The 71741-nt window shown below is 43.9% G+C and overlaps 3 protein-coding genes and 1 long non-coding RNA gene across 6 annotated transcripts; all 4 read right to left on the bottom strand.

Moving 5' to 3' along the window:
- Positions 1-6034: 6034 nt before the first annotated feature.
- Positions 6035-9015, bottom strand: LOC133928617 (GDSL esterase/lipase At5g45910-like). The gene is made up of 5 exons (XM_062375027.1): positions 8609-9015; positions 8302-8508; positions 8033-8181; positions 7501-7774; positions 6035-6521 (listed from the first exon to the last, which is right to left on the bottom strand). Exons 1-5 carry the CDS (start codon positions 8844-8846, stop codon positions 6304-6306), a joined length of 1086 nt encoding a protein of 361 aa, XP_062231011.1. The 5' UTR covers positions 8847-9015; the 3' UTR covers positions 6035-6303.
- A 13097-nt stretch (positions 9016-22112) lies between these two features.
- Positions 22113-23353, bottom strand: LOC133929713 (uncharacterized). The gene is made up of 2 exons (XR_009911636.1): positions 23201-23353; positions 22113-22685 (listed from the first exon to the last, which is right to left on the bottom strand). It is a non-coding gene; the product is annotated as an uncharacterized LOC133929713 (long non-coding RNA).
- Positions 23354-46612: 23259 nt separating this feature from the next.
- LOC133928616 (signaling peptide TAXIMIN 1-like) lies at positions 46613-47078 on the bottom strand. Its single transcript, XM_062375026.1, has 2 exons — positions 46942-47078; positions 46613-46861 (listed from the first exon to the last, which is right to left on the bottom strand). The coding sequence occupies exons 1-2, from the start codon at positions 47052-47054 to the stop codon at positions 46738-46740; spliced, it is 237 nt and encodes a 78-aa protein (XP_062231010.1). The 5' UTR covers positions 47055-47078; the 3' UTR covers positions 46613-46737.
- Positions 47079-47090: 12 nt separating this feature from the next.
- LOC133928614 (nudix hydrolase 15, mitochondrial-like) lies at positions 47091-51140 on the bottom strand. 3 transcript variants are annotated; one of them, XR_009911458.1, is made up of 5 exons: positions 50729-51140; positions 50490-50632; positions 48146-48265; positions 47659-48016; positions 47091-47234 (listed from the first exon to the last, which is right to left on the bottom strand). XR_009911458.1 is itself a non-coding variant. In XM_062375025.1 (4 exons), the coding sequence occupies exons 1-4, from the start codon at positions 51021-51023 to the stop codon at positions 47789-47791; spliced, it is 786 nt and encodes a 261-aa protein (XP_062231009.1). In that variant the 5' UTR covers positions 51024-51140; the 3' UTR covers positions 47388-47788. The 3 variants fall into 3 exon arrangements, 1 of the variants encoding a protein (XP_062231009.1); XR_009911457.1 differs by lacking the exon at positions 47091-47234 and adding an exon at positions 47388-47569; XM_062375025.1 differs by lacking the exon at positions 47091-47234 and having other exon boundaries at positions 47388-48016.
- Between the last annotated feature and the right edge of the window lie 20601 nt (positions 51141-71741).

The following is a 71741-nucleotide window of genomic DNA, read 5'->3' as shown; positions in this document are numbered from 1 at the left end:
GCCCCGAGCACTCTCTCCCGGAACTTCCTTCAGTGGGCCCTCGGGGTACTCGGGGGCCCGGGGGGGCTACTGCTCGCAGCCCTGGGCACACCCCTCCCGGTACTTGGTTCTCCTGGTCGTCGGGGGACTCGGGTGCTCGGGGGTCACCGTTTACCTCCCCGAGCATTTTCTTCCCATCACTTAGTCTTCACAGATCATCGGGGAACTTGGGTACTCGGGGGCCACTAATTGTTGCCCCGAGCGCCCTCTCCCGGGACTTAGTCTTTTTTACCTCGCGGAGGTGACCCCGCGGGATGGCGCCACGTGGTGGATTGCTGGCCTGGCCTCGGGATTTGGGGACCCCTGGCGCCACGTGGTAAAAGTGCAATATATAGCACATGCGATATAAGTCCAGTTTTAAGTTGATCATGCAGATTATTTGAAACATAGGTTCAATATGATCAAGGAGATAGGACTTGCCTTCTCCGAAGTTCTCTTCGAGTTCTTGGTTGTAGTCAGGATCCTCCTCGCTCCTGACACTTCCCGCAGAACACTCGCAGAACTATGGTTGCTCTGCAATTGCAACTACAATCAATAATGGATATACTAGAGAAAAATAAATTAACACCAAATGGAAAGCCAAATAAGCCCTAATAGATATCACAATATGACAGATGAGTAGATCTTGATTTTAGATGAATTTCATCGAAAGAATCGTCGAATGGAGCCATAGTTATCGCTCCTGGAAGATTTAGTCAGAAGTCAAATCATGAAATTACGAAAGGGTAGCTTGGGCCCGCATGAACAGTGACTCGATGGGACCCACATGAACAGTACTAGTTGAAGAATAGGCTTATATTGGGCCGGGTCTGGGCCTAGATGGGCTGGGCTAGGCTTGGGCTACATAGTACTGGGCTACACAGTACTGGCCCACTCAGGTTGGGCTGTGAAGAGAATCGAGGACGTCCTAAGAGGGGGGTGAATTAGGATACTTAAAAACTATTAGCTCCAAAACTTTCACAAGATAAGTCTAAATAAATTTCTATCTAAATAGGCTCTAGGTTTATCTACTGTGTCTACTTCTACCGCTCATAAGGATTGCAAGGTAAATTGCAAGTATGTAAATACGGAAACGTAAATGAGGTAGAGAGACAAACTCGGCACAAGGGATTTTTATCCCATGGTAACGGTGGCACAAAAGCCACCCCTAGTCCACATTGGAACTCCACAAAGGAAATGCTCCCGGTCGCCAAGTCTTTTCCGCTCACAGCTCTTGAGATACCAAGTCACCAAGATAAGGTCTCAAGCACGATGAGCCACCAAGCCACCAAGGCAAGGTCTCATCACTAACCTCTCTTTCGGTCACTTATACGCTGTCTTCACTTCAGAGCTTTAGTCACAAAAACAAGGGCCTCCACATCCCCGCACAATCCTCTTGTCACCTCTCCACACCAAGTCGGAGGGTCAACAAGTTACCGATGAGTCACAAAGACTCCAAGGCACTAGCGTACCTCTTGGTACACTTTTGGATCACTCCTTGATCCACACTCTAGGTTGCAGCCTAGCAACTCTTCTCTCTAGGCCTATAAGCACTAATCACTCACTAATGGTGTGCTTAATTGCCTTGAATGAACACTTTATGCTCTTGGATGCCTTCGATGTCTTCTTAGTTGTACAAGGGTTTCTCTGAACTCTAGCGATCTCAAATGAATGAGTGGAGGTGTATTTGTAACCTCAACCTTATGTACTAGCTGTTATCCTAACGGCTCAACTTTATTGTGAACACCGGATGGTTCGGTGACAACAGTAGTACAAGCACCGGACCATTCGGTGCGTACATCTATGAAAACTAGCTATTGGAACTCCAGTCACATTTGTTTTGAACACCAGATTGTTCGGTGTAACCATCAATCCATCACCAGACTAGCCGGAGAGTTTTCCTGAACCAGACCGCGCCAAACTTCTTCTCTGCACAAAATACTCCAATGTGCATTGTCTTCATCACCGGACCTTCCGGTGTGTATAACTTCTTCTTTCATGGGTTTTCCACACACTCTGTTAAATGCTCCGAGGAAGCCTCCAGTGTGCATCACTTCATCACCAGACTATCCAGTAAGTTGGTCTTCGATCTTCTGTGCTTGGATTCTTTTCTGCAAGAAATAGTCCGGTGTACATCCTCTTCTGATCGCTGGACCTTCTGGTGAGTGCAATCCACTTTGACCCCTTCTAACAAAATTGGCCCGGCGTGTATATCCTTATCACCGGATCATCTGGTGAGGCTACTTGCCTCTGAACATAATACTCCGGTGAATACAATTTCCTTAATATCGAACCATCCGGTGAGAACAAATCTCCTGGGACTTCTCCAATTCAACCAAACTTTATCCCGACTGCAGTGGTTTCTTCATGTATTGCATCCATGAGACCTACTAACATATATTTTTCACAAACATATTAGTACCATTGACTATATTGTCATTAATCACCAAAATCACAATCAAGGCATAATAGGCCCATTTTCGCTACAGGCTGGCCAGCTTTAATGGGCTGAGAAGCTGGATCGGCCCACTGGGGTGCGACCTGCGGGTGGTTAGGCTGGCCGGCTCAGCTGGGCCGTGTAGGAGCGAAGATGGCCTGGCCATGCACGCGCGTGCACGCACGTGCGCTGGCCCGAGCGGAGCGGCGAAGGGGGGGGGAATCGACGACGAGCGATTATGGTGGAGCAATGACAAAGGGCTCACCGGAATCACTCACCCGTTGGGGTTTCACTACGACGGATGGTCGCTGGGCTTCTACACACGTTGACGAGTATGTCTGGGCTTTATTGGCAGCGGGCTGGGGCTAGAGGGGTGCTAGACGGCAGCCAGAGGTGGTCTACGCAACGGCATAGAAATTGGGCTACCTTTCCCCTAGCCTGTGAGTGATTTCCTTGCAAGAAAAAGGAGCCTAAGGCTCCCTAAACTAGACATCACGACGGCCGAACCGCAAGCAGAGGCACAAGTACACCAATGGCAAGCTAAAACACGGAGACAGCACACGGCTACGCGCGAGAAGGAAGCACAGGGGCGACGACAAGCTAGCTAGGGATTTCACAAGGGGGCGGGAAGCTCACCGAGCTCGAAAATGGTGAGAAGCTGGACGGTGACCGGAAATGCGACGGAGCGGTGGTGGCGACGGAGGCTCGACTACCGATGTCCTCCTCGAGCTCCTAGGCAGCACGTGGCCAGCTAATCAACAACGGCGAGCTACGATAGCGTGCAATGGCGGCGGCGGTGAATGGAAAAAAGGGGAATGAGAGGGGGGCCGGGGCTATGCTATTTATAGAGGGGGAAGGAAGCAGTGAGGCGCTGTGGTTGCTCGCATCACGCGTTCGTCGGTGAGCTAAGCGGCGGTGAGGTGGCGAGGTGGCACCCACCTTTATTTCTGTTGCATGGCCAGACTGCGCCGGCCACGCGCGTGCACGGGCGCGGAAGTCCCACGGCATGGCAGGATATGGGCATGCAAGCATGGGCAGAGAGAGAGTGAGAGATGCAGGAGAGAGCAACAGAAGGGGAGGTCGGTCGGGCGCGCAAGATTTTCCCCAGAGAGGGGAAATCGGCGACCGGCGACAAGCGCGTTACGCTGGAGGGAGGAGAAGGGGGAGAGACACAGGCGAGCGGGCAGGCCGACGCGCAGCAACTGGGCCGAGCGGCGCGGTCGGGAGCGTGTGGGCGAATGCGCGAAGTGTGGGCCGGCGCAAGAGCTGGGCCGAGCGCGCACGGGAGGGAGAGAGGAGAGGTTGGGCCATTGTTTGGGCCAAAACAAAGAGGAGAGGGGAAATCGGCCCGGGGAAGAAAGAAAAAGGAAAAAGAATTTAGTTTTTGGAATTAAATTCAAATGACAGATTTGAATTTGAATTTAACTTTGGATTTGGATTAATTCAAATAAATATATTTGCATTATGATTTGAACTTGAATCTTGTGCTCCCTAAGATGATTTGAATCAAGGAATTTGAATTTGAATTGGATTTGAGTCGAATAGAATCTAAGAGTAGATTCGAATTTGAGAGACATTCAAATTCAAATCTCCACACAAAGAATCATAAAGATCTCAAACCAAAGCATATGAACTAGTTTAAAGTAGGGATTAATTTAGAAATTGTCTTAGTGCTATTTAGAATAATTAGCCCAAATAATATATTTGAATATATACATACGAGTATATATACTTCAAATATATACTTCTTGGTTTTATATTGGTTTAAATAATTAGAAAAAAAATAATTTGGAGTGAAAATTGTAATAAATTTACATGCAAAAACTCAGGATGTTACAATGAGTATGTTTAATTGTAAAGACAAGAAAGTGTTGATTTGATCAGAAAAGATTGATGCAACCAAAGGAAGGAAGTAGTGCTAGATAGAAAGCTCATTGATCATGGAACTAAAAAGGCTATCCATTTTTTAGGGACAAAGAAGAATATGGTTTGGGTCCCTAAAGATAGTAAATATGATAAGACTAAGGATAGTGTTCAAGCATCAACCGCTAGAGCTACACAGAATGTAAAGCTAAAGGTGACATTCAAACAACTTCTAACTAAGTATGAGAGGGAGAAAACATAAAAGGCCAATGCAATTTGTTCACCGACCAAAGAAGCATAGGAGATGCTTGGTTGATCATGGTCCCAAAGAAGGTAAAAGATCATTAGTATATTGTTCATGGCTATTTAGTTGTGCAAATGTTTTTTGGCAAGCAAGCTTTACCAAAAAAAATAAGGAGGTATGTGTTGACGACCAAAATTGGGAATAGCTTGGGCATGGCTATGTGTTTGGGTGCTTGATTAGTCGAATTGTTGAATATCATGATTAACTAATTCGGTTTGGTGATCAAATAGATGATTAGCTGAGTGAAAGTATGTTAGTCTATTTCTAGCTTAGCTTTGGTTAGGATTAATAATGTGTGGATAGCTGAAATTGACATAGTGTAGAGAATTTCGAAGCTGGAAAATTCAACGGGTCAAATCATCCAGTTTTGGATCGAAACTTCTGGGTAAATATTTTTGTCCAATCGAGAGCCCATGGACATTCTAGCCGATCGGAACTTCCGATCCAACTTGGATCCGAGATTTTGGGAAGAGATAGAAGCGGATTTGAATAGGAATTTTGGTAGATTTTGACTCTAAACGGAGTAAGACCATCCCTCCCTATAAATATAGAGGGCCATGACTGATTAAATCCATCTAGCAATTGATCAAACACAAACATGCATCTATTTTACCCTAGTTCCTCTCCCGTAGTCCCTTCCCCTTCTTCTTCCTCCTATTGCTAGGGTTTCCAATACCTGAAGCCATCTTGCGCAAGGCCACGATGAGCTCCAATTCGGCCTTGTGTTGGTGGGATTATCCCTTTGCTAGTTTGCTCGAAAACTAGCCACGTGCTTCAACGAAAACGAAGTGATATGGAAATACCGGAATTTCCGATCAAGCGATCGGAGCATCCGATCCACATCGGAACTTCAGGTTTTCCTGATCGGAACTTTCGATCTAGGATTGCACACGAAATACTCAGTGTTTAGCGTGACATTTTTTCCACCAACAACAGCCCTACTACCAGGAAAGACAACCTTCAAGAGCAGATTTTCTGTGGAGAAAGACCTTTAATGATAGACATTCCTCCGCAATTAAAGCGTTAACTTGGAATCCACGCTTAACAAACTCTTTACCGACAGAAACCACTTTTCACTTCAGATAGTCGATGGTGTTGACAAGATATATAATCTATGAAATATCTACAAAATTTGTGCGAAAAATCTTTGCTCCACTCCTTATATATATGAGTTTTCATAGATTTGCTTCAAAAGAATGAAAAGAGCAGTTAACAACCGATACATCCTCACATTACTAAGTTGGCGATGTTAACAGGGATAATGTGCCCCGCAAAAAAAAAACAAGGATAATGTGAGCTTTGTTTTCCAAATCACATCAAGTAGATTTCGCACGAAATAAACCTTAACTTGGCGTAAGTCGTAGGATTATTGGTTTTGGTGCTATTTCTTTTCTTTTGTAGACGCATCTCTATAAGGAAAAAGAGCGTTAAAATTTGTTATTCATCTTTCCCCACTGTTCACTCTAATGTGAATTGCAAATAATCCATATACTTTATTCATTCTCCCCAGCACACCCAAGCAACCTAACCCCCCATGAATAATCGACGACCAAATAAAAAACCAAACCACACACACAGCTACGAATGTAGGACGCATGCACATGGCGATTTGCCCAACAAACAACACACATATCAACTACTCAGGTATGGATTGAATGCTATCAGTTCCATCAACTTGTCATCAGTGCAGAATGGGAGGGTTGCAGTAGGGCCCGTTGAGCCACCCGTTGGCGATCGAACGGTAGGCCGCCTCCGTGAGGTGGATCCCGTCCCAGATGAGGTAGTTGCCCGGGTCGGCGCAGGCGCTGGCCCCGGACATGCCGCACCTCGCCTTGTTGTTGTAGTTGTACGAGCCTTGCCCGCCGGCGCCGCAGCAGACCTTCAGGCCGTACTTCAGCCCTGCAACATGTATACAGCAAGAGCCCATTAATTCCATACACTAGCCAATTTGGGTGTTTACACATGACAAATCTGCCTCGTGATTCGCGCTCACGCCTCCCTGTCACGTGATCGAGCTAAGCAGTAATGGCCTTTGAGTAACATGCATGATTGAGGTGAAATTAGGGCACCTTGTTAATTGTTATGAACATGTGCCTTGTATTTTTTTTTCTATGATTTTTTAGCCATTGGAGTATGTATGTATGTATGTATGTCAATTACACATGGTTGCATGCAAAGAAGAGCTGACACATGAGCTTTGGCGCTAGCTAGTATTATATGGTGATTTTTTTTAGAATATGCCACCACCATGGTAGACTTTGACGCTATTATACATGCATCATCACATCCTTATTTCTCATCATAATTCATAATTGGTTGTATAATCATCAGATAATATGCCAACCGAATTAGCTGGCATGGATTCCCGAATTATGTGGACAAAGGTCATGGTCCCCAGAGCATAATTAACAACACCACTATGAGTCATTGGAGGGCTAAGAATCCACAGAGCATATTTAAATATGCTAGTGTAATTATACATGCATGCACGTAGCTTTCTTTACATCCGTGGACATGAAAGCTTTGGACATGTCCCTGACGCAGACGACACTGCCGCGTGGGCCCCGTGCCCTCGCTGCCCATGCTAGCTACACATTCCGTGATCACAGAGACTTCAACTCTTTCACGACAATAGGATTCTAGGACACAAAGCAAAAGGTCTCCAACAATATGACACCATGGCATCAACAAGGTCCTACCTCTCCAAAAACTAAGTTTTTAGATAATGGAATAGTCATATGTAGCATTATTAATTAAGAAATGCACAAAACCAAATTGTTACGAAATAACAACACATAGCTGCCAAAAAAAAAGCTAAAGGGATCCACCGAAGCACAAAATTAAAAAGAAAGAAAACGAGGAAGAAATGTTGGCTCACCGAAGTTCTGAGGGGCCCGGATCATCTGGGTGACCTGGGAGTAGAAATCGGCGTACATGATCCTGGTGTGTGGGTACGTCCTCTGCAGGTTGGAGAGGCTCCGCTTCAACAGGGAGTTGTGGTAGGAGGACAGGCCGTTGTAGCTCTTGAGGCAGCCGTCGCCGTCGTAGTCGGCGCCGTTGGAGGTCCCGTAGAGGGTCAGGTAGATCGGGAAGCACCCGATCGGCAGCACCCCCGGCACGACGATGTCCACCGCTCCCGTATTGATTATCGTCTGCAAGTACACATGCACATGAGAATACATACCGCCTGCAAGTATGTTTAGGTTGGCCAGTGTTTCCCTCCAAAACAGAAAGATTGTGCAGTGTTCAGCTGCTCTACAGTTCATGTTCACATGATGACTAAACGTACATATACTATTTTTTAAAAGATGATAAAGAAATGAATGAATATTGTAGCTGTGTTGGGTAGGCTAGTGGCTGAAGCAGAGCCACCAACCTGAGAAAATTCTGAGGTCAGAGTGATCAAGTACCTGTAGGCCGCGGATGAGCTTGCTGACTACCTTCGGCACGTAGCCTCTCACCTCCGCCATGGTCCGGCCGGAGAACAGAGCGGCGTTGTAGTCGTTGCCGCCGAACTCGCCGACCACAAACAGTGACTTGGATAGGTAGTTCTTGCAATCTACGAACACACACATGTACACCCCACAAATGCGATTAATTACACGGCATTTTACACAATTTATTGGATCGTACTCGGATTGGTTAGGTGAACCGTCTGATTAATATACGGGGACGGTACCGCTGCCGCAGACGGAGGGCAGGAGCTGCCGGAACCACTGGATTTGGGTGTCGAGGGGCCCGTTGTTCCAAATCTTGTCGCTGAGGCCGATGGACTTGAAGAAATCGAAGTTCATGGTGGTGGCGCCGATGATCGCCATGTTGACACCCTTCTTGAAGTCGCCGCCGGCCTTGGACGCCGGCAGCAGCGGCAACCCGAAGTGCTCGGCTGCATGCACGTACCAACGCGTTGAGCTTCAAACTCGCTCGGTCACAGTCTCACACGCTAGCGGCTAGCGAGCTTTAAATTTTGATGACGATGTACGTACCGAGGAAGTCTATGATGATGCGGCCGTCAGAGCATCGGCCGGTGGGGCGACCGAAGAAGGTCTCTCCGTAGGGAGACTGCCCTGTGGTGAGCCAGGACGGGCAGCCGCCGACGCAGAGGTTGCCGGTGTCGGAGATGGAGTCGCCGAAGCTGTAGATGGCGTTGTACCGCTGCGCCCGCCCCTGCCGGAGCGCGCACAGCAGCACCAGCCCGAACAGCGCCGCCTTGCCGATCGCCATCCTCTCCTCAGTCAGTCACCTACTTACCCAGCTAGGCAGTTACGTGTGCTGCGACGACGACGACGACGACGTGCTAGGTAAGTGTGCGCGAGTGTATAGTTAAAGCAGCAACGCGGGCGACCCGTGTCTGGGCGGTGCGGCCATGTGGGTGGCCGGTAGCCCCGTAATGGGGATTTAGGGGCTGTTTGGTTTTACCTCTAACAGGTCGAGTTAAAATTTGGTCTGACGTCAAATTAGAGTAGTGCTAAATTTTGATGGTTAAATTAAGTAGCGTTTGGTTTAAGGCTAAATTAAAATTTGGCTGGCTAAAAATTTTAGAGACGATTTGATCGTTCGAGATTTGCATAGAAACATTATAAAAAGTTTTAGCTAGCCAAATTTTTTTGAGATACATCAAATTTTGGTTTCAAACCAAATAGATATTAAAATTTCAAGACACAACCAAAATTTAGCTTAGCTCCTAACCAAACAGCCCGTTATAGACTCGGTGGCACAGTGGTGAGCATATTCTTGCCTTCACTGATGCCCATTGGCCTCATGTTACTTACGTACACAACTTTAGTATCATATTATTATTACGAATAAAATTGTTCCGAAAATTTTTATCTCTTTTTGCTGATGTCTGACAGATGTGATTAACATGTCTTCAGATATTTTAAATGTTCAGGTCACTCAGCAGCAAAGGTTTCTGGACAGAGGTCATCAGATTAATCATTGGTGTTACTTGCTTAACAGGATTTTCAGTGAAGGCAAAGAAGTCACACTGTGCTACAGGTCCTCAATTCGCTTTAACTTTCAGAAGTCATTCGCTTCACCGGTGCATGGTTTTAAACATTGTTTTGGATCGCAAGAGGTTGAGAACATAATGGTAATCTAGATCGAATCTTCACAGGAGAAGTGAATGATTTGGAAAATACGATTCTGCATATCACTACGTACATATAATCTATCTCGACCGTTAATCTATCGCATATGATATTTATCCATCTGTTAATTTTTTCATATATCATATAAATTTTTTACTTATTTTTTTAACATAAATTGAATAAAATAAACGGTTCTCATCAGCCATATCGGCTACCTTATGGAATTTTCGTGTTCCTACTGACATGCACATGCCAAAGTCAGGCTGTCAGAATCGATCACATGTACGGCCAGGTGGGTCCGTCCAGGTCATTCATTATCTAGAGGATTGATGGAGAAAGAACAAAAACTTGGAAAGGGAAAGCTACGTGAAGGTGCCGTGGGAGACCTCTATACGTTTTTTTCGAGTAGTTCTTTTTTTTATTAAAAATTGAGTAGTTGGTGAGCCATATGCGCTGTGCTAGCTCCATGTGTTTGTTTCATGATTTTATCGGAAATTGATAAAAAATTCACGAGAAGCAGTTGAATTCCTACATATAACATGAAGAATTCCGTGCACTACAAGGTCTCCAACTTTTCCTAAGGATTATTTATGGGTGGCCGACGGTTTAGTGCATTCCTTTATAATTTTGTCAAATGGCTAAGAGTATTTTTTTTCCGAAAAGATGGCAAGAGAGTTGTAAAATATATTAAAGAATAGGACAAAATGAGATATAAAGAGTTAACACTTACACGGACATTAATATAAAGGGAGCGAAGACATAAAGACTCCCAAGAAACAAGAAAGCCTAAACCTCCGGAGAGAAGGAACAACGATACAAGCCTAATACCGAGTGAAAGAAACTCGGACTAAAACAATTGCCACACCCGATTTCTTTGGTCGATGTTCTCTATTTTTCGAGCAATTGAGGCCTCCTTCAGACTTTGATTCTGGAAAACACGACGATTTCTCTCCTTCCAAATATTCCACCAAAAATATATAACTCCTCTGTTGAAATTCATGTGGTTCTCCTTGTTGATTTTGCTTCTTGCTTTCCGCCACTATGATCGGATATTGGAGAACTCATTTAGGCTCGGCACATTATCCCATCTGCACCATTGTGTAACTTGTTGCCATACTTGACGTGTAAAAGTACAATCCTTCAAAAGATTCGTAAAATTTTCATATAACGTGGCGCATAGTTTGCAATAACAATCATATTGATCAGCTATCCATCCCCTTTTCTCCAAATTTTCCCCAGTAAGGATCTTTCCCTGTACTGCCAACCAAGCAAATGTTTTACACTTTGGCTCGGTCTTGGCCATCCAAATAGACTTTGTTTGTAGTCTGTTAACTGCCCCCATGAATTGAATTTTATAAGCGCTTTTTGTGGTGTACACCCCGTCCGATATCCAGTTCCAGCTGATGTGATCCTCCAATGCTTGATCACGCTCCACCCGCTGCAACGCACTCCATAAGTCGATGAATTGTCTGAGTTCCTCATGAGTTGTTAGGTTGCACAAACTCTGAATCTAATTATCATCTTGCGATTCTTTCCTCATTGACCTATACTTTCTCTTTGCAAGTTTAAACAAATCCGACGCAATTACTTTTGGTGCCAATCCATCCACCCAACTGTCATGTTAAAACTTAGCCTTCTCGCCATTTCCAATAGTGACCATCATGGACACCATGAATAGGTCCCTATCAATTTTGTCACACTGCAGCTAAAGTTGTGCCCATGGTCGATGCACGTTTGTCCATTGGTACCACAACCATCTAACTCTCAAAGCCCTTGCAATTTTTTCCAACTCCAAAATACCTAGACCTCCTAGCTCTTTTGGCCTCGCTGTGGTGCTCCAATTTCCCAGAGAAAGTGCATTGGTGGCTGTCGGAGGATTAACTCCTATCGCAGGGATCCCGAGAGACCCCTTTTTAGATATTCGGTCGGGGGGATGATCCTGAATAATTTCGTCGGAGAAATGAATGAGAGTAAATGCAAATGGCCGGTGGTGGGGGTGTCGACCTAGTGCAAGGAGAAGTAAATGCACCGGGATTTAGACAGGTTCAAGCCACACGGGGGCGTAATACCCTACTCCTGTATGGATGCTATAACTGTCCTGAGGATGTCCCTCAAGGATGTTGCTGGTTACAAGAATGTTGGCCTAACTAAGAGCTTGAGGCTCCTTGTTCATCGGCTGGAACTGTGCTCAGCCTTGCTCACAGTGTATCTCTTCGTTGGTTTGGTTCGTTGTGTGGTTGGTATTCTTACGCCGTTGTTGATCTTCTCCGAGAGAGTTCTTCTCCGAGAGTGTCTCTTTTCAGTGCCTCTTGCTTCTGAGTTGCCGGCTATTTTAAGTACCCGCCGGCCGAGACATGCCCTGAACGGGAAGGAGGGGGCATAAGTTCCAAGACGCCATGACTGAAAAAGGCGTCATCATTTCTTCTGGGTGAAGTGACCGGGGGTGGAAAAAGCGTCGCACGCCCGGTCACCTGTCACCATAAACGCCCTGGCAACGGGCGCAGTGGAGAGGGCCCATCGGGCAGCCGCAGAGCAACCCGGCGTGCCCGCCCTGTCTTATTCCTCTACCACAGCAGTGCGGCAGACGGAACACCTTGACCCTCGCAATGTTGTCCCAAGACAATCCGGATGACACGGGACGGGACCCGTGCAATTAATAACCCCACGCCTCTCTGCCAAAACATGGCAGGAACTGACACTGCAGCGGGAGCAGTTGGAGGTGTTAGGCCACGCACGCTCATTAAATGCGGCCTCGGACCTCTGACTGATTGACACCTCATCGGCGAGCCCCTCGGGGGCCTTTCTGGGTCGTCGGGGCACCGAGTGCTCGGGGGTACTGTTCACATCCCCGAGCACTCTCTCCCAAGCACGCCTATCCTTGTCCTCGGGGTACCGGGTGCCCGGGGGTACCGTTCGTCTCCCCGAGCACTCTCTCCCGAGCACTCTTGCACGAACCTTCGGGGAACCGAGTGCTCGGGGGCTGCCACGTGTAGCCCCGAGCACTCTTGTACGGATCTTCGGGGAACCGAGCGCTCGGGAGCTGCTGCCCGCAGCCCTGAGCACTCTCTCCCGGAACTTGGCTCTTTTGTTCGTCGGGGGACTAGGGTGCTCGGGGGTGAGCGAACACCTCCCCGAGCACTTTCTTCCCGGTACTTAGACTCCGTGGATCATCGGGGAACTGGGGTACTCGGGGACCACTGACTGTGGCCCCGAGCACCTTCTCCCGGGACTTGATCTTTTCTCATCCTATTGGAGAGACCTCGCGGGATGGCGCCATGTGGCGGATGGCTGGCCTAGTCTCGGGATTTAGGGACCCCTGGTTCCTGATACACCGACAGTAGCCCCCCGAGCCCATCGGTAGGCGATGGCCCAGAGACTGCGGATGGGCCCTTTGTCGCAAACGAGGCTGAGGCCGGCCAACTCTTTCGGCAGACACCTCATCCCCGGGGAGGGACTTTTCCTTCAAGTACCCTCGGATGTCGTCCATCCGCGAGGCATCTTGAGAACATTCAGCAAGTGCAGCACACTCGCCGAACGGCGGCACCCTGACGGGGCTTCCCATTGAGGGCGCCACCGGGGTCCCCTGAATTGAGTTCGAGGTTTCCCCTTCACCCTGTTCGGCAGGCAGGACGGAAGGCCGTGCGAGTCTTTCTTCAAAGACTCCGGCAGGGACGCGAGCACAGGAGGAGGCCAGGCGGGAGAGCTTGTCGGCCAGAGCGTTGTCGCGGCGAGGGATGTACCGCAGCTCAAGGCCATCGAAGCGCTTTCTCCAGCTTCCTGATTGCTACCACGTACGCCGCCATTTGAGGATCCGTGCACTGGTACTCTTTGGATACCTGGTTGATCACCAGCTGGGAGTCTCCCTTGACCAGGAGGCGACGAATCCCGAGACCCACCGCGGCCCGGAGGCCAGCGATGAGACCTTCATATTCCGCCATGTTGTTGGATGCGCGGAACTGCAGCTGCACGACGTACCGGAGTTCTTCACCCGTTGGGGAGGTGAGAACCATTCCGGCCCCCGCGCCTTTCAGCGAGAGGGAACCGTCGAAATGCATGATCCAGTACCCGGGCGCATGGTGCCCAGGGTATGCAGAAATCTCTTCTGGGACGTCCTCGGGGACGGGTGTCCACTCTGCCACGAAGTCAGAGAGTGCCTGGCTTTTGATCGCCTGGCGACTGACAAAGTGCAGGTCGAATTCCGCCAGCTCCACCGCCCACTTGACAACACGCCCGGTGCCTTCTCGGTTCTAGAGGATAGGTCCCAGTGGATACGTGGTAACCACCGAGACCTTGTGCACTTGGAAGTAGTGGCGCAGCTTCCGGGAAGCGATGAGCACGGCGTAGAGCAGCTTCTGAGCCTGGGGGTACCTTGTTTTGGCCTCCCGGAGGACTTCACTGACGAAGTACACCGGTCGCTGTACCTGGCGGGCCCGGATCGCGGCCTCACCCGAGGGGCTGTCGCAGCCCCCAGGCTCGGCAGCGTGGTCGGGGCTGACCGGGTGCTCGGGCTCTACTCCCTGGCCGGGAGGAACCGAGTGCTTGGGCTCGACCCCCTGCTCAGGGGGAGCCAAGTGCTCAGGCTCGACCCCCCGCTCGAAGGGAGCCGCGAGGACGGGGGAGTGCCCGGGGGCGGCCGGGAGCTGGGACCCAGCACGTGGCCCCGTACACTCATCGCGCTCCACCACCAGCACCATGCTTACGACCTGAGGAGTGGCCGATACATAGAGTAGTAGTGGCTCGCCTTCGGATGGAGCCACCAGCACGGGTGGTGAGGTGAGGTACTTCTTCAGATCGCGGAAGGCCTGCTCAGCCTCCGGCGTCCAGTCGAAATGATCGGTTTTCTTCAGAAGCTTGAAGAGGGGGAGCCCCCGCTCCCCAAGTTTGGAGATGAAGCGCCCGAGGGCCGCCATGCAGCCGGTGAGACGCTGGACCTCCTTGAGTCGAGCCGGGGGTCGCATCTACTCGATGGCCCGGATCTTCTCTGGATTGGCCTCAATTCCTCGGCTGGAAACCAAGAAACCGAGGAGCTTGCCCGCGGGTACCCTGAAGACACACTTCTCGGGGTTGAGCTTTAGGCGGGTAGTGCGGAGACTGTTGAAAGTCTCGGCAAGGTCTTCGAGCAGGGTGGCGCGGTCTCGGGATTTGACCACGAGATCATCGATGTAGGCCTCAACGTTGCGGCCAACCTGCGAATCAAGGGTGATGCGAATAGCGCGTTGGAAGGAAGACCCAGCGTTGCGCAAACCAAAAGGCATTGACATATAACAATAAGTCCCTACCGGGGTGGTAAAAGCAGTTTTTTCTTCATCCTCTATGGCCATGCGAATCTGGTGATACCCAGAGTTTGCATCTAAAAAATACAAAATATCACATCCCGCGGTTGCATCTACAATTTGATCTATGCGGGGCAAGGGAAAAGGATCTTTGGGGCAAGCCTTGTTTAGGTCGGTGTAGTCCACACACATGCGGAGCTTGCCGTTGGCCTTCGGGATGACAACTGGATTCACCAGCCATTCGGGGTGGAGGACTTCTCGGATAAATCCGGCATCGAGGAGCTTGCCGACTTGCTCTCGGATGAACTCCTGGCGTTCGGGCGCCTGCCGCCGGAGTTTCTGCTTCACCGGGCGTGCGTCTGGGCGCACAGCCAAGTGGTGCTCAATCACCTCCCTAGGGAGCCTGGGCATGTCGGACGGTTGCCATGCAAACACGTCAGCGTTAGCCCGGAGGAAGGTGACGATCGCGCTTTCCTATTTGCCGTCCAGGTCACCACCGATGCGGATGACCTGGGAGGCGTCTTCGCCCACCACAACCTCCTTCGTAGGAACGGAGGTGTCGGCAGCAAGTCGGAGTTTGGATGAAGAGGGTCCTGGGTCCCCCTGGCAGCCCTCGACCTTAGCCTGAGCTGAGGCCAAGGCCAGGTACGACTGCTCGGTGCAAGAAACGGCGTCGCCGGAGTCGGCTCTCACGGAGATGGGGCCTGCTGGGCCTGGCATCTTGACCGTGAGATACGCATAGTGCGCAGCCATCATGAATTTGGCGAGCGCCGGATGCCCGAGGATGGCGTTGTAGGGGAGGGGGAGCTCCACGACGTCGAAGAGGACGTTTTCCGTGCAAAAGTTGTCCCGACTCCCGAAGGTCACGGGTAGCTCGACCTGCCCGAGGGGCAGGGAGTGCCCGGGTGTCACTCCGCAGAATGGAAGCGATGGCTTTAGGCGCCTGGAGGGCACATGCAGCTTCTCGAATGCCTCCTTGGAGAGGAGGTTAAGGCCTGCGCCCCCATCGATCAGCACCCTGCCGACCTTTACATTGCAGATGGTGGGGGACACTACCAAAGGTAGTCGCCCCACGCCTGCAGTACTGGAGGGGTGGTCGGCTATACTAAACGTGATCGGAGCGTCCGACCACCTCAGGGGCCTAGCGGCCTCTTCGCTCGGGGTTGCCGAGCAAACTTCGCGCCGCATGGTCTTGAGGCTGCGCCGCGAGGAAGGCGTGTAAACACCTCCGTCGATGAAGGCGATGGTATGCTCGGGTTCCTAGAAGCCGAGCTCATCATTGCCGGGGGCGACACCGGGATCTCCCCCCTGTGGGACTCGTCGCGCTCCCTCTGGCGCTGCTCGATGAGGCCTTTGACCGTACGACACTCCGTGAGATCGTGCCATCTGGTCTGGTGGATGGGGCACCATTTGCCTGGCTCGGGCCCCACGTGAGCGGGGGCCCTCGCTGGAGCAGGAGCCCGGGCGGGTGCCGGGGCTCTTGCGGGAGCTGGTGCCCTTGTAGGTGCCGGGGCCCTTGGGGGAGCTCGAGCTGGGGCCCGCGCGGGCGCAAGCCGCCTGTCGGCAACCGCCCGGCGTTCTTGCCGGCTGGGTTCTTGGGCTGGCCGATGGGCGGGGCCCTGGTCCGGCTCGACAAGGGCAGCTTCGCGCCTCCTTCTCTTTTTCTTTTCCCGCCTATCGGAGCGGGAAGAACTTGGCTGGTCGGCAGCGGGGCGCTCGGAGAGCGGAGCATGCCAAGCCAGGGCCTCCGCCGCCTTGGCGCACTTGTCGGCCAGCGCGAAGAGTTCCATAGTGGTCTCGATTTCATGCGTACCTAGCTTCTCAAGCATCAGCTCGTCGCGGACGCCCTGCCGGAAGGCGACGATAACGGCGTGGGGGGCTATCCGCGGAATAGTGTTACGGACCTGGCTGAAACGCTGAATGAAGCGCCGCAGCGTCTCCCCCTCCTGCTGCTTGACGGCATGGAGGTCGCACTCCAAGTTGGGGCGCGTGAATGTGCCCTGAAAATTAGCCACGAACTGGTGGCAAAGGTCATCCCAGGAGCTAATAGATCCTGGGGGTAAGTTCATGAGCCAAGAACGGGCAGAGCCCCTCAAGGCAACATGGAAATAATTCGCCATCACCTTTTCACTGCCACCGGCTGCCTGGACGGCCGTAGTGTATATTTGGAGGAACTCAACGGGGTCAATGTACCCGTCGTACTTCTCCGGTAGCTCGGGGCGGAACTTGGAGGGCCATTTGACCCGGTGGAGCTCACTAGTGAAGGCACGGCAGCCGGTGCCGTACCCTGTGGTGTGGGTGGCGTTCCTTGGTGGTGAACACCGGTGAGCCGGGGAATCCTGGCGATCGTGGGCCGGCAAAGAGGAAGCCTGGTCCTCAGCCTCGGCCTCCTGCCGGGTCTCCCGCTGGCGCTCGAGAGTGACACGCGCATCTTCGTGGCCCCTCCGCTCGTTGAGATGCAAGCAGAGGTCCTGAGCTTCGGACGCGGGCAGGGGGGCGGCGCTTCGCATGGAGGCCCCCCAGCCTATGCGAACGTTACGCTGGGTGGTGGCGCGAGAACTCTCGGCCAGCACCTGGCGGCGGGCAGTGCCGACCAGGGCAGCGACTTCTTGGAGCCAACGTCCCTCCGGGGTTTCCGGCGTCGCCTGGACGGGCGGATGCCTGAGGAGAGCGTGCGCCGCAAGCAGCGGGCTCCCGGGGCTGGCCTCGCCGAAGGCGAGCCTACGCCGGAGAGGCGCCCGGCGCTGTCCAGATGCGGACCTGGCGGCCGGAGTCTCGACCGCCTGCTGGGGGTCGGATGGTGCACCGGCGGCGGCGGCGGCCCGGCTGGGCCCTGCGCCTTGGTCCCCTTGGGTGGGGAACGCCGCGCGTGCAGATCGCGGTTGGGCCTCCTGTGCGAGGGGCTGCATTTCCCCGCTGGAACTGGAGCCGGAGCGCTGGAGGCGGTGACCACCGGCCATTTTTTCTGTGGAAGAAAACAAACAAACAGATTCAGGGATGTTCCCCTCTACCTAGCGCGCCAGCTGTCGGAGGATTAACTCCTGTCGCAGGGATCCCGAGAGACCCCTTTTTAGAGATTCGGCTGGGGGATGATCCTGAATAAGTTCATCGGAGAAATGAATGAGAGTAAATGCAAATGGCCGGTGGTGGGGGTGTCGACCTAGTGCAAGGAGAAGTAAATGCACCGGGATTTAGATAGGTTCGGGCCGCACGGGGGCATAATACCCTACTCCTGTATGGATGCTATAACTGTCCTGAGGAAGTCCCTTAAGGATGTTGCTGGTTACAAGAATGTTGTCCTAACTAAGAGCTTGAGGCTCCTTGTTCTTCGGCTGGAACTGTGCTCAGCCTTGCTCACAGTGTCTCTCTTCGTTGGTTTGGTTCATTGTGTGGTTAGTGTTCTTACGCCGTTGCTGATCTTCTCCGAGAGAGTTCTTCTCCGAGAGCGTCTCCTTTCAGTGCCTCTTGCTTCTGAGTTGCCGGCTATTTTAAGTACCCGCCGGCCGAGACATGCCCCGAACGGGAAGGAGGGGGCACATGTTCCAAGACGCCATGACTGGAAAAGGCGTCATCATTTCTTCTGGGTGAAGTGACTGGGGGTGGCAAAAGCGTCGCACACCCGGTCACGTGTCACCATAAATGCCCTGGCAACGGGCGCCGTGGAGAGGGCCCATCGGGCAGCCGCAGAGCAACCCGGTGTGCCCGCCCTGTCTTGTTCCTCTACCATAGCAGTGCGGCAGACGGAACACCTTGACGCTCGCAATGTTATCCTAAGACAATCCGGATGACACGGGACGGGACCCGTGCAATTAATAACCCCACGCCTCTTTGACAATCCGGATGACACGGGACGGGACCCGTGCAATTAATAACCCCACACCTCCAACTGGGGCGGGAGCAGTTGGAGGTGTCAGGCCACGTACGCTCATTAAATGCGGCCTCGGACCTCTGACTGATTGACACCTCATCGGCGGGCCCCTTGGGGGCCTTTCTGGGTCGTCGGGGCACCGAGTGCTCGGGGGTACTGTTCACATCCCCGAGCACTCTCTCCCGAGCACGCCTATCCTTGTCCTCGGGGTACCGGGTGCCCGGGGGTACCGTTCGCCTCCCCGAGCACTCTCTCCCGAGCACTCTTGCACGAACCTTCGAGGAACCGAGTGCTCGGGGCTGCCACGTGCAGCCCCGAGCACTCTCTCCCGAGCACTCTTGTACGGATCTTCGGGGAACCGAGCGCTCGGGAGCTGCTGCACGCAGCTCCAAGCACTCTCTCCCGGAACTTGGCTCTTTTGTTCGTTGGGGGACTAGGGTGCTCTGGGGTGAGCGGACACCTCCCCGAGCACTTTCTTCCCGGTACTTAGACTCCGTGGATCATCGGGGAACTGGGGTGCTCGGGGACCATTGACTGTGGCCCCGAGCACCTTCTCCCGGGACTTGATCTTTTCTCATCCTACAGGAGAGACCTCGCGGGATGGCGCCATGTGGCGGATGGCTAGCCTGGCCTCGGGATTTAGGGATCCCTGGTTCCTGATACACCGATAGTGACCATTTCTTGAGCTTCCCCTTTCCAAAGGAAGGTTCTCCTAATGCGATCAATCCTCTTGGCAAGCCATTTCTGCAGCGGGAACATCGTAAGATGATAGGTCGATTGTGTCGAAAGAACAATATTGACTAAACTATCTCTTCCTGCTAATGAGAACAGTTTGCCTTTCTAGCCTGGAAGTCTACCACCAAGCTTATCAATCAATGGTTGAATGTCAACTTTCCTCGATTTCCTTATGTGCGGAGGAAGTCCAAGGTACTTACACGGGAAGGATTTGATCTGCCCCGGGAAAACCAAGCAGAGGTCGTCAATGTTGATGTCCTGGCATCTAATTCAAAAAAGTTCCATCTTTGATAAGTTCGTAATCAGGTCGGAACATCTCACAAAAGCTATTAGAACCTCATTTAAGGTCTTCAACTCTTGCTTATCCGGATTGACGAAAATGGCCACGTTATCGGCATAAAAGGAACACCTTAGCTTGGCATTTGCAGGTAGCACTAGCTTCAAAAAGCCTTTCTCCTCCGCCAACCGCACCAGTCTTTGCAACGGATCAATGGCTATGATAAACAACATAGGCGATAGCGGATCCCCCTATCTTAGGCCTTACGCATGGAAAAATTCCTAACCCGGCACCCTGTTGAGCATAATGCGAGAGGAAGAGGAAGCCAATAGTTGGCATATCCAGTCACGCCATTTTTATCCAAACCCAAGCCTGACCAACACCTCCATTAGATATTGCCAATTTACTGAATCAAAAGCCTTCGATATGTCAAGCTTCACAAAAAGAGACGGTCTCTTTTTCTTGTGCAATTCCTTTACAACGCTTTGTACGTAAACAAAGTTGTCATGAATGCATCATTTTTTTGATAGAAGCGCTTTGGCTTCTTGAAACAATGTCATTGAGTCTTGGTGCAAGTCTATTTACCAACAACTTAGATATGATCTTGGAGAAACTATTTATGAGGCTTATCGGTCTAAAATCAGACACATGTGTTGCATCTGTCTTTTTTGGGAGCAAACAGACGTTGCCATTATTAAGGATGTGCAAGTTTGAGCACCTAAAATCAAAGAAAGCTTGCACAGGTGACACCAAGTAAAATTTAATTAGACATCAGCACCTTGTGTAAAAAAGGGCAATGTAACCAACAAGACCCGGTGATTTCTCATCAATTTAATTGTCACAAGAACTTCATCCTCCTCAAATGGTTCCTCCAGCTCTTCCAGATCCAACACCTGGTATTCTAGGGCATCTCAATTTAAAGCTAGCTCGCATTGCTTTGCCATGTTGATAGATCTTTGAAAAATTAGTAAAGTTCATGCGTCTTTGCCTCCACTGAGACCACTACACCTTGCTGTTGCAAGCTTTGGATAAAGTTTTTTCTTCTTCTCGCATTAGCTTTCAACTGGAAAATTTTTGAATTCACATCAGATTTCCTTATCCATGTTAGTCTAGCATGCTGCATAAGCCTTGATTTCTCAATGGCCACAAGACCCATCACCTTTCCTTTAAGAAACTTTCTGAACTCAACTTCGTTAGGAGAAAGGGCTCTCTTCTCTTCTGCTTGGTCCAACCTGAAAATGACATCCTATGCTATTGCAAGGCGCAGTCTTGTGTCCCCTATTTTTCTCCTCTTCCATGCCCCTAAATCTTTCTGCAATCGCATAAGCAAAACATGTAGCCTCAGCAAAGGTTCCCCTATGTGGACCAATCGATTCCATCTTGTTTGCACCGTCTCCATGAAGCCCGACATCCTGACCCAGTATGATTCAAAGTGCAAAGCATTGTAATTGCTCCTTAAAAGGTTACCAGACAAGAATGGGGGGCAATGATCAGACCCGTTTGACGACAAGGATTGCAGACGCGCATTTGAGAACAAGACTCCCCAATACGAAGTGTAGATGAAACTATCTATGCGAGTCAAAGTTGGATTTTGCTGCTTGTTTGACCACGTGAATCTCCTTCCTGTTAACTTAAAGTCATGCAAATTTAAATCATCAATCAGATCCTTGAAGTGCCTCATCATCTGCCTATTCAGACTTCGATTATTTTTGTCTTCTTCTTTGTAAATTAAGTTGAAATCCCCATACAGAAGCCACTGCAGTTTCATATGTTGTTTGAGGTCCTGAATTTCTTGCATAAACACAACCTTCTCGGCATCTTCCTATGGTCCATAGACCACCATTAAGGATCAGGTCATATTGTCATTAAACATCGTGATGTCTACTGAGATGATATGTTGCGTAATTCTGGTATTGGACAGAGAGAAATAAGAATCTGAGCAAGCAAGGAGTATCCCTCCCGAGGACCCCTGAGCTGGTAGCACTATGAAGTGTTGCGCAAAACAGGTCCCTAGTGTATCAATCATCAACTGTTATGACCACGATAAAATCTTTGTCTCCTGGAGGCAAACTATTGTTGCCCCAGTTGTTTCCATGACCAACTTGACATTTGCATGTTTTGCTGGCCCATTCAAAACCCTCACGTTCAGCAGATTATGTTACAATTTTCTTGTGACATTGCTGCACCAAAAGTCGACTAGGTTACTGCAACATAAAAAAAAAGTAGCAGACCACTTGAGAGAGCAGGTGCTTGAAGCTCATGGCTATATCTTGATGACCAAATCGCTAAAAACAAACTACTTACTACAAGACATAAACACTTGTTGATCACAAGAGAGTACAAATGCTTCCTGCTCGAGAATACAACTTGGTGGTCAGCATGCTGATTATGCTGCCACTTTCAGAGTTGCACTTGAAAATAAAGACAGGCGTCCAACTTGCATGGTGACACAGTGACCTACACCCAAGGTGTAAAGTTGAACCCAACCTGGGTGTTGCTTTGCTTTACCATGCAGACATAATTAGAGATACAACCCACATAACAACTCACGGCACTATTGACGGTGCCCCGTTTGTTAATAACTCGACACAGAAACAAACAAGCAGAACTAGCAGACAGGGCTAAACATAGAGACGACATATTGTTAAAACATAGAGACGATATGTTGACGAACAGCTGGGCTCTTCTTCAGACTTATTGTGCATCCTATGTGTCCACAGGCACCACCCTCTTGACCTTATTCCTCAGCTGCTACCTCTCGTTGTCCACCAGGTCTGCGATGGCCAACATCATCTGCTGCTCCAGCGGTTTATCAAACATCTACAAATAATTGTTCAACAGCTCTGTTGTGTCAGCATTAGATGAAGAAGAAACTAGTTTCTTTGCTAAAACTTCAGTTGTAAGCTGCAGAGAGGATTTGCCCTGTGTGTATCTCAATTTGAGGCGATCACTACTTCTAGATGGTGTGTTTTCAATTCATTTGCTCTCTTTTTCCTTGCCAAAGGTGGCTTTGGGGACTGCAGAGGGTCTGCAATAAGAGGTTCATCCAGAGTTCTAGTAACCTGCTGCAGAAAAGGAACTACAAGCAGTACTTGGGTGGTGTCATCCACCGAAGCAACCTCAGTTGGTTCAAGACTGAGAGTATTTCTAGTGTAAATTGGACATTTTCCAAAGGCGAAAACAAATCACCAATAAAACATTATCTACTAAGATTTCCCAACAAGACTTTTGGTATACAGATAAATATATAACAAACGAACTAAATATGCCATATAAAATTGAAACTCTCAGGAAAAGTTAGAGATTCTGTAGTGCTGATCCAAAGAGGCACTTACTAGCCTCTCAATGAGCTTGAGGCTTCAGAAATGGGAGAAGAAAGGAGGGAGAGCAAAAAGAAAGAGAAAGGGGTAAACGAGTCCTCTCTATCTGGCTATGATGTGTCCGCCACTGCATATAGATTATCACCTTCCATATGGGTTGGTGAATGTGTCGACTCTGTGAGAAACCAAGTTGAAATGTGTCTTGGTTTTCTTGTGATGAGTGATTGACATTGTCATTTATTTGATTTGATGATCTTCCGTTTTGCATGAGCCTTGATGTGATTTGAATTAATTTGGGATTTCATTTGAGCGTATTGCTTATGGACTAATTGGAATTGGAGTTGGAGATATGTGTTTGCTTGTCTCATGGTGTGCAGGTGATAGATGCAACTTGGCGGTCGACGATGGGATGATCGGGGCCAAGCAGAGTGCTTGGTGCCAGACGATCAAGGAGGCCGAGTGTAGTCAAGGGTGATCCTAGCTGAACATGTAGAGGTCAAGCAAAGCATTGAAAGCGGATGGAGACGGCGTGTTGACAAAGTCAAGCGAAGGGGATGCCGGTGTAAGTAACAAGACGACCCGAGAGATCGGGAGCGGGAGAGACTTGCCGGCGGTCAAGATCGCATGACGGAGTACACGCGTCGACATCGAAGCGCTTGCTTAAGGTGTAAGCAAGGCGGTGAGTCACGCTTTGAGAAGCGTGCAGGTGGTTTCACGGTTTGGCCTCAAAACAGTGGGAGGACTGGAGGAGTATGTGGCACCATCGCGAAGCTTACGTCGAGGCGAAGCTAAGTCGTGAAGGCGCCACGGCCGTCCGATGAATGGAGAAGAAAATAGATCAAAATGCTCTCGGTAGTAGGTAGGAGTGCACTACAAGAGAAGGGTATTTTGGGGAAAAACTAGAAAACTTAAGGGTCAAGTTTCCTAGGCCTATAAATAGAGGGGTATGGCTAGAGAGAGCTTTGAACCAGCCACTTGAGCCCCCTTGTGCCACTCATTTGAGAGCCTTAGAACTAAGGTTTTAGAGGAGAGAAGGATGAGTGCTTAGCCTATGTAATAGGTGAGAGTTTTGAGAGATAAATCTTTGTATTCTGCCTAAAATAGGGTTGACCTCTTTGAGGAATTTAGTTTATGTTTTTGCATATGCTTGAATTCCCCTCCTTCTAGTTTTTCTCTATTGGTTCCCTTGCAAGTTTGCAAGTTTTTCGATTTTCAGTTTTGATTTTCGTTTTGGTTTTTTGGCTGAAATTTCAGCACCTTATGAGATCATTCTTCTCGTTGCTAGAGGTATAAAAACTCACATACGAGTGTATGCTCATGGGTCTTGAGTACCCTGCCTCTAGATCATCAACTTGAGAGGTTTCTTGCCCGGTGATCTTTTTCTTTGAGCTGCAATATTTCACCTTTGCAGGGTTGTTTTTCTTGATGCTAGTGGCTTAAACACTCACATACTCATGTATTTGAGCGAGTCTTGAGTCCCCTTACCACTAGACTATCATCTTGAAGGATAACCTTGTCTGGTATCCATCTTCTCTAGTTTCTTTGATAATTGTGAGTTTTTGTACACAAAGACACATGGAATGGTCTTGAATAGAACCTATGGTTCATATTCCATCCGTAGAGTCATGTTGCCATGGAACTAATCTTATTGCTTTGTCTCTCTAATTTCTTTGCTTCCGCTTGAGCGTTTTGAGGTGCGTTGGGTGAGAAATAGGAAAAGGCCATCTATTTCGAAAGAAATTTGTTAAGGCACCTATTCACCCCCCCTCTAGTTGCCATTCTCGGTCCTACAATTGGTATCAGAGCCGGTTTGATCACTTGTTGACCTTAACCGGCTTTGTGATCTGTAAGCGACATGGAGAGAAGTGGGAAGATTCTCCTGTTTGATGGCCGTGATTTTTCGTACTGGAAGGTGCGCATGGAGGCTTATCTTCTAAGTCAAGGAAGTGCAATATGGGAAATAGTTGATTCCAACTATGAGATCCCTGCTGCTCGCACGATTCAGGTTCAGATCGAACAGTATGAGACCAACAATAAGACCAAAAATATTTTGTTCACAAGTCTGAGTCAGAATGAGTTTGATAGGGTTCAGCACCTCCGTATAGCCCACGAGATCTGGTCTACTCTGAGTATCTTTCATGAAGGCACTAATCAGATTAAGGTCAGACGCCAAAGCACATATAACCAAGAATACCAAATGTTTGTGCAAAGCCCCGAAGAATCTTTGGATGTGATGTTTGCTCGCTTTGATGGGATTGTTAGCAATCTTCAATCAACTGGTGTTTTGCCCTACTCTGACCATGAGAGAGCGATCAAGCTTCTCTATGCTCTTGACCATAGCATATGAGAAGTGAAGATCTCGAGCATTAAAGAGTCTCCAAGTTACGACACATTGACTTGTGATGAGCTCTTCAGAAAGCTCAAGTCCACCGAGATAGCCAAGGCGACTCGAATCGATCTCAGAAACCCCTTGTCTCAGAACATGGTGTTTGTTTCTGGATCTGGTGGTGGCAATCAGTCTGCAACTGGCTTTTCTTGTGCTAACACTTCATCGAGTGAATTTGCTTTGTCTTCCTTGATTTCTATTACAGAGGAACAGGTGGACGCGCTGGATGATGAGGACCTTGCGCTGATTGTGAAGAAGTTCACCCGTTTCTACAACAACTGCAAAGACCGGAGGAGGGGTGGTTCTCGTGCCTGCTTTGAGTGTGGTGACACTACCCACTTCAAAACGGACTACCCCAAGCTCAAGAAGAGGGAGGACGGCGACCACAACTACAACAAGCACAAGAAGAAGAACAAGAAGCCCTTCTTCAAGAAGAACCACGACAAGATGGCCAAGAAGGTAGCCAAGGCAGCTTCTAGGGCGTTTGTGGCGGCTCTCAGCGACATCGACACTTCTTCTAGCGAGGAGGATAGCTCAGAGGAGGATGAACCGCAAGCAAAGAACAAGAAGAAGGCTAAGGACTTCACTGGCCTCTGCTTCATGGCGGACGACCACAATGACGACAGCGACCCCGAGCTAGATCCCTCTGAGATATTGCCTTCCTACGATCAGCTTTCCATCCAAGTAGATACCTTGAATGATGCTCTCGTTAGTCAGGATAGGTTACTTAAGAAAGTTGTACGTGAGTTGAAGGATCTTAGGCCTAAGTATGAGTCTGCCTCTGCTAAACTTGCATTACTTAGGTCTAGGCCCGATGTTGAGGAGTGTGAGAGTTGCTTGATTGTCATGGCTGAACTTGCTGAGCTTCGTAATGTGCATGCTCAAGTCGCCAGTCGGCTTGAGAGTGCCGAGAAGAAGCTCCTTGAGGAGGAGTCTAGGTCTACACTCTTAGGTGCTTGTATAAATTGCCCTTTGCTTGCAAAAGATGTTGATTTGAAAGACAAGCGCCTGAAGGAGCTAGAGTCTAGATTGGAGAGTGCTGGGAGTTCTAAGGATGTGCGGCCGAATTGTTCCACCTACACCATCTTTCAGGACAAACTCAGCTGAGTTAGAGGGCAAGTTCAAAAGCTTCTGACTGAGAATGAGTATCTCCTTTCTCTGGTGGAGAAGTGTTCAAAGGGCAAAGGGAAAATAAATATGATCTTAGCCAAGACCAAGATGTGTGTTGACAATGCGGGTTTAGCTTTTGGGTTGGGTTTTAAGAGAGTGGCTTAAAATGGAGAGAGTAAGACTGTGTTCACCACACCTACTACCCTAGATGCTGAGAAGTCCAAAATCAATACCACACCTCAACCCATCAAGAAACCAATTCCACAACCCACAAAGAAGAAGCCCGCACCACAACCCAAGAGAGCTCCGCAACCTAAGATGAGAGAGCCTGTAAGAGAGCCCCAAGTGACCGACAATCGAGTTTCCGAGAGACGCTACCACTGCACCTACTACCAAAGAGATGGTCACTTGGTTGGGTTTTGTTTTCTCCGTAGGAGAGATGAGCGACGTGAGTGGGAATGGAGCACCCGGGACATGTACCGCCCCTCTGTTGGTGTACATAAGTCTTTTCCTCACTTCCACTCACGAGTCCCAAGCGCTTTTCAGTCTTTTCCTAAAGGTGATGCCCGGCGTGGATTTTACCATGACTCATATGGTTTTGGTCCACGTGTAAGAGGCTTTGAGTCCTAGCGCTTTGACGGATCATGTTTTTCTCATCGTGGTACTCGCCCCCAGTGTGTTGGTATTGAGTTACCTACTGTTTCTGCTTCAAGGCGGATGACCCAGTACTGGATTCCTAGGAGGTTTTTGACTAATCATAGTACTGAGCCATCCACCTTCTATTCTTCTCATATGTAGGTGGCAGGTGGAGGCCTGGAGAACAAGTGGCTCATAAACTCTGGTTGTTCGCACCACATGACCGGAGATTCATCATGGTTCTCCAACCTCACCGCCGTGAAGCGACATGAGTACATCACATTCGGGGATGATCGGAAAGGAAGAGTGAAAGCCAAAGGTATGATAAAGGTGAATGAGAGTTTCACTCTCAAAGATGTGGCTTTGGTGGAGCATCTGGGATACAATCTTCTCTCTGTATCTCAGTTGCTAGATGAGGACTTGGAAGTGCGTTTCAAACGCAATACTTCTCGAGTTCTTGATTCTTCTGGCGCTTTAATTTGCAAGATTTCTCGAGTTGGGAGAGTTTTTGGAACTGATTTTTCTGAGTCTTCGAGTTCTTCTCGGTGTTCAGTTGCTCAACCTTCTTCTGAGCTTTGGATGTGGCATAGGAGACTAGGGCATATGAGTTTTGATTTGCTTACTCGTTTGAGTGCCCTAGGCTTGATCCAAGGATTGCCCAAGCTCAAGTTTGAGAAAAACTTTGTGTGTGCTCCTTGTTGGCATGGCAAGATGGTTGCCGCTCCTCACCCACCAGTAAATCTGGTGATGACTGAACGACCATGAGAACTTCTCCATATGAACACTGTTGGTCCTTCTCGGGTTCGTTCGCCGGGTGGGAAGTGGTATGTTCTTGTTATTGTTGATGATTTCTCTCACTACTCTTGGGTTTTCTTTCTTGTGAGCAAGGATGAAGTGTTTTCATACTTTCGGAGCTTAGCTTTGAGATTGTTCACAGAACTTTCTGGTGCATTGAAAGCAATTCGTAGTAATAATGGCACCGAGTTCAAGAACTATCTCTTTGATGCTTTCTACTTTGAACATGGCATTGAACATCAATTTTCTACACCACGCGGTCCTCAGCAGAATGGCGTGGTTGAGAGAAAGAACAGGACTTTGGTGGAGATGGTTAGGACGATGTTCGATAAGCATAGGACTACTAGGAAGTTTTGGGCTGAGGCCATTAGCATAGCGTGCTACATCTCTAATCGGATTTTCTTGCGCTCGATCTTAAATTTGACCTCTTATGAGTTGTGCTTTGGGAGGAAGCCGAAGGTTTCACATTTGAGAGTTTTCGGTTGTCGTTGCTTCATCCTAAAGCGTGGCAATCTTGACAAGTTCGAGTCGCGTTCTTCCGATGGTATTTTCTTGGGGTATTCTTTACATGGTCATTCTTACAGGGTTTATAATCTTGACACTAACACCATCATGGAATCATGTGATGTGACTTTTGATGAATCAACCCCCTGTGCTAGTTCTGCCTTTGAGTATGCAGGTGATCAGGAGATGAGCGAGAGCATCTTTGTAGATGGTGATCTTCCAGCTTTTGGTGATGATGAGGATGATCCACTACTTCCCTCAACCGCACCTGCTCTAGGGCTTGCTCCTGCTTCTTTTACTCCAGCAGAGGGTCCTGCAGCCTCTACTTCCACTTCGGCTGCTCTCGAGCCTGCACCCGCACAGGTTGAAGGGGAGTTCACCTCTAGGCGTGAGGCCCCTCAACACATTCAACGGAGACACCCTCCACACATGATGATCGGAGATCTTGAGAAGAGGGTAACGAGGTCCAAGTCCGCTTCTCATGCTCATTTTACTGATTCTGCATTCGTTGCTTCTTTTGAGCCCCATGATGTTGGACATGCTGATTCGAGTTGGGTCAATGCCATGCATGAAGAGTTTGAAAATTTTGAAAGAAACCAAGTCTGGGTCCTTGTAGAGCCACCCCCTAATGTTCACACCATAGGCACCAAATGGGTTTTCAAAAATAAACAGTGGGAGGATGGGTCTGTAGTGAGAAATAAGGCTAGACTAATGGCTCAGGGTTTCACTCAGGTAGAGGGGATAGACTTTGGAGAAACCTTTGCACCAGTAGCTAGACTAAAAGCCATTAGAATCCTTCTTGCATTTGCGGCATCCCGAGGTTTTAAGTTATATCAAATGGATGTTAAGAGTGCTTTTCTAAATGGCTTCATAGAGGAAGAGGTCTATGTCAAGTAACCCCCAGGCTTTGAGCACCTCAAATACCCACATAGAGTATACAAGCTTCAGAAAGCTTTGTATGGGCTTAAGCAGGCACCTAGGGCTTGGTATGATAGGCTTAGGTCTTTCTTGTTAGGGCATGGGTATGTGATGGGATCAGCTGATAAAACTTTGCTCACTCTTAGGCATGGCAATAATTTCTTACTTGTCCAGATTTACGTGGATGATATTATTTTTTATGGCTCTTCTCATGCACTTGTGGCCAAGTTTGCAAAAACTATGAGTAGAGAATTCGAGATGTCGATGATGGGCGAGCTCAACTTCTTCCTTGGGCTGCAAATCAAGCAATGCGAGCAAGGTACATTTGTCCATCAGACGAAATATACCAAGGATTTGCTGAAAAAGTTCGACATGAGCGATGCAAAGCCATTGGCGTCACCGATGGCTACCTCGACAGTGCTTGATCCGGATGAAGATGGCGAGGAGGTGGACTAGCGGGAGTACAGGAGTATGATCGGCTCCCTTCTGTGCCTGACGACGACAAGACCCGACATCCACTTCGCCGTCTGCTTGTGTGCTCGCTTCTAGGCTTCACTGAGGACGTCTCACTGCCAAGCAGTGAAGCGCATTCTAAGGTATCTCAAGCACACTCGAGTTTGGGCTTTGGTTTTCTGCTTCCTCTTCGCTTTCTCTTCGAGGTTTTCGAATGCGGATTTTGCTGGTTGTAGAATTGACAGGAAAAGTACCTCTGGTACTTGTCATTTCTTGGGTACTTCTCTTGTGTATTGGTCTTCTAGCAAGCAGTCTAGCGTTGCATAGTCTACTGCTGAAGCTGAATATGTAGCTGCTGCTAGCTGTTGCTCACAGATTTTGTGGATGGTTGCTACCTTGAGGGATTTTGGATTAGATTTCAAGAATGTGCCACTTTTGTGTGATAACACCAGTGCTATAAGCTTAGCCAATAACCCAGTTCAACACTCCAGAACCAAACACATAGATGTGAGATTCCACTTTCTGAGAGACCATAATGAGAAGGGAGACATTGAGTTGAGCTATATAGATACCCAACACCAGCTAGCCTATATCTTTACCAAGCCTCTAGATGCAACAAGGTTTGCCTTTCTAAGGGGAGAGCTTGGTGTGTGTGTGTCATCCCTATGGCATTGTGTGAGGGGAAGTTGCCTTTGTACATACTCTATCTTACTTTTTGTTGCATTTGGATTGCATAGTATTTTGTAATATAATCATGTTAGCAAGCTTCACTTATATGTTCTTTGCACTTTCTTGTACTAGTTGTGAATTTATGCTAAGTGTAGTGGATGTATAACAATTTGTGCAAGCTTAGTCTCTTACTGAAACATGGCATAAAATCTGTTGAGCAAGCTTGTCTTTTCTAAAGAATAAACTTGAAATACGAACATGATCTCTTGTCACCCTTGAGTATTTGCTTTAGCTTAATCAGTGCTTAAATTAGGGCTAGTTTTGTGAAAAGCTTGTGCTAGGCCGCTTTGTTCAGTTCAGCGGATTGGAGGTCTTTGACTTTTGTCTATGTAAATGTTTAGCCCATGATTAACCCTTGGGAGAGCATGTGCTCTTTTGTGTCGCAAAGGCACAACTTGTTTTGGCTTTATGAAAAATTGCACATCTTAAAATTCTATGTTGAGTTAATAAAAATGAATGATCAAGTTTTGAGCTAAAATTGAATCCAATACGGTGGCTTAAGACTTCATGTGGTTTGCCAAAGAAGTGAACCCATGGTTGCTTAAAACTCACTTGAGGATAGTTAAATGATCAATGAGAAAGTTAACTTGTGCTTTTTAATGTGCTAAGAATGTTCTTTTTCATGATGTCAAACTAAGGCTTGAATTGATATGTGGGTGTTTGCATAGCCCGTCGGGTTGAACTTGGTTGCTTAGTTTGAACTTGACATAACATTAGTTTCTCTAATCTTTGTACTGATCATGAAACTGTGGATGCTTTTGTGTTGACATCTTTTGAATAATTGAACAACATGATCAAAACTTGCTTCACTTTCGGTGCTTGTGACATGAACTCACTTCGAGACTTTGTGCGCATTTGAGTTATATTGTTTACTTATCATGGTGCTTTAACATCTCTAGTTCTTGTAAGTGCTTTGTGATCTATATATGAAGTTTTGTAGACTTGCATTTTATTTGCACATCTTTTGCATAGTCTGTTATCCTTGATATTTGCATTGCCAACGGAGGAGAAAATATGCTCAAAAATATTATGCTCAAATATTCAACAAAGGGATGTGTTTTGGTTTTTTGAGTTTTTCTTGCTCTTTTGAGGTTTTTGGCTCGTCTTTTCCTCTCTTAGGGCTAGAGAGAGCTTTGAACCAACCACTTGAGTCCCCTTGTGCCACTCATTTGAGAGCTTTAGAGCTAAGGTTTTAGAAGAGAGAAGGATGAGTGTTTAGCCTATGTAATAGGTGAGAGTTTTGAGAGATAAATCTTTGTAATCCGCCTAAAATAGGGCTGACCTCTTTGAGTAATTTAGTTTATGTTTTTGCATATGCTTGAATTCCCCTCCTTCTAGTTTCCCTCTATTGGTTCCCTTGCAAGTTTGTAAGTTTTTCGATTTTCGGTTTTGATTTTCGTTTTGGTTTTTGGGCTGAAATTTCAGTACCTTATGAGATCATTCTTCTCATTGCTAGAGGTATAAAAACTCACATACAAGTGTATGCTCATGGGTCTTAAGTACCCTTGCCTATAGATCATCAACTTGGAGAGGTTTCTTGCTCGGTGATCTTTTTCTTTGAGCTGCAATATTTCACCTTTGCAGGATTATTTTTCTTGATGCTAGTAGTTTAAACACTCACATACTCATGTATTTGAGCGGGTCTTAAGTCCTCTTACCACTATACTATCATCTTGAAGGATAACCTTGTCCGGTATCCATCTTCTCTAGTTTCTTTGATAATTGCTAATTTTTATGTACAAAGACATATGAAATGGTTTTGAATAGAACCTATGGTTCATATTCCATCCGTGGAGTCATGTTGTCATAGAACTAATCTTATTGCTTGGTCTCTCTGATTCCTTTGCTTCCGCTTGAGTATTTTGAGGTGCGTTGGGTGAGAAATAGGAAAAGGTCATCTATTTCGAAAGAAATTTATTAAAGCGCCTATTCACCCCCTCTAGTCATCATTCTCGGTCCTACACTCTATTAGACTGTTACTAGCTAGCAAGTTGCAATTCAAGTCACTGTCTATATACACGGAGACGTGAAAAGGATATGGAAAATGTCCTATCGTGGCAATCCATTTTGGATAAGGCCGAATTCGTTTTGATGTGGATGTCATGGTGCCAACAAATTTTCAGCAGGGATGGGAAAATGCAGCTTCAAGGGAACTTTGGTTGCAAAAGTAAAGAAATGCATTTTTATTCTCCGGAGCTTTTCTTTTTGGAATTTCATAATTTCCAAAGTTGATGGAGGGAAAGTACACAAAGCTAGTAGGCAATTGTTAATGTTGGAACTAAAAGCGGCGCTAGATTACACTCACAACTGGAGAGTGGGGACTGGAGAATAGACCAATTGCAAAGTGCTGGAACTATATTATATCATATTTCTATAACTATTTTAAGCTTCAAAACTGATAACTAAAAAGTGCTGCAATCCAGAAACCAAACATTAGCAAAAGTATGGCACTATATAAACAATCCATCTATTTCTGCAGGAACAATGCCCACCAATAAAAAAACCCGACCTAAAGGGAGAGATATATCGAAGTCATTTCATTAAGGTTGACAAAAGATCCTGAAAGACGGTTACAATCCGTACGTTATCGTTGAGCAACCGTATCACGATCACAGGAGACACACAATGAAGGTTTTTTTGTGAGAAGCGGAGTTCAAACCTTAGATGGTTGCCTCCTACCTAGAGATCTTACTATCGTACTGTTTGCATGTTCTTCAATGCCTAGGAATCAGTACTGAAGAACCTTCCTTGCAATCTCAATCATCCATGTCGCCACAAGCAAAAGCATCTCTTTCCTTTTCTTTTATTTTTATTTTGCAATGAACATGCAAAAGCAAAATTGATATGTGCCATGTCACACATGTCACACTTGATCAACATATGCATGCATCCAATTATTTGATCGGAAGGGGGCATAATCTGCGTACATGTCACATATGTGGGCGTGGATATAAAGAACAAAATAGAGCGATAGGCGATCCGGTGACCTCAAACTCTTTGCCTCTTCCAGTGAACCGTCAGTTGCGAGTTCACATCATCTTTTGTCATCTTTCTTGAACTAGCTTGGGTGCACCAGTGTTAGGCATACTGGTGTGGTTCACAGGCCTTATATGTAGCTTTGCATGCATGTCCTTGCATGCCTAGACCAAAAATTTGCTCCACCACAATATATGTGCACAATAATAGGGGAATAAAGACCAGTGAGATGTATCTATGATCAACCTAAAGAGCCATACTGTGCAAGAGCGATGTGATGCCCATAAAGCAGGAATTTCAATTTCATTTTATAATTTCTTTCATTCACACGTGAAAAGACCAAAATTCATGAAATTTGACTGAAATTTCAGTCATTTTTTGTTCTCTGCTCTGTGGATCCACATGTCAATAAAAAAAACTTCGGAATTAGATATTTCGTTCTGCTCCGAAATTTTAATCCTTTGCATGAAGTTTTATGTTATGAGCTCTATGAATCGGAGGGCTCAGGTCGAGGTAGGGAGGATGCAGATCATGCGTTGGATTAACGGTGGGATCTACAGAGTTTATATATCATCTTTTCAGACAAACTCTGAAATTTTCTTAGCACACATACCCTGAATTAAGTAACGTTATATTCAATAGAAACTGAAACATATTGGTAGAAACCTTGGAGGTTAGAGGGTAGGCATGGTGGTGTAGTGTGTGCCCCTCCTTTTGCAAACCTTGTCACTCAAACCAGGACCAAGATTAGTTAGGCAGACCAAAAGTGGATGGAAACCAATTAAAACGGTATATACGGTGATAACAACATGCAAACTACTGATACTTTACTAGATATATAGTGGTTGAGCAAGGCACTGTACAAGTTTGGCTTGGATATATCCCTTGTCTGGGCGAGCTTAGCTTCAGAAGTAATCTTACTCCTTTTGGAGTCTCCAGCTCTTGGAGGTTTTGTGCTCGTGGGTCTTCAATTTGGTCCCCTCACATTGCTTGAGAGTGAGACTAGAGCTAGCATGGGAGAACATGTTCTTTTCTTTGTTCTCTTACCTGGTTTTGTGCTCGTGGATCTTCAATTTGGTCCCCTCACATTGCATGAGAGTAAGACTAGAGCTAGCATGGGAGAACATGTTCTTTTCTTTGTTCTCTTACCTGGTTTTGTGCTCGTGGATCTTCAATTTGGTCCCCTCAGATTGCATGAGAGTAAGACTAGAGCTAGCATGGGAGAACATGTTCTTTTCTTTGTTCTCTTACCTCTCTGTCTCTCATTGGAGATTCTAATCTTCTGCGCGCAAGCCACTGTGCTAGCTTGAGCTTTGGTCATCTCTTGAAGCATTTCTAGGGTTAGGATGAGTAGCTAGGGCCGGCCTAGGGGTGGTAATTCTCAAGCCTCAACCCAAGGTCATTTAATTAAATTTTCTACCTCGATAAATAGGGGAAAAGTTAAGGTATTGCTATTTTTGTCTTGCTGTCTTGCAAATTCCAAGGTCCTCTGTTCCGATCTTTCTGTGGAAAATCTCTAAACAAGCAATATATAGATGTGTGTGAGTGAGTGAGTGAGACTGTGTGTGAGATAGAGTTGGGTCAGGCTAGTTTAGAACGCTAACATAGCCTAATCAGTGGTAAGGTCATGTATTATACAGGTACCAAGTAGGGCCGCTCATATGATCCTTTTGACTTTTGAGACACAACAACTTTAATTTGTTCTTACATCGATGCATCCATGAGTAACGGATCAGTTGCTGCCTCTTTATTGCGCAAGAATATATTCAGTTGTTTTTCATGAACTTCATCTGGTTGAGCCGTGGGAGATAGTGCTGTTGTGAACAGCTCCTCTTTCAGACGCCAGAAGGAATCAGCACGGAGCTTCAAAACGAAAGGACAGTCCCAAAAAAATAGAAATAAAAGGTGCAATCAAATATATACTACTACGTAAATAAAAAGTTTGGTGGTTTGAAATAAGCAAAAAGAGAACTCAAGTCCCTATAGAAAGAAGTAAAACGCCATGTCAAGTTGAAGTAGTTGTATCCCATTTGATACACAATGGGTTATCAATCCTTTAATATCTGACGATTCAATCTTATTTATGGAAGATGATATGAAAAAGGCAAAGAATATGAAGCTTTGTTTTGTGCATTTGATAAGCTTTCAAGTCTAAAAATTAACTTCTATAAAAATGAGTATACAAAGATCAGAAATAAATTTTTAAGATTGTATCACTTAATATAACAATAAGAATTAATAGAACTTGTTTAAAAAAACTACTAGTTGTCGACATAGACATTCTGACGGGCCCATTAATTTATATTGTTTTTTCTTGCTTCTCTCACTAGAGCAGTTAGATCAACAGCTTAATTATGCAACAAATTCAGCAACATTTGACATGGCGCATGTCACAGATTGAAAATCCAGAGACAACCAGAAAACGAGAACACTGCCAAGAACATGCGTTTGTCAGCAAGGCGAGAAGGGAGAATCAACCCCCAAGTGAGAATCGTCATCGTCATGCGTGGCTCCACGCATCCAATCAATACCACCATGGCCATTAGCAACCCAGCAATCAAATCCAAGGTTTGAGGTTTCTATTGCAGGTTCGTGCACTTACAGGAAGCAAACTTGGACGCTGATACCTCCAGAAGCAGAGCATGTATTCGATAGGGATGGCAAGCCCCGTCCCCCTAACCCACAGCTCACATGGGATGGGTCTTCTCTTTCCTAGCTATACTAGTTTAAACTACTATAGTTTGCATACTGATATCGTATTGCCTTTAATGTTTGTCATAGTCTAGTATACAACTTCATCGGCAGCACTATTATGTGCGTGTAAAACAGCTATATCTACATCATAGTGGCGGAGTTAGAAAACGAGGAGTGAATGTGCATAAACATAATAATATAACTGATCATAAGTAATTAGACTAATACTATATAAATTTATATATAATATTAAACTACTTACATGTGACATCTAGGGTTTTTGGGTGCCCGGGTATACCCAGAACACCTCTAGCTCCACCAATGCTACACTACCAAAAACTACTGAAGAAAAGGTTATGATTTATAGGATATGAAATTCAAATTTACTAAATCGTGTTTCACCACGCCTCTTTGCTAAAGACTAAATCGGGTGTCAGTAATTTTTGCTGAGTAAATCTCATTTTTCTGGTTTAATAATCCCGGGTGGCTCATAATAACTATTCCTGTATATTCTATTCAGTAAGTTTTACCTCGTGTATTTCTTAAAACATGGCAATAGTTAGTACTATATGTGAAACATTCAATACTTAAGTAAGTAATAAACATCTTCTATACTTCGGAAAAAAAAACCGTAGCAATAATTTTATAAAAGCTAATCCAACAATTTGCAAAAGGCATGTTCGACATGCATATATGATTTATGCAGACATTATTGTTTATTTGTTGATATATATTATAATTGTTGAATTTTAAAATACATCAAAATATATATAATATGGATGTCATTATGCTATTAAAAAAAGGAAGTGGTATCTATCAACATTTTAGTGGAAAGAATTTGGATTCTACAACTTCCTAAACCTAAAGCGAAGCTAATGCTTGTTTCAAGTGATTCGAAAGTAAGTTAGTGGCAAACGAGCATGGTGCTCGATGGCAAAGCCACAAGGAGGGGTTGAGCCCATCGAGGTTTGATCTCCTCCTCGGAAGAAAATTTTATAAGACCAGATCGTTCGAAAGACTCCCTTAGTACGACACATATCCTTCTCCTTCTCCTTTAGGGGTGCATACTGGATGAGGTTCTTGATATTACTATATTAGGTAGGAGGTGCGATACAGTATGTCTAGACCTATTCCAAAAACAAATTTTGGTTTACGGTCCACATAATATTTGGTTTACAACCTCCTCTTAATATTTCAAACATGTTTGGAACATGGCTAGATGGAATAGGTTTGAAAATAAAAAACAAATTTTGGTTGAGATAGATGCCTTATTCTGGGCACTTTAGCTCAGCCGAAATGATGTGATTTTTAATAAAGCAATTCACTCTTATATGTAGGCTATCTTCAGGGGTGCGTACTGGAAAGAGGTTCTAGACATCACTATAAAAGGAGGGGTGCGACTCAGTATGTGTACCACATGCTGACTCTTGAAGATCAACACAATGGAAATATTAGCAAGATATAGGTGGAGGTTTAGTATAGACACTACGTAAGAAACCAGCAAATAAGACACTACATTAGTGACGGCTACCCAACACGCGTCAATAATATCCTATTAGTGACGGGTCCAATAAGGACACGTCACTAATGTGCCTTATAGACCCATCACTAATAAGTGGTCATTAGTGACGGGTCGTAACATGATCTGTCATTGATGATAATAGTGACGGGTCAAGTTGTGACCCGTCACTAATGGCTAAGTCATCAGTGACAAGTCGTCCTAGGCTGGTTATTAAAGACGGGTCAAGTTTTAACCCGTCACTAATGATAAGGTCATCAGTGACGGGTCGTCTTAGGCCAATCATTAGTGACAGGTCAAGTTCTGACCCATCACTAATGTCTAGATCATCAGTGACAGGTCGTCCTAGGCCAGTCATCAGTGACGGGTCATCACAACTTGACCCGTCACTAATGATCCACTTATCAGTAACGGGTTATCCTATACCAATTATTAGTGACAGATCAACTTGTAATCCGTCACTAATAACCAACTCCAATCACTATTGATGGTATTTTTTATTTTTCTCTTATTTTATCACCTCAGCAGCACTAGAATAGGAACCGTTGTATATTTCTTCTCAAGTTTGATGTAAGGTGTAGTGGCTATGGACACAAACATGCGTTTCGAAAACGGTGCATAAACTTCAGGGGGGCGAAAACTCAATCTTCTAGGCCAAATTTGGCCTCAAAAAATTCATTGAAACCAACATGGTCAAACAACAACGGATGTAACTTTTTCTATAGATATTCGTAGAATAAAAAAAACATCGAAATCAGAGTCCGCATGCAAAAGTTATAACCGTTTTACCGAATACACTTCGGGTCACCTATCAAATTATAACCCTCGATGAAATTTGGCAAAAATAGTCATTAGTGATAGGCCCTAGTTATGATTCATCACTAATGACCTTCGGTAAAGAAGGTTAAAAGGATAAAATATCTGATTTCTATTACAACTACGTGATAGCAGAGGTGGTAAGGTGGCTACACGTGCGAGTAGAAGGTCGTAGGTTCGATTCCCAAGGAATGTAAACTTGAAAACAGTGTGAAAAATAGCATGACTTGTGAGGCATATGAGATGGGGCTACATTGGGATGGCTCGGGTGAAAAAAAATTTTGATTTTTTTTCGTGTTAAAAAATTTGAAAAATGTTCATCGATCATTAGTGACGGTCAAGATTACAACCTGTCACTAATGTTCAGTCAATAGTGACAGGTCATGGTTATAACCCATCTCTAATGACTGAATATTAATGACGGGTCACGGTTACGACCCGTCTCTAATGACTGAATATTAGTGACGGGTCATCATCCATCACTAATAATCTATTATTAGTAATACGATAAGAGTGACGGGTACGGGACCCATCACTAATGACGGTTATCACCTGTCACTAATGATTTTTTTCATGTACCAAGATTAGAATCATGATGAACTTTGGTGGTCGTTTTTGTCTTTCTTACAACATATGTGTTTTGTGGCTATATAGTAGACAGAGTCTATATCATATCATTTCTCTTGTAATAAGTGTATGAGTAAACTATATGGTAGACAGAGCTACGTCATAGCAAGAATATTGTAATAATGATCGGTCAGATACATCATCAAATATAGTGACTAAGACGCTTTTAAGTTATTCCATTATTAAAAAAATACAACCGGTACTTTGTTATCATAAGACCATCTCCAACCATATTCTCTTCATTTCGTTCCCTTCCCGATTCCCTTCCCTATTCTCATTCCTTTTATTTCCTCTTATCTCCAACAGCTTCCATTCGAGGGGAATCGCGAAGAGAAAGGAGAGAGAATCCCGTTCTAGAGGGAATAATCCTGGGAATCCCTTCGTGAAGGGAACCGTGAAAGGAAACCGTTAGAGCGCTGAAAAGAACGAAAATTCTGTCGTGAAGGGATTCTGGACCCTGAAAGAAAATCGTTAGAGATGATCTAAAGTGGTAAGGTCCTTCAGGGAACTGAAAGCCGCCTTCTGATCTGCAACTGAAAGCCACAGCGGAAACTGGAAAGCACCAACTGGCGAGCAACAATGGGGGAACAAAAACAGAGGCATGTACAGATGGTTATGTAGCTCAAGATCTTGGTTATGCAAAGACAAAGTCGTTAGAGAAAGGAAAAATGTAAAAAAAACCCCTCAAAAGTCACTGAATTTTGATTTTCACCCTAAAAATTATTTTGTTGTAAAAAAACCCCCTAAAGATTCGACTTTGTTGAAAAACACTCTTAAAAATTCAATTTTTTTTAAAAAAAATCACAAAAATTCTAAAAAAACTAGAGACAATTCTAAGACCTTTTGTATATTTTTTTTTACAAAAATAATATCCTTTGCATCATATTTCATGGAGAGAAAGTTTGAAAAAAAGAAAAACATGCAACTCATTTATTAATTTGAGTTAAACGCATAGTTAATTATTTACTGATAAAAATCATGAAACAAAGTTTTTTAGTCTTCTTACATGATCCTCTATCTTCTAAAAATACATGAAATCTTGAAATTGTTATTGTAACGTGCATGATTGACTAAATGTGTTGCAGATAAATTAATTCATAACTAATCCATAACACCCCAAAATTAGTGAAACCACTTTTATTAGTTTACTTAAACAATGATTTGTTTAGGACAAATAATGGTAGACATGACAAAGTTAAAATAACATGAGTTAATAAATGAGCTACATATTTTTCTTTTTTTTTAACTTCCTCTCCATAAAAAAAAACAATTCACAGAAGGTCTTCTAATTGTCTCTAGTTTTTTTTAAAAAAAAATTATGATTTTTTTATTTTTTTAAATTTTTTAGGGGTTTTACAACAAATTTTTTGCAACAAAACAACTTCTGAGGGAAAGTCAAAATTCAAGTGACTTTTAGGAGGATTTTGTATTTTTTCCTTAGAGAAAAGCAGAGCTGAGTTTGTGGATTCGTTGGAGCTTGGAGCGACAAGGGACAATGGCCTGCTTAACGAAGTTTCACTAAGACGGGCATGATGCCCTGGAGAATCAGCTTGCGTGAGGACCATGATTGGAACATTGGCATGAAATTGATACGATCATTCGCACGGTGAATTTGCACCTGATGGTGGACTAATATTTGAGTGGAAACAAGTGTCTGAACCGTCTGATTGGATAATAAATTGAGTGTGGCACCCAGACCCAGGACATGAGCCATTCTTACAAGCAAACCGTCCAACCATGATCATCGGATCCTCCGTACCACATATATTCCATCCATTTCTTTTTATAGGACGCGCACACACGTTAAAATTCAAACTTTATGATCTTTTTTACAAACAGTTTAACTTAGCAGTTTGTAAATTTTATGATATAAAATTGTTACCTCTCCTCCACAGCCAATTGTTAGCTCTCCTTCAAATTTTATGGGGTACGTGAGAATGATCAATCTATTATTAAATTAGGTATGCTTTAGTGTTTGGAAGATGAACTAGAGACGAGATTTAATATAAAAAATCCTTCAATACGGAGGTAAAAAATTATAGGAGACAAATCTATTATTGATGGTACGAGATTACTAGTATGAAAGACAAATTTATTATTATAATTTTTCCATTTTAGATGGTAGAGGTACCCAAATAGTTGATGGAACATAAACGGTTTAACTTAGCAGTTTGTAAATTTTGTGATATAAAATTGTTACCTCTCCTCCACTCCCAGTCATGGTTCGCGGTAACCGAAAATGCGCGATAACCGCGATTACCGGTCAAAAATTCAAAAAAAATCGGAGAAAATTCATTCGGCAAATTTTAAATTTTTGCGAAAAAATCATATTTTTCCCCTCTCGGTAACCGAGCGGTTTGGGTCGGTTACCGAGCGGTTTGGGTCGGTTACCGAGCGATTTTCTTGCATTTTTGATTCGATCGATTACCGAGCGGTTTGGGTCGGTAACCGCTCGGTTTTCTCGATTTATCTAGCGGTTTTATCGAATTTCAGCGCAGTTCAACAAAAAACCTAAAAAAAGGTTTAATCTTGTAAAATCAATAACTAATTCATCCGAGCTTCAAATCAAGTGAAACAAATTTTGTTGGCTTCCTTGTAACATGATCTACATGATAAAATTATTTATACTCATAAAAAAGTTCAAAAGTTTCTGTGAGAAATTTTATTTGTTAAACCAAGGTAAATGTATAGTTTACTCTTTGCTAATCCAAAAATCATGAAACTAATTTTTTTAGTCTTCTTACATGATCCTATATCTTTTAAAAATATATGAACTCATGAATTAGTTATTGTAACATGCATGATTGTGTAAATGTGTTGCGACTAGATTAATTCATAACTGATCCATCACACCTTAAAAATTAGTGAAACCACTTTCATTAGCTTATTTATATTATGATTTACGTAGAAAAAATAATAGTAGACATGAAAAAATTAATTACAGTGATGTTTCTTAACATATTCACTTTATGCTTGTGAACTTTGTAAAAATCATAGAGAATTTAATAAAACTCTAAATAAAGTGAAATCAATTTTAAAGATTCTCTTAAAATACGTTTTATACAAGAAAAATATGTGTTTGCATGTTACACTTTTCCTTAACGTGAGTTAATAATTGAGCCGCGCGCTTCAATTTTTTTCATTTTTTTCAAACTTTCTCCCTATAGAATATGATGCAAATGACATTATTTTTGAAAAAAAAATTCACAGAAGTTCTTAGAATTATGTTTAGTTGTTTTAAGATTTTTTCGAATTTTTTTAAAATTTTTTATTTTTTCAAATTTTTTGAATTCAAATTTCGGTTACCGAGCGGTTTTTGAAATCGGATCGGACCGGGAAGGTCGGTAACCGCAATTTTTGAGTGGTTACCGACGATTTTTTAACCCTGCTCCCAGTCCCTCACCCCATCCGTGCTGGTCTGAGGTACATGAGAATGCTCAATCTATTATTAAATTAGGTATGCTTTAGTATTAGAAAGATGGAATAGAGAGGGGGTTTAAAGTAGAAAAACTTTTTAATACGGAGGTAAAAAATTACAAAAGACAAATTTATTATTGATAGTACGAGATTATTAATACGGAAGACAAATCCTCATATTAAAATTATAGCTCTTAACGAGATCTATAATTTTGGTATTATAAGTTTTTCCATTTTAGATGGTAGAGCTACCCAAATAGTTGATGGAAGCTTCTAGCAGCGTTTTGGACACCCGTAGCTCCTCCTAATCATCTCCGACTTGACTCTTTTCATCGTGTTTCGTTTACAGGAGTTTGATAGAATTTTTATTCTGCATAAAAATAAATAAAAACTAATTAAAATATGATGAATGGTAAAATATACAATGCTCAAATATAAAATAAGTATCAAGTTTTATGCAATAATAAGTTATTGATAATATAAAATACATAATGATGATGCTATTTTGGCATCATCGCTGCCCTTGTCAAATCGAGGAGAGTGCCAATAGTTTGCTGCTAGACGGCGGCTCAACCACCTCACTGCTCTGGACAATCGTCGCTCACCCTTCCAGCCCAACAACGAGATCCTACACTTCTCAAGGAATCTGCTTGCCACTAGATCATTGCCCGCTCTCCCATGCCGCACCCATTTGCTTCTGAGGCGTTCACCCACCATCTCCCTTCATCGTAAGGGTGCAAATTTGAAAATCTAATATATCTATCGGACTGTCTTTAATTCAAGTAATAGTATTATTTTTATTAAATAAGTATTATTAATAGAACGAAAACGAGTCGGTCGGTATCCTTATATATTTACCAATTTCCATCTCTACTTTGCTGACAGTGGGCTCGCTCGCTGCCAGGCTCTAGCAGCTGAGAGGTGGAAGGATTGGATTGACTTGAGAACCAGAACGAAACCCAGAGAATACTAGGACTAGTGTGGATCGTGGAGAACCATCTCTTCTTTTTGTTTCTTATCACACTTGCGGCCCACTTAATTAGTAGGATCGGATTTCATACATCGTAGCGAGAACTCCCTACACACTGCCATAATGCTTCTTACTCTTAGACTTCGTTCGGATCGGCTGTGGAGCTGGGCTTCTCCTCCGAAGTCGTGAAATCTCTGTCAAACGCATGTACTTCAACTCCTATAAAATTGTACTAGCCCATCGAAACTATAAAAAAACGAGCCTCAACGGTTCCAGGAGAATGAGGAGGAAATTTTGGAGCTGATATTTGCGCCAAGCGTCAAACTTTTTGGCTTAATCTTCTCCAAAAGTCAGCTTCTTCGTAACTTGGGCTCTGGTGCCAGAAAACTAGAATTTGAGCTCGGCCAAACGGGGTCCCTGCCCTACTATGGCCATCGAACCGGCAGCCAAAGGACTATAGGTCATTAAGTCTTATCTATTCTTTTGCAAAATTGGTTTTCAAGGTGTTGACTCTCCGTCTCCCAACACACATTGATCGTCTAATATCCTACTCGCAAAGTGGCTTCATAAAAGGTAGGTGTATCCAAGATAATTTCTTGTATGTGCATAATCTGACACGCGCCTACAATCGGAGCCGCACCCCAGCACGTCTTTTCAAGATGAACATATCAAAGGTTTTCGACACGGTGTCTTAGGAATATTTGTTTGAGCTACTGCAGCATAGGGGTTTTAGTGCACAATGGAGGAACTGGCCAGCTGTTCTTTTCTCGTCCTCCACTTCCTCCATCCTACTTAATGGCGTCCCCAAACCAAATATTCCTCATACGTGAGGACTCAGGCAGGGGACCCCTTATCCCCCTACTTGTCATTCTCACCATAGACACCTTGCAACATCTTTTTGAGCTGGCAACACAGGCACGAGCCCTCACCCCTCTCCAGGGGTGTCATGCTAGACTTCAACTATCTCTATATGCTGATGACGTAGTTATCTTCACAAACCCAATTAAACAATACATTAACCAGATGATGGAAATTATAAGCTACTTTGGAGGAGCTACCGGCCTGCATATCAATCTCATTAAGAGCGCAGTGTCCACCATCCATTGCCAAGGTCTTGACATGGAGACAGCACTTGAAAACTTCCCTGCTATCCGGGCTCCCTTTCTGATTACCTACCTGGGACCGCCTCTCTCCCTTGTCCGACTTCGCCTTGCCCAAGTATAGCCGATCAAAGACCGGGTGAAGGCGCGCTTGGCGGGCTAGCAGGGGAGGTTTCTATCGCCTACCGGAGGCGCGAGCTTGTAGGCACTGTCCTGAGTTCATTACCCACCTATCTTCTAACGGTTCTTTAGTCGCCGAAGCAATTCATTAAGGAATTGAATAAGGCACGGCAACGTTTCCTCTGGGCGGGTGATCAACAGCTCACAAGGGGCAAGTGTAAAGCGAATTGGTATCATGTATGTCATCTCGCTAGTGGCCTAGGGATCACAAACCTGGAATTCTTTGGCCGTGCGCTGCGCCTCCGATGGCTTTGGTTCGAGTGGCTGCACCATGAGCGCCTCTGGAATGGTATGCAATTACCGATCAGTTCGACTGACATTGCTCTCTTTAATGCTGCCACTTTGATACAGTTGGGCGATGGCAAGAAGGCATCATTCTGGCTGTCCAATTGGTTGGAGGTTATAGCACCAGCGTCTTCGTTTCCTTCCCTTTATCATCACAGCAAGCACAAAATCTGCGCAGTGTCTGATGACCTCACTGATGATAGATGGATTTGGGATCTAGACCATGACCTTACCCTAGCTCTCCTACCCGATTATGTTCATCTTTGGACCCTTCTTCAACCAGCACACCAGGGTATGAGTAGTGCTGCTATGGACACAATCACCTGGACGCATACTTCTTCAGGGGAATACTCCGACCAATCAGCTTATATCATCCAGTTCGAAGGCACCGAAATGACTGAGATGGACAGCATAGTATGGCAGCCCTGGGCTCCTCCTCGGTGTAAGTTTTTCCTTTGGCTACTCCTCCAAAGACGTATTTGGATCGCCGATCGATTACAGCGACGTGGATGGCCGAACTGCTACTTCTGCTAGTTGTGTTTGCGCAACCTTGAGACGGTGGATCACTTGTTTTTGGATTGCACATTTACACAGGAGATTTGGAACAAGGTTGCCTTTTGGGTGCAGCACCCCAACCTAATGCCGTGTCATTGGCCAATGAGGTCACTTGGGTCTTGCTGAATAGACTGGTACAAATCCCTCACTTAGTGTGCATCAGGTAATGCAGCCAAGGGTCTTCGCTTGCTTTGCATTCTAGTCATATAGACTGTCTAGAAGGAGCGAAACAATCGTGTCTTCAACAAGCAAGAAAAAACAATAAGCCGTGTTGTGTCTGATCTACAGGATGAGACCCGACAATGAGTTATGGCAGGTGCACAAGATTATTCATTTTGTCAGCAATGGTCGACTCCGAAGGCTTAGTTCTTTTAGTTCCTTAGTTTTAGTTTTAGCTTTGGTTCCTAGTCGCTCATGTTTTGCAAGTAATCTTCCAAAAATCTGCGTTGAGAAGCTTAGCCTGGTGAAAATGGCTGATTGCTTGGGTGTGCTCTTTCGTGTTCTTTGCAGTATGTGTCTGACATGCTGCCTAAACTCCCCTCTTAATTAATATAAGCCGTTTTCGGATCTTTCAAAAAACAAAACAAGGTGTGCTCACCACCATGGAAAATAAGAGAGAAAATAAGTTTCCAAAATTCAAACAGAGAATAGGGGAACAAAGAAGGATAACACAAGAACCATAACTCACGGCAAACAAATTAATCGTGCATGTAGTATGCGAAGCAATCTCGTAGTTGAACCAACGCACAAGGTAACAGAATAAAAAAAAACTTATTGATCAATAAAATTAATCAGTTCAGAACCTAAGTGGCATCACATGAACCATCCTCATCTGCCATCATCGTACACGGATGAATGAAGGCTAAATGGTAGCTGGTTGTACTAGCAGGGTATCTTGGAGGTGAACCAGGTCATGACATGGAGCGGCGCCTTGATGAGCTCCACCGCCGCCTCCAGCACCACCGTCACGCACAGGCAGCACGGGCAGATGCACGAGATCGGCAGCCTGGATCACAGCACAGTGCACGGGTTGTTGCTGGAAATTCACATGGAAGCATAAAAAGAAAGAGTTAAGTAGGAGTGTACCCGATGATCCAAATGATGGCGCCGACGATGGAGACGAGGACGGCGAGCAGCGCGAACGGCAGGCCGAGCAGCCACCCCAACGGCCGGCACTCGCCGTCACCGCCGCAGCACATCGCAGCTCTCTCTTTCGTTCCCTCCTTGCTTGCTTTGTTAGTTTGGTGCTGCGCTCGCTTTTCTTGCTGTTTCTTGAATGCGAGCCTCCCTAATGTTAATTAATTGTGCCAGGGTGGTCTCATCGCTTTACATTGCATTATATGGTGGTGGGTGCTATTGCTGTATGGCCTAATTAGCTACTGAAAAACATGGATGCGTGAGTGGAGCTGTTTCCATGTCGCTTTCAGTTTCAGGTATAACCCTCCCTAGTAAAAATATGAATTTCCTCTAAATACAAGTTATTCTACTGTATTTTTAAAAATGAAGATCAACCGTTTTAAGGGAAAAAAAGATGACTGCAAACCACATAGGCCTGAAAACATGAGCCCAATTCAGTGAACTGCTTGATATTCTAGCTTACAAGCTTCAATTCTACAGTGAAAAGAAATGGCCATATTTTTTGGAGTTTATAGTAGTACATTCCTTTTTAAAATGCGCACCCAGCTTTCCCCCTCTTCCACCAAGTGGTCAATGCCTGAATCTCAAAATGAGATGGTCAAAATGTACCACTACATAACAGTATGATTTACGTCTGTAGAGAAATGTACGAGCAAATTTTGGTACCTGCCAACATTTAGAGGGAGAAATACTTCTACATCCAAATAAAATCAAGGCCTTCATCAGGCAGGACCTAGGACATGCATTTTACCACCAGGTTCTGAACCAAACAGCCCCCTACAGCCGATACAATGCTTCAGGGTTTGGGCTCCTCAGTGCCAGCGATAGGTACACTTGTATACTTGGGTCTGGGAAGTTCAACGAACGATGGTTGCCTCTGAAAAATGACTGCTGCAGCACGGGTCAAAATGTGCGCGGTTAAGCCCCAAATCACAAACACTTTGCCGTCTGCCTCGTAGTCGAAAAACTGGACAGGAATATCCATGCCCATCCAATTCATTTCTTTTGTTCTCCGGTTGTCGTCCTGCGGTTGTGATAGAAGAGAGACTTAAGCGATGCAATGTTCTTACAGACACCATAAGAAGAAACCAACATGCAAAAACGAACATTTACGTATTTGCTACGAAATAATAAATGACAAGGAAAGAAGTACCTTCAGGAACATCTCCAGAGGTGCGTCAAAGATGTCTTCCACTTCAGCTTTATTTAAGACAGGATTGAATAAAGCTTTATCCGAAACCATGCCAATTACAGGAACAACATTGAGGCCATTCTGCAAAACAAAGGCTGCAGCATAAACTCTGGCCAGTTTGCACTTCCATTGAATAAGTAAAAAAGCATGTGCTAGGTCACAGATATAGGAAACAAGAAATGTATAGCAAATCCATATTCTCAGTGGACCGATTTATGCACTAGATTTTGAATCTTTGAATGAAAATTTCTCTTTCAAGGATTCCAAAAAGTGGAGCCAAGGCATGAGCTATGGATCTTGATTACTTGAAACTTACAAAGGGCTTGAAACATACAAAGGGAAGACTTGGGTAACTGGTAAGCCTCCTCGGCTTGACTAGAGTGTAGAAGCATTCATTATGGGCAGGTTATATTCATATGAACCTTAGGTGCAATTTCAATGGGCTTAGCTAGACTCATGCATTTGAAATATTATTTAGCATCTCCTCCGAGACACCACCAACAGAAACACCTAAAGAAACTATGCAAGACGTTAGGGTGATTAACAACTGAAACAAGCCACCCCATGACTATATATTGACCAGCTATGGCCATTAGTAGTTTCGTGCTATTGTTTGAATTTTACAAGACAGTTGCAGATCAGTTCCTGATAGTAAGTTGTACCAGCATGTGAGCATGAACTAATAGCTGGTATTTGGATGCCTATAAAGTAGAAAAGATGTTCCTTTTCAGTAGCATTTTGTGTAGTCAGAGCTTCAGAATATCATGTCACATGTCCCTGGCGATGTTGTATGTTACTAGTATTTTTAGAAAATTGCACATCTAACCCTTAAAATTCTAAGGTTGTATCACTTGGTCCCGTCCAAACTAAAAATGGTAGTTCATCAGGGGTGCTCATCCCCGGTTTAAACAGGTTTAGAAAAATTGCTCATCGGCCAACTGCTCCTTCGCTGGCGCTCACTTGCTTCCACAGTTCCTTTGCCGCTTATCATAGGCATGGTTTCGATGGCTTGGCCAAAACCGTTTGTTCATCCCTGATTCTCATCAACCTAAATCAGTAAGCTTGTGCCACTTGTCCCCTGAACCTTCCGAATAAATTCTTAGGCCCCTTTACATGTCCATTTAATATGTCTGATCATTTGCCTAATATATTTAATGACATGGTATCTAGTCAAAGAGGCAGAAAATCTTCATGATGTACAATCAATGCAGGAAACGACATGAAACATGATGAACTTGTACTCCACAGCATAAACATCTTCCATATTCAGACCTACAATTTTAGTAATTTGAGTTTCAAATTTTTATTTTAACATTTTAATCGAAGTTCTACACAGCATTTGTAAATTTGATTGCAAAAGTTTGATATCAAAATTTCAATCCATATTTGAGTTCTTTAAATTTGTGGTCTAAGTTTGTTTTTTGAAATTTTAATGTTTGCAAAATGAAATATAAAATTTCAAAACTTCTAAACATGTATACCATAAAATAGTAATTCTGAAAATTAAAATTTGAAATTCTGATAGGTTCAAATTATTTTCGAAATTTTAAACTAATAGGTTCAAATTTTCATCACATTGAAAATTTATCGTAATTGAAATTATTAAATTTCCATAACATTGCAAAACTACCCTACGATTTTCTCATAGCACGGATCAACAAATCTGGTCCGTCTCATCGACCAATAATGCACCACATCATAATGCTTATAGGAAAATGAAATGACCAATCAAGTAAAAGAGAAATAAGTTAAAGGGTTTAGAGTCTATAAGTTCAATGGGTCAAGAGACTATATGCTTGCAAGTTTAGGGAGGTAAGAGTTCAATTTGCAATTTTAAGGGTCCAAGAGATACAAACTTACAAGTTGAGGGGGCTACATATGTGATTTACTCTTTTCTTCAACAATTCATTTCTGCATTATCAATGTTCACCATTTATCCGAAGTGGACATGCATGTGTATTGTTCTCATAAGTTAATTATACAAAAAAATTGGCTTGAGCAATATGTCAACAAAGGTTTCACAATACATGGACCAGAAAATACTGTAAGGGCAAAGATATATCAAATCAACCAACAAGAATATTATTACTTCTCGTTCTTGAGTTATTGTCTCCAAAGGCATCATGGTCACGCATTTAACAATGATTATCATATTGGCCAACCTTCTTGTATCAAAAATAGCTTGAATTAGTACACTATATTACTTTATTATGCAACTCTGCATCAAGATTTGTTTAGTAAAATCTAACAGCTCTTGCAGATTTCCTGATAATACCAGGGCAAGCATCATGAATTTATGATTCACCTTGGACAAGAAGGGCTCAAGAACTGTCACAACAGATACAAGCGCTGGGTCCAGCCCAATCTCCTCATTCGCCTCCCGCAGAGCCGTCGCCTTCGCATCCGCGTCCCCCTCCTCTACCTTCCCTCCGGGTAACGACACCTCCCCTGACAATTTTCAAGAAATTGAAGAACTCGAATGACGGAATCAACCATCACGGACCCAATAGGCAACAGCTTTAGCCAAGAATCGTAGTGTCCTACCGGAGTGGGAGGAGAGGGAGGAAGCGCGCTTGGTGAGGAGGACGCGGGTGCCGCCGCTGGGGTCCTCGAAAAGGCAGACCAGCACGGCGGCGTGAACCTTGGAGGCGGCCGGCCGGGAGCGCGCGGGGACGGCGTCGGTGGCGGCGGTGGCAGGGGCGCCCACCGAAGTGAGCTCGCCGGAAGAGGAGTTGAGGTGGCGGGTGAGGCGGGCCAGCCGTCGGGACGGAGAGGAGGGGAAGGAGGAGGCCATGGCAATGCGAGTGGAGGTGAAGATGCGGGTGAGGAGAGGTCTCATGGCCTCGGCGGCGGTGATATCGTCGCAGCGGCGGCGAGACCGAGGTGGAGGTTTCGACGGGTCGCCGCGGTCCACCGTCCCAAAGATTGTGACTCGCAACTCCCAACGCCTCTGGGTAAGGACGATGATTTTATACGACTCGTTTAAAAAAATCCTGTTTGACATAAGTTTATTTTTTCTCTCTTCAATCGTGGGATCATAAGATAAGATAGATAGTATAGATAAAATTTTATAAGAGTTTTTATTAATAAAATCTTATAAAATTTGCTTATAATTTGTATTGCTTCTTGAAGTTGAAAAAAATGGCTTTTTACACATCGATAGGTAGAGGAACCTGGTACGATATAATTCAAAATTTTGTTTTTAATAGTAATTATCTTATTTTGATAGTGTAAATTGAGCTCTAAGACTCGTATTTTATTTTAGACTGTGTATTTAGCATCACCATAATTAAATTTTTAGCTTCGTCGCTAGACATTGATACAGTTACCAATATACTATTTGACTACTAATACTACTATAAAATATATGTACACTATATTAAAATTGTAATATTATAAAACTATCTTTCAAGACAAATAACCTATACCATTTTCATAAGTTCAATTGAAATATAGAAAAATATATTGATTATCAAAGTTTAAACATGTTGATTATACCTAACTTAAAATAACACTCTTTTATGATTGAAGAGATTAGTCTCTACTGTAGCTTCCTTTTCCTTTTGTTATAAAAGGATTTTACAAAGAAATTGTCAAAACAAAAACTCAATTTTACTCCCTAAACTATCATGTTTTTCCACTTAATTTCCTAACTATTTTCTTATTCACTTAAACCCTCTAAATTACCAATATCGGGTCACTGTACTCATAAAACTGGTTTTGAGGGTGATTTTGGCTTCTAGACGTTATCCTATATTTTTGCCACTCTCAACAACCATCGAAGGATTATGTGACCCGATATTGGGGGTTAAATAGACAGAAATGACTTCAAGGGTTAAATATGTGAGAGGAGAAATCTTGCCACTTATCCATCATTGGTAAAACCACTCTCAATACCGATCTTAGGGGAATACGCAAGAATGTCTCCTATGACTCCCCTACCAAAGAGCACTCCCATTTAGGTTAATTACTCAAGCTAGGGTATTAGGGGTTCGGATGGTGCAGGATGAGTTTGAAGGTGAGGGAAATCATAAGAAATCTAGTGAAGTGGGGTATTCATCATGTGAACAAACTAGGGTTTTGATATCGATTTTGCAACCTACGTGTCTAATCAAAGACCCTATGTGTGAGTTTGCAACGAGAAAAGAGACGTGAGCTGCTAAATGCAACTATTTAGCGTTAGAGGTATTTGCAATTGAGACCGACTTCTAGGAGTGTATGCAAATTTTTATTATATATTTCTATCTTTCATAGAACTAAAATTGCACGTTACATAGCTCTTGTGTACAATAATGTAATGTTGGAAAGCCTTATTGTTGTTTTTCCAGTACTACCTATTTATGTATTATTTTTTGGAGATTTGGGATTCACCTATCTTTATGTTAATTCTTAACAATGTTACAAATTCTTCTATTTTTATTTTGTTGGGTTTCAACGAATTTAAAATTTTCTCAAAGATTACAATGATCTTTTTGTTCAATCTTGGTACTTCATGAAAACATGGGACAAAGGAAAAGGTTGAATTAAGATCCAAAGACAAAAAACAAGAAGATAAATGTGACTGACACATAAGAAAATTTCACTCACCACAAAATTAAGCAGTCCCTTTTGATTTAGAAAACAAGATTCCGCTGTGTTTAAATGCCAATTGAATTGTTAATAAAGCAGAATTGACCAAATCGAGGTAAAAAAGAAAAGAGAGAGTGCCAACATGGCACGAGTGACCAACCTATTCTTGTCAAATGGGTTCGTCGTGACGGTCAACGTATCTCACCTCGCCACCCTAAGAGCCTTGCCTCTGCCCCGCACTTCCCTCGCTCGTGCCACACTCCTAAGCCATGGCATGCAGCCAGCCCCTTCAAAAGCTCCGCCCGCGCATGCACTGCCTCCTATTGACACCCATGCGGGTGAAATGCCATCGCGACCACCGTTCTTGCCGTCGTCTTCGTCTTCTTCTCCTCCTCCTTCTCCGGGCGCAGTGGCCCACGCCCCCGGTGGTGCCATGTGTTGACATGTGGCTCAGGGAGCACTCAACGTGCCCGATGTGTTGCGCCAAGGTGGTTGTCATGCCGGCTAGCGAGGGCTGCACTGAAAAGGAGCATGAGGTCAGCTTGTCACAGGCATCCACATCGATGGTGCGGCCACAGGAGAGGCCGGTGGATGATAGGGAGAGGGACCTGGAGGCGCAGCAATAGTGTGTATCAAAGTGCACGGTAGGAATTAGCATCGTGTTGTTGTATCTTTTCTTGGTTAGGGAAGAAAATTAGTAATTTGGATGGTTTTGGCTGGAATCTGGAGGATGCATGTATGTTATTTCTGAATATTACCTATAGCACAGCTGATGAGAATAAATCAAGTTCGCGGAGAAAAAGAGGAACACTCAATAATTCACATCATATTTCGTGTTGTGTGATCTTTTCTTATTCACTGAAAATGAACCTTGCATGATACATTCCGTAAGGGCAGCTAAGTAAATGTAGAAAACTAACATGACACATGCCAGTGAGGTCTAACGTTCTTTTGTTACAGTTTTAGAAAGCGAGATTCATACATATATATAATTCTCTTTGGATAAAAGGAAACGTAATTATGTACAGTACCATAGTTTGACAGGAACATTAGATCTCTACCCTTAGTCCACCTAAATCACTGTAGATCCCCACAAATTATACCCCATCCTTAAATTTATGAGCTAATGGCTACTCCCCTCGACAAATTATGGCACCGGTCATCACTTAAGGTTGGTCCCCTAAATTTATAGGGCTATATGTTATTCGTAACATCTCTCCCTAAAATTAATTAAGAAGCTAATATCTCCCCCGTTCCATAAATTGTGCATCAAATAAGAAGAAAATAGTTCGCATGCATTGTTTTTGTAGTATAGTAGTGCATTCAATTTTTTAAGCTAATGGTGATGAATTGATTGATGATGATAATGATAATTAATTGTTACATTGTCTTAAACACACAACTTTATAATTTGATATAGTATGATTTGTATGTCTCTCAATGCTTCCGTTGTCATCATCATCAGCGATGACGGCTGCCTCCTCACCCTCGATGCTGGCCTCCTCATCGTCAGAGCCCTCGGCGCTGGTGTCATCCTCGTTGGAGGTGGAGGACGTGTCATCCTCAGTGCCGGTGCAGGAGTCCTTCAAGCTCGTTAGTGCGTGATGATTATTTGGCAAAGGGCCCTCGCCCAAGAAGATTTTTTTAGTCATAATCGTATGGGGAGGAGGTTCGTTCATCACTAGAGAAGGAGCAGTCATCGGAGGAGACTGACATTGGCTCCTCCTCCTCCGATGTGTACGATGGTGGGGATAGAGGAGAGGACAGAGGAGGCGTCGGTGGAGGAGGTCTGCACGTGACTGGACCGAGAGGACGAACAAACTAATTTGTATGCAGTGGATTAGAGGAGGAGGTGGAGTGACATCACGGATGGAATGAGAAGGGTCATGGAGGGCAAGCATTATAATGCCCGTTCGAGGAAGATGAAGGGGCTCAGTGCATGCAGTTTTAATGACACGAAAGAACAAAGGGGTGCGTAGGAGATTTATGGAGGTAGTTAAGATATCACTACCAGTTGGAGTTACCAACATGCAGTGATGAGATATCACTGTTGGTTGGCAACTGCAAACAACAATGATGGGGATGTGCAAATTGACATCATGTTGATCCATCACTGTCGGTTTTTGCAACATCAGCTGACATAATTATGACCTCTATTTAATCGTCATCCCTCTATCATTTTCTCTAAGCCACATGTGATAATTCACTCTGACACTAGTGAGAGAAGAGTTTTTTTGTTATTTCTTACTCTTCCTTACTTTGATCATGAGAGGTTTGCGAAGAAACACAATTTTGTTCCATCATCATCTAGTGTTTCGTTCTTCCTTAGATATATATTCTTCTTGTTTTATATTTTGTAGATCTTCTTCTTATGTCATTGTGATAGCTCATTTTAATCCTCGGAGGGTTAGGGTCAGCCAGCTTGTCACTTGTCATTTAGATCTCGTTCCAGGCACACAGGAGCATTTGCTTCTAATTTGGGGACACCAGGTTCATCCAACCCAAAGTCTATGATGGCAACTGTTGTTGTTCTCCAGTACACCCTAGGACTAAAACAATGCTATGTTCTCCCAGATCTCTTTTGATCCGCATAACAACTATTGCTATGTTCTCTGCTCGTTACCCGAAAATGATATGCCTCTACATGATCAGCAGTACAATGCTGATAAAGATAATGTCATCCTCACCAGAGTGAGCCACATCAGCCTGGTGGAGTAGGAACATGATCTGATAACCAATTTAAACATCAGGATGATTTTTTTTAAACTGATGTCATGAACTTTTATGTATTATGGTTTAATTTATATTTATTAATAGTAATTACATACATTCTAGTTTTATCTTCAAAATTTTTAGATTGCTTGTTCCAAGTTCTAGTTACCAATTCACAATTTTAGTTGTATTTTATGTTGATAGTAACATTGTCGGCTCTGGTTAATAACCGAAAGTGATACTTCACTCAGAAAATAAAATTGGGAAAGAAGAACAGATATATTGATAATTGTTAGTATGAATATATTTATTATATTCATTGACACAAAGTAAATCTCCTAACATCCTACGTCACTTAGCCCTAGTGGTGTGCACCCGTGTCTTCTTTTCCTTCGACGATCTAAGTGTTCAACAATAAAGTCATAGTTAGACACAGATGTGAGACCATTATGGTCAATACGGCAAGGGATATTTCAGTTATGCACCTAAAGCAAACTTTCTCAAAGATTAAGGTTTTGTACTTATTGTTCCCCTTGTCCGCATCACCTACATCCAATAAAGATATGAAGATATTTCTCCCTTGGTGAACTGCCAATTTAAAGTTTTCAAAACCAAGCGAATGTGTTGCAACTCAAATGGCCTTGTAGCAGAGATCATACATTGCACTTTCCTCCATGGCAACGTAAAATACATTGTCAACTGGCTCAAATTGAACACCAAGGCATTGGACAACATAAGCAGCCATCTCTATACTTTGTCCTCATACTTTTTCAGAAGGTTATACATATTCCTACAAAAAGAATTTTCAATATTTCATGCAGCCCTATATATGTAAAATTCTAATAAACCTTATATAATAGACCGTCAATCACAATAGACCACCATTGCATACTTAATAAAATTGAACCAATCAAAAATAAGCACCAATCATGTGAACTAATAAATTTTCATTTGGTTAAATGAAACTTACCAAATGCAATCACTGAGTAGAAATCTAATGATGGATAGACCCGCAACAAAACTTTGCGTAGTGGCTCGGAGGAGGACGAGCAACATCGTGGATGGAATAAGGAATCTGAGGAGGGTGAGCACTTATAATGATCATGCAAGAAAGATAAAGTAGAGGACAAGGAAGGGGTGCTGAACAATTACAATTAATAGAGAAAAACGGGTTGAGTCCTATGCAATTAATAAACCGTCATCGCTCCTTCGTCTTTCCCGTGTGTGCAATTTTCCAATTAGTGGCTAAGAACTCTATTTCCAATTCAAAAATTTTAGTTGTATTTATGTTTATAGTATCACTACCGGTTCAAGGTTACAAATCGGAAGTACTAGACCAATGCCTCGATTCTCATGCCCCACACATTGATTCTATCACTGTCAGTTGTAGCTGTGAACCGCCAGTGATAGTATATCATTGTCAGTTATTTATATGATCTGGTAGTGATAGAATCACTGTCCTATATAACCGCACTTCTTCAACAATTAGCTTCTCCCGAGCCATGAAACCAATGCCTCAACTGCCGCCTTGCGGTGTGGCCTCTCTCACATCTTAGAGCTAACAACACCTCCTCATCCACCCTGACGATGGCCTCCTCCACTCTGATGCCTTGGCTCCCTCTCTATTACCATCACCCCAAGGCAATCCCCAACTATTTCCTAGTCCTCCCTACAAATCTAAAAACTTGGATTTGTATTGCTGCAAAAATGGATGATTAGTAGAAAAATTATTCTTGGAGATGCCATGCTAAATTTAGTTGAACTTTAGCTATGCTTTAGTAGATTACTTTTCTTTTATAGAAATTTAGTTGAATTTTAACTATGTTTCTTCTGTCAATGATGAAATAGGCCAATGAAATGAGGCTACATATTGAAAAATGAGTATTTTGGATAGCTAGATGCAGTTTGCCAATGATGATTTCAATACGTTTGCCAATGATGATATCGTATTGAATTAAGTTTGAATGTGATGTTGTGTGGTATCATCATTTAGGTCGAGTAAATTACCTAAACCCTGCTACCTAGAATATCACATTCAAATTTTAGGATATACAACTAAGTCACAAATGAATAATTTTTATTGCTATTTTTTTTGGAACAATAGCTTGCTTTTTTTTGTATGACTAAAGTGCATAATAGGTTGTGTGAGCCTGTGATAATTATGCAGTTATATCGTTGAGGATCAGTAGCTTGATTGGCAGTATTCAGCATCTTCTTAATCAACCTCTCTTATATTCTATGAGGTGTGGAACAAGAAGGTGTGGAATTGTGACAATCCACGTTTGATGATTTTGAGACTTGTGCCTGTGAGGACCCGTCCAAACAGTATTCAAATTAATCATCAGGCAGATCATTATTCATAGTCCAACCCCGACGATTAACCCGAATACCATTCCGGCAGTCCCGGTATGTGTTTTGTGCCCAAGGATCGGAACACATGCCTTCAACATAGTGCATCACAACATAGCTTAATAAAGAGCAAGTAATAAACATTTATATTACAAAAGTTAAGCATGCAACTGATTTCAACAGTTTTACAACAAAAGCGAGCTAGGAGGAGACAGAACCCCTCAACTCCTAACCAACAAAAGATCTACGTAGCGGAAGAAAATAAACTATACAACAAAAGGATATGGAGCCACATGCCCTTAGGCTCCATATCAAGAACACCGAGTTCGGAGTAGAATGTGCTACTCCTACCCGCCACCCTGATCGGCAGGCACAAAATAGCCAAACACCGCCTCTTCCTCGCCGACCTGTGAACCTGCATCAACTTAAGGGCAGCACCCTGAGTACGAAGGTACTCGCAAGTCTTACACAATATGGGTATATAATATCCTGACTCTAAGGATTATGCATTGAGCGGTTAGCAAGAGTAGGCCACAAGGTTAAGTAAAACATATGCGGTAAGCAACCTAGGCATATGTGTGAGCAACTAACTTAACCAACATATATGAAACTACCCTGCGACTACCAACTGATCATATGAATCTGAAACCACATTAGTGTCAATGTATAACAAGTACCATCTCAACCACCTCCCACATATTCGAACCACAACCACATCTCTGAACTATACAACTGAATCAACCATGAGAACTCTATGACCGGGTGCAATTGAAACAATAGCATGCTCATGACCGAGAGTGCGGCATTTTAAAATGTTTATACACCCTGCAGGGGGATACTCCTGGACCCACAAGACACGAGGACCATACGGCTTGTGCCACCCGCTAAAGTGCACACAAGGGGGTACCTGTGACAACCTTTCCCAACCAGCCCCAACCGTGTGCGACATGCAACGCTCGGTGTGGCAGTACCAGAACTACTCCCGGAGCAAACTAATACTGCTTACAAGCCCACCTGCTCACACCGTCGTTGTTCAGGCCCCACAAAGCCACAGCTGCGAAGGTATTCGGCTTGCCTTACCATTAGATCGGCATGTGGTGAGTAAGGTAAGTGCTAAAGCCAACTACCCGACGATCGACCTTAAACGATGCAAGTGGCCTACGGTGTCCGGGTTCCCTTCCTGAACTACCCCCGGACTTTCCTTGAGGGCAGATGACACCCCTAACACCGCCCACATCTCGCCTCATACTCACCACTCGATCAACCAACATCATCGACCCAACATTGTAATCATTGTGAAGGTAATTAACCTACAGCTCTCGAACGATGGGATGCTTCACCGCTCGACTTCTACCGAGGACCTATGCATTGCTAAGCATCTCGCATTACTTTTAAGTTAGACCTTAACATAATTAAACCCAGGCTACAAGGATATGGATCAACAATACATCAAGGTAGAGACAATGCAATTCAACATAGGATCTACCCAACAACCCAACACTGACTTCCTATACATGCAAACCTATACATAAGCATAATTTATCAATATTTAGACTCCATTCAATACAACCGACAGGGTTCAATATGATAGATGCTTTCCTTGATGCACTGGTTCACAAAGGTGCGGCACCTCGGGATCGACCTCGCTCGCCAGAATCGTTGGTTCGGTGATCTCTAAAAAGAATAACGCACGCAATGCAATGAGTATGAATGAAGTGCAAATATATACCACAACATGCATATAATGAATGAAACTATTTTTCCTAGATAGAACAAGTCATAAGGAAACTAGCAAAATTGGATTCATCAATTTTGGACTTATGATGAATTAACGGTGAATTAATGAAGCTTTAACCTAATTAATTAATCTCAGAAATTTAATTCATTATTTCATGGTTGAGGATATTTTCATTAGGTAGAGTAGGTTATTATTAAACCAAAAAAATTTGTTTCATAATTGTTGGAGCTACAGACAATTTATTATGAATTTTATAAGTTTCAGCAAGCAGTAAATGTGCTGTCTGGGTAGACAGCGGTCAGACCGAGGTATACTGGCGGTCAAACCGCCAACACTCACGGTTAGACCACCGGAAACTCGGTCAGACCGCCCCAGTACAGAGAGTTTTGGCCCCTGGCGGTCTGACCGACCTTGGGGTGGCGGTCAGACCGCTGGGGGTCGCCGAAGGCACTTTGGGAGCTCACCGATGACGATTCGGGTGACATTTGGAGTGGGAACTTGGACCTAGAGCATCACATTGACTTCCTCTACCACATAGGACAACATGCATACACCAAAATCTACAAAAACTCAGCTATTGCTTCTAATTCATCAAGAACTCATGAACTTCAAACCCATAGCTCAAAATTCGAAATCCAACCATCCAAAAGGTGGATTCTTGCCATGGGAGTTTAGGGGACTCACCCAAAGTCCGTTACCAAGGTTGTGGACCATCGATTGAAGGAGGAAATGGAGGGAAACGCTCGGGAGACGAAGAAATCTGGTGTTCTTCACATTTCAACCCTAACACCAAAAGACACCAAATCCGGCTCAAATCCTCCGGGAAAACAAAAATGAATTGGGGGAATGGATAGCTCATGAGCTTGTGATCGCAATGGTACCACATACTCACCTCAAATCCCTCTCTTGAGCTCGGATTTTGGAAGAAAAGAGAGAGGGAGTGAGAGGGAGAGTGAGGGGAAGGGGAGCACGGGTGGAGCATGGGGGAGAGTGAGGAGGGAGCAGGTGGGCTGCTGGCCACATGAGAGAGAGGGTGGGTGAGGAGTGGGTCCACATGTGGGGCCCACAGGTAAGTGAAGAGGGTTCATTTGTGCTGCAAAATCAATCCTTTTTTCTCTCGAATTTCTTTCTCTCATCCAAATGATCTCCAACGAATTCCATTAGTAATCCGAATTATAATTATGCAAATTTAAACATAATGTTTAAAAGCATGATTATGCTTAATTGCGTGATTAAGAATTTAGGACGTGACATTGCCCTTGAGCTAAGGCCCTTTTTATGTGAGCCAATGATGTTAATGATAGTTGTCAAATAGATGTCGTATCATATGTTTCTTTATCTGATGCAAGGTTTCACTAATGATGTTTTGAAGTAGAATTGATGGCCATCGCTAAGAGATCATAGCAAGGCAGGAGGTGAAAGGTGCATTAGGTTTTCTAGAGTGCTAATCCTTATGACTATTGGAGACACCCTCCTCCTTCTCTAAATGGTGTAGTCCTCCTAAATGTATGTAATTTTATATATTAATGCCTTTTTTCAATTTCTATAAAAAATAAATGATGAAACCTTATGTGAATAATGAATTGCATGTCAACCATATGTGACATGTGATAATTACCTATATGTGAACCATACGTGATATGTCTACCCTATGTGGTTTTTTTTTTTGGAATTGTCACCATCGGTTCGTGGCTCAAATCGACAGAGATAGTGGCAACATCACTGTCTGTTCGTGTCTCAAACCAGCAATGAAAATGGTGACATCACTGCCAGTTCATGTCTCCAACTGGGACTGACAGCGGTGACATCTCTATCAGTTTGTGTCTCAAACCAGCAGTGATATTTATATATACAAACACTTCAACCAAATATATACTTATATATAGCACATCAATTCAAGAAGAATTAAATCCTTTACTTTTGTATATGCATATGTGTGTGTATATACATATATTTCTAAAAAGAATAAACCCTCCACTACCGGTTATGGAACAAAATAGTAATAATCCCAAGCTATGTAATAGCCCAAATTTCTGAACCTGGGAAACAGCTTTTCACAAAGGATAACAGTTCAACTGTTATTGCCTTCTGTAGTCTTCCTAATCTAACCTCATTCTACATTCGATGAGCGATCCAGGCTCAGAGTTATGACCTATAATTGTGGCAATTTTATTTGCAAAGTATATATCAACTATTGTGGTTGTTCTATTCCAAGATTCCCCTGAATTCACATAGTTTATTGCTATTTCATAATGAGTTGTACTTTCAGGTGATTCTACATCTTGATATTCATTATTTCTTATTGTAGGAGCAAGATCCTTTAGTTTATTAGCGTCAATTTTAGCGCAGGTATTTTTACTGGTTTCTTCCTGTGTGGGAAGATTCAAATCTAGTATGCCTACTTCTTTAGGTTCCATACAGTCGCCAGGTCTCAACTGACTCCTCTTCTTTTTTTCTTTAGGGCATTTTTATGATTAGTTGTGGTAAGCTCTCATTCCCCACTTTCGCCAGACATCTCCAGCTATTTGGGACTTGAGGAATTGAATTTCTTGTCCTTTTATTATTTTTTGAGCTCCTAGTACAAGATGAGGGATACCTTCTTTTGGTACTTCCACCCTATCCGGTGCATTGCGTGCTGGAACATACGACTTAGTCATGCTCTTCAAATCACAAAAATGATCAGGCAGATCATTTGCTAATTTCTGCAAATCGATAATTTTCTGTACTTCATCAGTTGCTTCACTAGTACAAGAATCATGTGCTGCAATTCCTTCGGCTTGCCAAATAATTTCCTAACATTTTTCATCCAAGGGTATATTTCCTCCCCTAATGACATAAAATTATTTTTTATCAAAAATGCACTCAGCAAAGCTGGTCGTATGCAGATTTCTAGTTGTTAGTTCTAAATATCGGATTATGGATGCAGTCTCATAATCGACATATATTGTTGGTCCAAATTTGTGTAAATAGGATTTTTTTTGAATTACCCCTTGTACTAGTTGTATATGTGAATGGATGTTCTAGGAGGATGGTCTATAATTAATGAGAGCTATTGCATGTAAGACCGTATGTCCCGAATATGTAGCAGACAAATTACAATGCTGCAATAAAGATCTAGGAATAAATTTTATTCTTTTTATCAGTGCTTCGGCTAATCCATTCTGAGTGTGGACGTGTGATACAGAATGTGCAACTTTAATTCTCATACCAGTGCAATAATCATCGAACACTTTAGAAGTAAATTCTCAAGTGTTCTCTAGTCTAATGGATTTCACTCGATGGTCGGAAAATTATTCCTGATTTATATGATCTGCGAGATCAACTTTGCAAAGGCATGATTACAGATAGATAATAGATATACATGCAACCACTTCGAGGATGCGTCTATCAATACCATAAAGTACTGAAGTGGGTCCTATAGCGGCTGAATGGGATCGCAAATATCCCTCTAGATTCGGTTCAGGAATGCAAGGATTTCATCTTGTACCTTCAAGGTGGACGGTCTTATTATTAATTTTCCGGTAGCACATGCAGGACATACAAAATCTTCATGATTCGAGGAATTCTTTACATTTATGATATGACCTTGTGAGTTAGTAATTACATTCCCCATTATTCTAAGACTAGGGTGACCTAATCTATTTATGTCATAGGGTGAATAATTTTGCACTACGAAACACAGTCTTTAAGATAGTGAACACTTTAGGTGTTTTAATGCGAGTGTAGTACAAGCCACTGCTTATGCAGAGAAGTTTTTCTAGTATTATCACTTCACTATAATGCTTAGTGATGAGCAGATGCTCCCTATCATCTTCTTCACCAGTTTTTACATGGAAATCGTTAGCACGAATATTTTTAAAACTTAAGAGATTTTTTTTTCGATTCAGGGTACAACAATGCTTCTTCAATATGCAAAGTATTTCTATGGCTCTTCTAGAACCTATGATACATTTATCACTACCAGTGTCAATCATCACTTTCCCAGAACTATTTCTGATAGACTGAAAATATATCTTTTCTTTTAAGATAGTGTTTATGGTTCCACTATCCACAATACACATTTCCTACATGCGGGCGCCACACATACTCTATAAATAAAGTAGTCAATTATTCACATGCGAGGAAGAAGCAACAAGACTAAATACTTTATTAACTATTGAAAAATATTGTTTGCAGCTAAACTTTCTCTTCTAGAGCTTACATTTATTTATTCAATCATTCTAAATTCAACAAATAAGTAAATAACTAATTACTCTAACTCTAGATAGAGTCTACAAAATATCCTACCACTTCATCTTCAATGACTTTCTTTTTCACTTCATCCTTCATGGTATCTTCTATGGCAGTGGAGGAGGGCAAAGTACACGTCTCTGCGTCCTTCAATGGGAGGTCTTTTACAGCTAGTGTGAGAGCATCATCAACTTTCATATGAGATGTTTCCCTTTCAATTGCTGCTGCTTTGTCCACTTCCATCTCCACTGCAATGGTGATGTGTGCTTCTAGCTACTCCTTTTTATTCTTTTGGTATGCTTCCATAACATGCTTTGGTGTTTAGCAAATTCGGGACCAATGACCTCAAACACCGCATTTATACATGTCTGGTTCTACTCATCATATGACTTGACTTCTTTCTTTGTCTTACCATTATCATCACCAGACTTAACCTTGTCTGTCACCACTTTCCTTCCTCCCTCTCTCACTTTTTATTGTGGTTCTTGCATGCTTTGAAAGAGTTGTGATTGACTTCTAGGCCATTGCTCTTTCCTTGTGGCTGGGATAAGAAGTTCTTATTTATGACTTCGTCATGAACTTCATGAAGCTATAACACGTCAATCAGTTAAGAATACTTCTTGTATTTTGATTGAACATGATTACGTGCAGATTCTGCCGCATTCGGGTGGAAAGTGAAGAGAGTCTTCTTAATTTTCTCTTATTTTGTGATATCTTTCCCACAGAGACATAGAAGTGTGCAAATGTAGTGCAGTGCAGAGTTGTACTCTCTGACAAGCTTGTAGTTGAAAGGATCCCAAGGCCCTAGAAGAGAGCAAAGAGCAATCTTAGCCTGGAATGAATAAAAGCAACTAGACGACCTAGCAAGCTAGAATGATAAGTACAAACATGCAAGCATATAGAACATAAGTAAAGTGCGGAATTGAAACTTGCATGAAGGAAATGCTAGAAGCAAAATGTGGAATATAACAAGAGTAAGAAAAGGGGATATTGTGTTTTTCCTGATGTATCAAAGAGTTGGCACTCTCCACTAATCCTTGTTGGAGCATCCACACAAGGATGTCGCTCCCCTTCGAGTCACCAAGACTCAAGTGCTCACTAGTGATTGCCACTTCTCCATCTCCGGATTGGCGAGCATCAAACCAAGTACACGAGCTTCCTGGGGTTCCCACAATACCTCCAAGAGCTCACCGAGAACACCTTCAATCTCCACGACCGGTTAGGTGTTGCCAACCACCAAGAGTAACAAGCTAACTGGTTCACTTGATCCCTATCAAGTCTAAACAATAGCTAGATGCACACTCGCTACTCTTGAAGCACTAATGAAGTCCTTAATCATTAATTAAGAACATGCAAATCACCTCAAGTGCTCTCCCTTGCTTCTAAATGATACAAACTGTGTATGAATGCTTCTGGGTTGTAAGAGAGACGAATGAAGTCAAGTGAGGGGGTATATATAGGCTAGAGGTCCAAATCTAGCTGTTACCCAACCACTCACATTTTCTGTGAACACCAGATGGTCCGATGCACACACCTCTATTAACACCGGACAATCCGGTGAGACTACTTTTTTTTCACATGTTGTTTGCCATCTGTCAGTAGCCGTTGCAAAATACTTCGGTGTTCCTTCACATAGTATCACCGGACAATCCGGTGACTTATAATTCATTTCCTCCAAAAATACTAAGTCACTATTAAATAGTCCGATGATAACTTCCTTATGTCACCAAACAATCTGATCAGTTCAACTTAGATTTTCTCCAAAAAAACAATCCTTCTGTTAAATAGTCCGGTGTATGCGTCCTTCAGATCACCGAAAAATCCGGTGCATGTAACTTCAAATTTCTCTAAAGAATGACTCTTCTGTTAAATGCTCCGGTGCAAAATTCCTCCAATTACTAGATAATCCGGTGAGGCCATTTGAAACCTTCACAGAGAGGAAAAATAGTCCGGTGAGTTTAAACCTTCTTGCACCAGACAATCTGGTGAGAACAAACTTTCTGAAACTCGTCCAATTCAATCGACTTTGAGTTCTAACTTCTCAACTTCTCACCCATGGGCTTCTATGAGCTACCTAGTGCTAGATTTTCGCAAGTGTGCATTCAACTATGTCTAAACTCAACTAGGTAAAGCTACAACACTTAGCCCCCCTTTATAGTACGTCAAAAAGACAAAAAGAGACCTATGTCTACTCTAAGTGTCCTTCATCACCTTGTGACACTTAGAACTAGAAGATTCGTAATCTTGACGCAGATGTCCTTTGATCGACCAATAGAATTCCATGAGGGACCAAGAAAACCCATTCATCATTGTGAACTAAAAAAATTTATTCGCTTCAAGACATACGCATTAGTCACAATGATATGGTTGTCATTAATCACCGAAACACTTACCACTTACCTAGAGGCCTAGATGCTATAATCTCCCCCTTTTGTGATTGATGACAACACATATAAGAATAAAGAAATGGAAATGAAGAAGACCCTATCAAACTAGGAAATGAACGGCATATAAAAATTAAGCAAGAGAAAGCCTTACACTAGATCAACCTATCATGCTAGTAGAATAAGAATTAAAACAGAACACGAAAGGAAACATAATGCAATGACAAGTGAAACACATCGATTAAGAATCAAATAGCTTGTCATTACATCAAAATCCACAAAGATCCAACACTCCGACCCTATACTATCCAATCTCCCCCTAAGTCTATGAACTAGAAAGCTCACTAGTCCCTCATCTACCCCTCTCCAAAAGACTCCCCCTATCACCTAGACTCTCTCCCCCTTTGGCATCTAAGCACCAAAAAGAGCACACGCATAAACATCCGGAGCCAGAGGAGAGGAGGAAGTCAGCGTTGCCGGAGACGGTCGCACCTCGAACTGTGAGCTTGAGTTTGTATCTGAATCCGATAGCTCAACAGTTGCGGGGTCAACAGCTGGCTGAGGAGGCAGAGCTGACTCTGACAGTGCCTCTGAGACTGTAGCTGAAGCTGAGCTGGTAGTAGTAGTAGTACCCTGAGTAGCCATCTCTTGTAGTGCTACATCGAGCTCCTCGAAGGTAGACTGAACAACTAGAGTAGTCTGAACGGATTGCTGCGAAGAAGGTACTGTCAGTTGTGGAGAGTCCTCAAAGCGAAGAGCGCCAATCAAAGGAGTAAACAATGAAGGAAGTACTAGCCTCGTCATAGTCCCGACAGGCTCAGAGAACACACCAGTGTTGAAGAGAGGTGACAACGGGAATGCTGACACTGATGTTCCCAAGAGACCACTGACATTGCCTGGGAAAGGACTAGGTGCTGGGGTTGGAGCCCGAGGAGCAACTGGCAGCTGTATGCCTGAAGCCTGAAAGAGAGACCCAAGACATCCAGAGATAAAAGTGAACATGTGGTCATTGTTCTCTCGATCGGCCTGAAGAGCTGCTAAGGTGGCCTGCTGCTGCTACTAGAGTGACTGCATCATCATGAGCTACTGCTCCTGATGCCGAAGCATATCTGCTTGTAGCTTGGCTTGCTGCTTTGCTTGGGTTGCCTACTGCTGTTGCATCTGCTGAAGAATAAGAATAAACTTAGACAGTGGTGCAGTAGGGGGCACGGAGGTCACTGTCTCAGGTGCTGAAGGAACTGTAGAAGTGGGAAAAGCCTAAGAAGACCTTCTAGCCTCAGCATCATGTGACCTAGTGACTGATGGAAAGTACTCAAGATCTGACGAATCTGAGTCGCTGTCACTCAAGTGAAACGCGTGCGGGAGTGCTGCCTCAGCCGCTGCAAGGGCCTAATCCTCTGCTGCTGCTCTCTCTCTAACATCAGCTGGTATCTGCTCCTGAGCATGAAACATCGCACGCTGTCCTTGTCGCCTATCTGAAGGTGCTGTGGGAGCTATACATTATAGTGTGTAGGCGACTGCTCGTAGGTCTAGACGAACTCAGGGAATCTGACCTAATATGCAATCAAGTGGGATATGAAATGTGCATAAGGCTACTATCTAGCCATGTTCATCCCCTCAGCAATCACATCCTCAATATCACAAAGGATCAAATAAACCACATCAAATCTCTGGTGAGTAAGGATGGAAAGTATTAGCCACTACTGCAAACTAGTGATCACCTCTCCATATCCTATCCTCGGGAGAAGGCTGTGTCTCAATGCTAGATGTAACTCCTTCGCCTCAGGAATCAACATATATGGCACTCCCGGTGATCCTGGAGTAAAAAAGTGGCCTGAAGATCAGTCGGATCTCGTCGTCTATAGGGAAGACTCCACCAACGAGAGGACGATGGGGTGGCTGAGCGTGAGGAACCTCGTGTAGCAATCGGGAGCTCTCTTGAAGACCCAATGCCTCTAATATGTTGTTCCGGTAGAGTCTGTAGCTCTCACCCTGGAACATAAACTGTATGAAGTTCCTCTCGGGTGCTATCCAGACCATGGCATAGAACACTTGCACCCAATCCTCAACATATCAGCTTGCTCCAGATACTAACTCAGCTAGACCAGGAACAAACTCAAAGTGAGATCTCATATCAACTCCACCAACTGCTAACTCAAGATGATGCCAGTTAATATTCTTGTGCACACTCAGACTGACTCTCCTCCTGAGATAAGAAGCGTGAAAGCTCTCCTGGTGGATAGTCCAGAACCTGGGGCTGACCACCTCATCCCTCTATGGGGTAAACCACTCGTCTATTGGCACAAATCTAAGCTTCTTTATCCTAGTGGACTTGTAAGATGTCAAGTCCAATAATCTGATCTCCCACTGAGGCTATGGCTCCTCTGTCTGCTCTGACTCAGACTCTCTCTGAGGCTCCTGACAAGTCCTCTTCCGGCTCTCCTGGCCGGACAGAGTCAATCCCAACCCGGTTGCCTGACGAGTGCGGGTGGACCGACGCGGCAGAACCACATATGTGCCTCTTGTCTGCAATCCTCGCTGAGAAATTGGGACATCGGTAGCTGCAATCGTCCGATCCCACTCCTACTGCTCTTTTGTTTTCTTCTTCTAGGATGCTCGACGACTTTTCCCTTGTCGCGGTGCTCACGACCCATCTAGAAGATCAAATGATGCAATATGGATGAGTGAGAGCTTCGGGTGTTTGAAATTTGAATGAAATTTGCCTGAATTTGAATCCTAGGCCCTAATTTGTGGAGAATCATGCTAGGGATTCAAGATTGCAACACTAATTTAAGGATATGACCTTAATTGAAGCAATTTGACTCAATTTTGCTCAAATTTTGCACGAATTTAAAGAAATTCAAGATAGGGTTCGAAGATTTGGGGAAAGAGGATGGATTACGAACTCACCACGAAGAGATGATGATCTAGATACTTGGTAGACCTCCTGTGTCCAGCGGCAAGCACAAGTGGCAGCGGCGCTAAGGAATTTTAATTGCGGTGGCGTTGGTTCGGTGTGAGCAGGGCAACGACGCAGGCTCAGGCAGACAGTAGCACTGCAGTGGAGGTGGCCGACGGTGAGCTTGGGTGGTGGAGCCGAAGGCGTGGAGCTCAGGTGGCGCAGCGCGGGTGGTGCAGTGGCGGCGAAACAGCAGAGGCGAGAAGCTCGGGCGGTAAAGTGAAAAGAAGCGACCGAACGGATGAGAGATATATGAAAGGTGGGTCCCGTCAAAAATATGAGCACCGGATAGTCCGGTGATGACAAGAGTGAACACCAGACAATACACTGCACCAATTAACAGAACCTCTGAAATTTTGCATCTCCGCTGAAACATGAACACTGGATAGTCCGACGTCTAACCTTATGCTCATCGGACTATTTTGTCTTAAAAAATCCAATAAGCACACCAGATGGTCCGATGAAGTAAACTTTGAACTCATGGGACTATTTCTTTCCACTGAGATTTTTTTTGCCTCTGAAATGAACACCGGAAGGTCCGGTCAAGCCAACTTAAAGAGTACCGGACAGATTTCCAGAGACCTTAGCAAACGCCGACAACAAAGCACCGGATGATCCATAGAGATTAACCACGAGAGCACCGGATTATCCGGTGAGAAGGAAGGATTTCTACTGAACTAAAATCTCGCGCTGAGTCCAAACTTTCAACAACCACACAACAAACACATGTTTGGACCAGTTTGAGTGAAATCTCACCCTCTCAAACATTCCTTTTCAAATATTTGCCAAAAGGCTATCTTATAATAATTTTGAAATAGAAAAATAAAAACCAAAAAAAGGAGGAAAACACCAAGGAAATGTTTGAGCCATATTTCCTATGAATTCAAAGATTAATATTTTAAATTCGCTAGGACATGACTCAATAGGCATTAAGCAATGATATCTTTCTAATCACACTTATAGAGGTGTTTGTTTACATGGAAAGCGAACAACATTCTTAAAGGGTGATATTCTCCTTTATGATCTCTACCGTCAATGCACATGCAATGCATAACAAGTGCATGAATTTAAACATGAGTACAAATCATATGGCATGTGAATGCATAGCATAAATTAAACTTTGTTGTCATATTACTTCCCTTCTCAAGCTTCTTCATGGTGAACCTAACAACATGCCTTGAGAGAAACTAGGGAACCACCGTCTCAAGCAAAACCTATGTTCACCACTATCTTAAGAAGGTTAGACAAGCGCCTATCATGAATGCATCTATATCACATGACATTTGAAGCATCTATAACGTTTAGCTCACTTCGCAGCCTATAAAATGTGGCTTCATCTAGAGGTTTTGTGAAGATATCCGTCAATTGATCTTCCGACCTTACACCACTAAGATATATATTACCATTAGCCACATGGTCTCTAAGGAAGTGATGACGGATATCTATGTGCTTTATGCGAGAGTGTTGAACCAGATTATTTGCAAGTTTTACGGCACTCTCATTGTCACAAAGGAGTGGAACCTTCTCTTGATTAACACCAAAGTCTAACAAGATTTGCTTCGTATAAAGGATTTGAGCACAACATGCTCCAGCGGCTATATATTTGGCTTCCACTGTAGACAAAGCTACAGAATTTTGCTTTTTAGAAAACTAAGAAATAAGGGGCCGCCCTAGCAAGTGGCACCTACCCGAAGTACTCTTACGATCCACACGGTATCCGGCAAAGTCTGAATCCGAGTAACCCAAGAGTAGGAAACTAGCACCTTTGGGATACCATAAGCGTATGCTAGGTGTATACTTAAGATATCTCAAGATTCTTTTTACGGTGCTAAGATGAGATTCTTTAGGATTAGCTTGAAAGTGAGCGCACATGCATACACTAAATATAATATTGGGCCTAGATGCAGTAAGGTAAATGAGAGACCCGATTATAGAACGATAAAGCTTTTTGTCAATCGATTTACCCGATTCATCCAAGTCGAGATGTCCATTGGTAGGTATTGGAGTCTTGATTGACTTGCAATCATCCATCTTGAATTTCTTGAGAATATCCTTAGTGTACTTATCTTGATGTATGAAAGTCCCTTCCTTCAATTGCTTGACTTGAAACCCAAGGAAGTAGTTGAGCTCACCAATCATTGACATCTCAAACTCTTTTGACATCAAGTCCCCGAATCCTTGCAAAATTCCTTGTTAGTTGACCCAAAGATTATATCATCAACATAAATTTGACAAAGAAAAAGCTCATTGTCGATGGTCTTTGTGAACAATGTGGTGTCCACTCTCCCGATCTTGAATCCTTGGTTGATGAGGAAGTTACGTAGGCGTTCATACCAAGCTCTTGGGCTTGCTTGAGTCCATAAAACGCCTTGTGCAACCTATACACATGATTAGGATATCTATGGTCTTCAAAACTGGGTGCTTGTTCAACATATACAAGTTCATTTATATATTCATTTAAAAATGCACTCTTTACATCCATTTGGTATAATTTTGTATTGTGATGCGAAGCAAATGCAAGAAGGATACGTATAGCTTCTAGTCTTGCCACGGGAGCGAACGTTTCGCCGAAATCTAAGCCTTCCACTTGTGCAAAACCTTGAGCGACTAATCTTG

Source organism: Phragmites australis, chromosome 9 (genome assembly GCF_958298935.1).
Source record: "Phragmites australis chromosome 9, lpPhrAust1.1, whole genome shotgun sequence".
Lineage (NCBI taxonomy): Eukaryota > Viridiplantae > Streptophyta > Magnoliopsida > Poales > Poaceae > Phragmites > Phragmites australis.
This window is presented reverse-complemented; position numbering and strand designations above follow the sequence as displayed.

Coding starts and splice junctions, on each gene's coding strand:
- LOC133928617 (XM_062375027.1), bottom strand. CDS start 8,846: ATGGCGATCGGCAAGGCGGCGCTGTTCGGGCTGGTGCTGCTGTGCGCG. Junction 8,509..8,608: donor CATCATCATAGACTTCCTCG/GTACGTACATCG, acceptor ACGTGCATGCAG/CCGAGCACTTCGGGTTGCCG. Junction 8,182..8,301: donor GCCCTCCGTCTGCGGCAGCG/GTACCGTCCCCG, acceptor GTGTGTTCGTAG/ATTGCAAGAACTACCTATCC.
- LOC133928616 (XM_062375026.1), bottom strand. CDS start 47,054: ATGTGCTGCGGCGGTGACGGCGAGTGCCGGCCGTTGGGGTGGCTGCTC. Junction 46,862..46,941: donor GCCATCATTTGGATCATCGG/GTACACTCCTAC, acceptor GCTGTGATCCAG/GCTGCCGATCTCGTGCATCT.
- LOC133928614 (XM_062375025.1), bottom strand. CDS start 51,023: ATGAGACCTCTCCTCACCCGCATCTTCACCTCCACTCGCATTGCCATG. Junction 50,633..50,728: donor CTCCCTCTCCTCCCACTCCG/GTAGGACACTAC, acceptor GAAAATTGTCAG/GGGAGGTGTCGTTACCCGGA. Junction 48,266..50,489: donor TTGAGCCCTTCTTGTCCAAG/GTGAATCATAAA, acceptor TTTGTTTTGCAG/AATGGCCTCAATGTTGTTCC.